The sequence below is a fragment of the Pipistrellus hanaki genome (assembly GCF_964339955.1).
Source record: "Pipistrellus hanaki genome assembly, chromosome: 2".
Classification (NCBI taxonomy): Eukaryota; Metazoa; Chordata; class Mammalia; order Chiroptera; family Vespertilionidae; genus Pipistrellus; species Pipistrellus hanaki.
Window position 1 is genome coordinate 165,002,713 of NC_140504.1, and position 69,073 is coordinate 165,071,785.

Below are 69,073 nucleotides of genomic sequence, written 5' to 3' on the forward strand. Positions count from 1 at the left end.
TAACTACTTTACTACGTTTACTATTATGTATGCTCAAAAGGTTTTTTATGTCTCCTGAGTCCAGAGCTCTCTTCATGGGCATGGAATCTGAGCAGTCACACAGCCTTGCACTCAGAAGGGTGTGTGTTTGGTTTAATGCTCTACTGTCGACATCTCATTAATAGATTTTTTTTTTAACACGTTTTCATTTTGTACTGTGATCCACAAATTATGTTGAGGGCCCTAATTGCATGTGTATGGTGGAACTACTGTACAATGGTAGGCTACTTAACATCTCTTCCCAATTCATGGTTCAGGTTACTCTGTTGGCAGCTTGAAACAGGATATGGTGGACATTCGCAAACACTAGAAATCAGAGTGAGCACCACATGTAAAACATTCACCAGCACACCACTGGTCAGGCCACACTATATAAATATAATGATTACACATGCCCACCACTAGCCTGCAGACCGTGTGGGTTTTGATACAATTGCAGAGCGGAAAGAAGGTCTTTGGTATAGCAGTTTACCATTTATTTGTGGCAATGAAGAAATATGATTACCTCAACCTTGGCATTATTTCAAAACCTAACTTCAAATTTCCCTTGATTGAAAAAGGTCTCTCTTGAAATATGATACTCCGGGAGGATGTAGGAGGTTGTCCTGAGTGAAGATTTGCATCCCTTAATAAAGGGCTGCAAATCCTGGAACTTCCTTCTGGCCAAGCCCGAGCTGCCTGCCACTCCCATCGCTATTCCTCTTTCCGGGGAAGAGGGAGCTCTCCGGAGGCCTCCGGGAAGCAGCGGGCAGCGTGATCATTCCCAAGCGCCAGGCTTCGGAAAGCTCATCTTCTCCCGCTTGCCTGGAAACTGCCGGCAATCCGCAGCACAGAGGGATGGAGACCTCCTGGCTGGAGATGCGCTGGACAAGGTCCTTTTACCTGGTGTTCGTGTTATTCCTGACCCTAGTGCTGCTGCAGGCCATCAAGCTCTTTCTGCGGAGGCAGCAGCTGCAGCGAGTTCTGCGTGCCTTCCCAGGTCCATCCCCCCACTGGTTAACAGGCAACCAGAAGGTAAGAAGGAAGAGAGGGGCAAAGGAGGATGCTGGAAACAGGGCGGGCAGAGAGGCGACTGCTTCTTTCCCTTCCTCCCATCCTTCCATCCTGCACAGACCTCTCTGGCCCAGTTTGTGGCTCTCCACGTCTTTTCCTTTTGCCCCTCGCAGCCCTACAGGGGAAGGGAAACACCCTGGAGCTGAGTCTGGGAAAAGAAGGCATGATGTAACTCAGGTCTATCTCTTCTTCACTTGCATTTATGTACTGCATTTTAAAAAGTTTTCCACGCGTATTGTTAAAGTATTTTTAGGAAGTATTATCCTAAATAATGATTATTAATTGCAGAAAATGTGCAAAATTGGACTCAATAGTTGCCAACGTTAGGCTATTTCAACCGGGGGGGGGGGGGGGGAGGGGGGAATTAGCTTTCTTTTCCTAAGATTCTTGTGAAGCAGGGAGCAGCCCCAGCCAATCACTCACAAAATACTGACTGACTTAAATTTGTGCCACCTTTTGGGTTCTCCTATTATCTAAATCACTCCTACCCCTGATTCCTTGTTTTATTAAAACATAAATTACTAATTCCTTTTAGTGCATTAATTTCTAAAATCATATAGAAAACAAAATTTAGTTACAAACCACTACTACAATAATACTAGCTTTTTTTAAATATATATTTTATTGATTTTTTACAGAGAGGAAGGGAGAGAGATAGAGAGTTAGAAACATCGATGAGAGAGAGTCATTGATCAGCTGCCTCTTGCACACCCCCTACTGGGGATATGCCCGCAACCAAGGTACATGCCCTTGACCGGAATCGAACCCGGGACCCTTCAGTCCCCAAGCCGACACTCTATCCATTGAGCCAAACCGGTTTCAGCAATAATACTAGCTTTTATAATTGTCCACGCATTTACCTTTATTGAGATCCTTATGTCTTCATATGGTTTTGGGTTACTTAGCAGTGTTTTTTCATTTCTCCTTTGAGCATTTTAAAAAATATATATTTTATTGATTTTTTACAGAGATGAAGGGAGAGAGATAGAGAGCCAGAAACGTCGATGAGAGAGAAACATCGACCAGCTGCCCCTTGCACACCCCCTACTGAGGATGTGCCCGCAACCAAGGTACATGCCCCTGACCAGAATCCAACCTGGGACCTTTCAGTCCACAAACCGACGCTTTACCACTGAGCCAAACTGGTTTCAGCTCCTTTGAGCATTTTTACAGGGCAGGTCTAGTGGTAATAACCTCCCTCAGCTTTTGTCTATCTGAGAAATGTCTTCATTTCTTCCTCAATTTTGAAGGACAGTTTTGCTGGATATAGGACTCTTGATTAACGGTTGTGTGAGAGTGTGTGTGTGCGTGGGGGAGGGGAGCATGCCTGTGCCTACCACTTTGTGGTTTTTTTGTTTGTTTTTTGTTTACCATGAGATTATTTTATTGCAGAATATATGTTGGTAAATAATGGCTTAGAACTGCACAGTGCACCTATATATGCTTTGGTTTCCTTATCTGTGAAACAGGAATGAAAGAGTATCTCTCAGGATTATTTTTTTAATCGTTTTTTGGTTTTTGTTTTTTTTTTTTTTTTTTTTTGCATTGATCCTCATCTTTCCATTATTTCTTTTTTTTAAATATATTTTATTGATTTTTTTACAGAGAGGAAAAGAGAGAGAAACATCAATGAGAGAGAAACATCAATCAGCTGCCTCCTACACACCCCCTATTGGGGATGTGCCCGCAACCAAAGTACACCCCCTTGACCGGAATCAAACCTAGGACCTTTCAGTCCATAGGCCAATGCTCTGTCCACTGAGACAAACCAGTTTCGGTTCAATGATTTCCATATGTAGAATTTATACAGTGTGAGTGTTCATCTTTCCTCTTGATGCTAGACTTGGGGGAGGGGAGTGGTTCATACATTGGTGCCAAAATGGGAGAAGGACCAGATTCATGTGAGGCACGTGAGGGCTCTTACATACTGCAATATGCCCAAAGGCCAGAAGAAGAAAGTATTATTAGGTGAGACTTTAGACGACTATTTTTTAAATCTTTATTGTTGAAAGTATTACAGATGTCTTCCCTTCTGCAACCCACTGTCTTCTATCCTTCAAAGTTTCGGATGGGAAATCTGCTGCTGATCGTACTGAGAATCCTTTGTATGTAAAGGGTCACTTCCCTCTTGTTGCTTTCAAGGTTCTCTTTTTGTCTTTGATTTCAAAAATATGATTTTGTGTCTCTGGGTGAGTCTCTTTTAGTTCATCTTACTTGGAGTTCACTGAGCTTCTTAAATGTCTATATTCATGTATTTCATCAAATTTAGGAAATTTTCAGCCATTATTTCTTCAAATGTTCCCCTTATCCCTTTCTCTCTCTCTTCTCCTTCTGAGACTGTATGTTGGTCAGCTTGATAGTGTCCCATAGGTTCTTTAAGCTCTGTTCACTTTCCTTCAATCATTTTTCTTTCTGTTTCTCAGACTCAATAGTTACCATCATTTTATCATCAAGTTTATTGACATTTTTTCTTTCTGATTATATCTGCTTTTGTAACCCTCTGTGAGTTTTTCATTCCCATTACTGTACTTTTAATCACCAGCATTTTTTAGGATTGCTATCCTTTTGTTGATTTTTGTGTTTTGTTTATACATCACTTTTTAAATTTTTCTTCACCTCTTTCTTTCATTCTTTAGCATCTATATATAACACAGTTGTTTTGAAGTCTTCATCTAATAGTGCTGCCCTTGGGTCTTTTTTAGAGTCAATTTCTATTTATTAAATTTTTCATTTGAATGGGTTATATTTTCTTGTTGTTGGTTTTGGTTTTTTTTTTTTGTGTGTGTGTGTGTGTGTGTGTGTGTGTGTGTGTGTGTGTGTGTTCGTATGCCTTGTGATTTTTTTTTGTTGAAAGTTAGACATTTCAATCTAATAATATGATTATTTAAGAAATAATATTCTCTCCCTTTTACAGGGTTTGATGGGGGGGTTGTTTTAGGTTTTTTGTTTTGTTTTGTTTCTTTAATTGTTGTAAGCTCTCTATGTAACAAGGATCATCATAAGGTGTAAATTTAATGTCTTCTCAGATCTTTTCTGAGCCTGTGCTTTTCCTTGAACAGGTGTGGCCACTCTCTAATTTTCCTTATATATACAATTACTTTTGAATGTCCTAGTTTTTAGTGTATGGTTCACAAACAAGAAAAAAGAGAAAAATGGCCAGAAGAAAAGGGCACTGGCCTTTAAAATTCCCTAGAAGCCACTTCAGTTGATGAGAGCAAGGGGCTTGCAACAATGGGGGAGGTATAATAAAAATTACCTTTATCCTCTTTGTGTGCCCCTCTGTGATCAGAAGTAATTCATAATATTTGTAGGACAGGGTACTTCTTCCCCATACACAGCTCCATACCCCACTGTGTCCAAGCTGCTCCAGGAACACCTGTAACTGTTCTCTATGGGACTGGGGGTGGGAATAGGTACCTACTACTGTGTGAAGAGCTGAAATTGACAAAAAAAATAACTGCAATTTACAGTCCAAACCTTACTCCTGGAAGGTGCAAGCCTTCAATAGACTCCAGAGTTAGAAAATAGGTATAGTTGAAAATTCTGCCAGTGCAGTGGTTATTTAGGTGGGAAGACAAGTAACTGGTGCTTCTTAATCTGCCATCTTTCCAGAATCCTTCCCCCTAGTTAATTATTAATCCTTATTATGTGATCCTTTTCTCTCCCTCTCTCTAACAGCTTTAAAATCTTCACTTTGCCTCTGGTGTTCTGAAATTTAATTATGATGTACTTAGGTGTGGCACTTAGGTTTGTTTGTTTTTTGAATCATTATCTCTGATGCTTTGGTCAGCAATCTTTTCTATCTGAAAACTCATATTAATCAGTCCTGGGAAATTTTAAGAAAAATCTTTGTCTTAGTTTAGGTTTTCCCAGCATAAGACCCTAAGACAAGGATCCAAGAGCAAGTATTTTATTTTGGAGATGGTGCCAGGAAACTTTGATAGAGGATTTGGCAGTTGAGATAGAGATGAGAAGGCGTCAACATAAGGTTGGTTTTCAAATAAGTTACCACTGTGGACAACTGTAGTTTAATCCCACAGGCAGATTCTGGTAGCCAGTATGTATAAGTCAGAGTTATCCAACCTGAAGAGTAAAGAAACTAGGGCATTTTTAGACCAACTCCCCACAGTCGTTGGTGGATGATGGTCCTAGGGAGTGTTGAATTTCCAGCACTTCTAGACTGTTATATAGGCAATAAAGCTGGCTCCAGTGGCTAAGGGCAACCCTTAAATTAATAATTAAAAGTTATGGTTATGGTATGCATTGAAGTGATAAGATGAAGAGTTAGGGACAGAACAATAATAGTGAATAGTACAATTTCTTTGATACCTCCTTCCCATCACCTTCTGGAGCTTTCTCTTCTCTCTTTCTGGAACTCCTATTGGTTGAATATGCACCTCCTGGATTGGACCTCTATTTAAAAAAAAAAAAAAAACATTCAAAAATTTGCTTCTTGATTTTATCTTTCTAAAATTTTTAAAATTTAGTTTTTATGACCTGGCTGGTTTGGTTCAATGGTTAGAGTGTCAGCCCTGGACCCAAGGGTCACAGGTTCAATTCCCAGTCAAAGGCATGTACCTCAGTTACAGACTCCCAGCCCAGGTAGGGGTGCATGATAGAGGCAGCCAATTGATGTCTCTCTCTCACATTGATGTTTCTCTCTCTTTTTCTCTCTCTCCCACTTCTCTCTCCCTTCTACTCTCTCTGGAAATGAATGGAAAAAATATCCTCGGGTGAGGATTAAAGTTTTTTTTTTTTTTTTGCTATCACAATTTTAATTTCCAAGAGTTCATCTTATTCTTCATTTATTCTTGTATTAATTACCTTATATTGCATTTTTCTTTTTTAATGTTTTTATTGATTTTTAGATAGAGAGCAAGGAACATGGATGAGAGAGACAGATGCACCGGTTGCCTCCTGCACCCCCCTACTGGGGATTGAGCCCGCAACCTGGGCCTGTGGCCTGACTGGGAATTGAACTTAGGCATGCGATGATGCTCAATTCACTGAGCCATGCCAGCCAGGCAGTATAATGCATTTTTAAAATCCTAAAACTTACTGGTTTAAGACAACAAATAAGTTCAAATGATCTACTTTTTTGTTTTGTTTTGTTTTTTTGCTTTTGTTATCATATCTAAGAAACAATTGTCAAATTCAAAGTTAAATTCTTATGACTTCTTCTCTAGGTGGCCTTTAAATTAAGTGCCGTACAGAGAGTTTTATAGTTGTAGCTCTTTCATTTAGATATCTGATCCATTTTGAGTTTTGTATATTGTGTAAGGTTGGGGTTCAACTTCATTCTTTGGCATATGTATATCTAGTTATCCCAAACCATTTGTTGAAGAGACTATTCTTTCCCCTATTAAATTGTTTGGGCACCTGTGTATGGAAAGCCAAGTCCTCCTTATGTGTATCTGTTTTACTCTCACACCACTACCAAATCCACAACATTTCTGACACCAGATGTTTTACAGTTCTCCCCACACAAAGCAATTCTGTGACAATAAGTGTCTTAAATTTTAACTCAATTCTGATACTATCTACCTAAGATAGCATGAGATCCCACAGATTAAGAGCTCAGTCCTCACCTTCACTTCAGATGCCAATTGAAAGTTCATGTTGTTACCTGTGCTTCTGACCAATCAGTAATAAATTGAAGTTTCCCATGCCCCCTTCCTCAGGTTGGATTAATTTGCTAGAAGATGCCCAACCAGGGTGGTTCGGTGGTTGAGCATCAAACTGTAAACCTGGAGGTCACAGATCGATTTCAAGTCAGGACACACGAGCTGAGTTGTGAGCTTGATCCCCAGTGTGGAGCATGCAAGAGACAGCCAACCAATGAATCTCTCTTATCATTGATGTTTCTCTCTCCCTCTTCCTTCCTCTCTGATATCAATAAAAATATATTTTTTAATTTGCTAGAAGGAATCGCAGAACTCAGAAAAACACTGTACTTACTGATTACTGGCTTATCATAAAAGGGTATGATAAAAAATACAGATGAACATCCAGATAGAAGAGATGCATTGGACAAAAATATGTGGGACTGGGCAAAGAGCTTCCAAGTCCTCTCCAGGTGTGCCACTCTCTTAGCACCTACACATGTTCATCAACTAGGAAGGTCTCCAAACTCTATACTTTTCAGATGCTTATGAAGGCTTTATCATGTAAGTATGATTAGTCATTAACTCCATTTTCAGCCCCTCTCCCCTCCCAAAAGAATGAGAGATGAGCCAAAAATTCTAAGTTTCTAATTATGGCTTAGTCTTTCTGATGACTAGCCCCCACCCAGGAGCCCACCAAGACACTGTCATCACCAAGGGAAGTCCAAGGAGATAAGAACCCTGTGTCAGGAATCAGGCTCAAAGACCAAATGTTAGAACAAAAGATGCTTCTAGTGCTCTTCTCACTTAAGACATTACAAGGATTCTAGGAGCTCTGTGCCAGGAATTGGAAGAAGACTATATATATTTATATTATCTCACAGCACCTTTGTCAAAAATAAATTGACTATAAACATAGAACTTTATTTCTGAATTCTCAATTCTATATAATTGATCAATATGCCTATCCTTATGCCAATACCACACTGTTTTAATTACTGCTGCCTTATAGATAGTTCTGAAATCAGAAAGCATGAGTTCTCCTACTTGGTTCTTTTTCAAGACATTTAGCCTATTCTCAATGCTCCCGGTTTTCATATAAATTTTAGCAGCTGTTTGCCAATATCTACACAGAAGCCAGAAGCCATCTGTAATTCCGATTCAGATTGCATTGGATCTTTAGATCAATTTGAGAAATATTGCCATCTTAATATTAAGTTTTCTGATCCATGAACATGGGTGTCTTTCTACCTATTTAAGTCTTTTAAGAAGATTTTCTAGTTTTCAGGCTACACGTTTTACACTTTTTTGTTAAAATTGTCTCTGAATATTTTCTATTTGCTAGTCATAAATGGAATGGTTTTATTTTCATTCAGATTGGTCTTTGCCTTCATGATATTTTAAAGTATATACTAGTATTCCTCTTGACTGTCACTAAATTATTTTTTTGTGTTTAAGAGAGGCCTTTCTCAGAGTTTTGAAGATTGGAGTTAGCTGATATATCAAGCTGGCTAATATTACCAAACCTATCTCTTTACCTTTTTTTTTTTTTTACCCTTTATGTTCCTTAAAATTTTTTTTGAACATTTATATTGATTTCAGAGAGGAAGGGAGAGTGAGAGAGAGCTAGAAACATCAATGATGAGAGAGAATTGTTGATGGGCTGTCTCCTGCAAGACTCACACTAGAGATTGAGTCTACAACCTGGGCATATGTTCTGACCAGGAATCAAAGCGCAATCTCCTGGTTCATAGGTCGGCACTCAACCACTGAGCCACACCGACCAGACTATGTTCCTTTTGATGATTCATTACTCAGGCGCAAGGAGAGGATGGAACTATTTTGCATTGTAAACATTTTAGGTTCCAGAAGGAATAGGTGTGTGTCAGGGAAATTCCTGAAAGACAAAGAATTTCATTCCTTGCTCTGTTCGTCATGCTGGTCTTCTTGCTATTCTTCAAAGGTGCCAAGAAAATTTCTCACTCAGGGCTTTGGATATGCTCTTCTTTGATTGGAATGCTCTTCCTGCACTTTATTCAGGCCTTTGAACAAATATCACTTCCTCAGAGATACCTGCCCTTGACCCCCAAACTAAAATAGGGCCTTCAAATACTTTTTATCCCATTTTTATTATCTTAGCACTTATCATTCCCTATTACCATATTATATACTCCTTTACTATATTCTGCTCTCCTTCCAACAAGAATACAAAATCTGTGAGAGGAGGGTTCAACACTATCAACCCAGTGCTTGGCTCATAATGGGTGCTTAATAACTACTTTATTGAATGAACACATATTAGGTGCTAAATAAATTCATTCATTCAAAGATCTATTGACTACAAAGAAAGGACCCAGGTAGATTGATACTTATTCAGTAGACCAATGAATCCCAGCCAGTGTGTGGGACCAAGTATATTGTATATGCAGGTATATGTGTGTGCACCCACATGTGCCCACATGCACACTTGTATGTAATTCAGGGAAAGTCCATATAACTAAGTAGTAAGGCACTTGGGCTCCAGAGTTCTTCATGGGATTGAATCCTTACTACTAGTTGCAACTGTACAACCTTGAACAGATTACTTAACTTCTCTAAGGCTCAATTTCCTCATCTATAAAATGGATATTGCAATTGTGCCTGCTTCATAGGGTTCCTGATGCAAAAATTAAAGGATATTAAACAAGGTTAGCACTTGGAAGCACCCAGCTCATAGTAGTGTTTGGTAAATGTTAGCTGTTACTATGACTCCAGGGATTAAACAATTTCCAAATATTTCTGAACAATGTCTTCTAAATATGTGTAATATGTATTTTCAAATGTATTTAATGCTGCCATGGATGAAAAAAATATCAACTCATATATTATAGGATTCACATAACTTTCTATCCTTTTTGTCTAGACAGGAGTTTCTAAATGTATAGCCAAATGTTTATGGATGAGGGTGTCCATGATCCTTTCTAACCTAAAAAGTAATCCTCATACTAGGCTGTAAGTTCCATGAGGGCAAAGACCTTGCCTGTCTTATATTTCTCTGTATCTCTATCACCTGGTACATATAATAGGCACTTAATAAGTTCATTTTCTGCAAATGAACAAATATTAGCATTGTTGGCAAACCACTCATGGTGTTGTTGGGTGCTTGTCACTGCCTTGACTGTCAGAATGGAACCAAATAAGAGTCTGCAGTTTCAATAGTTGCAGTCTTTTAGGGGCCCTAAACTATCCAGGAGCACTTCATGAATTAGAGGTGCTAACTGGTTATAGGATATTAGGAGCTAAAGTTTTCTACCTGTCCTGAGGGTAAGAACAAATAAATCACATGGCAAATGCTGTGTGAGTTGTCACACAAGGAAGAACTTGGCAGCCTTGGGTGTTTTTACATGTCAGTGTCCCCACAATCATGCTCAAATGTGTAGCTGGGCATAGCTGGGCATTCCCAGACACACATATAGGTCTCCACACCTCTCCTACCCCATGTTATACAAGAAGCCGATATAAATGAATCTATAATATTATCAGTGATTTCATGGAACTTCTTAAATGAACCATTAGTAGCAGTCTGCATATCAGGCAAAAAGTTCATTTCTAATTGTAGTATTTGTACTCTGATTTATACATTACCTTGGGATTCTTAAGCTTGGGTTACAACATTCTAAACAAGAAAGTGTAATTATCTTCTCAATATAAATATACTAGAGACCTGTTGCATGAAATTCGTGCATGGGGAATGGGGAGTGTCCCTCAGCTTGGCCTGTACCCTCTCCAACTTGAGACCCCTCAGTGGATGTCTGACCTGCTGGTCTGATTGCCCACAACTGCCCTATCCCTCTGGTATGATCGCCCCCAACTACCCTACCATGCCAGCCTGTTTGTCCCCAACTGCCCTTCCCTGCTAGCCTGATTGCACACAACTACCCATCCCTGCCATGACCCACCTCCTCTGCCAGGACCCAAGTCGGTGAAGACACCGGGACCCACCTCCTCCATGCCATGCAGAGCAGCAGGACCCCCCAGGTCTCATTGTGTGGAGTGGCCGCCAGGCCCCGACTCCACTGTGCTCATGGTTGTCTTGTGACGGCCATCTTGTAACAATATGAGGGCATGCCACCTAGGCTATTATTAGTATAGATGTTATATTACCAGACCAAGTCACTGTCATATGACATACACTGTGAGCTGTTTTCTCAACTGAGAGGATGAAGGGAGGAGGTTTTTTGGTTTTCTTTTTCTTTTCTTTTTTTAGTTTTGCAGATGAGTTTGTTTTTATTGATATATATATATTTTTTAATTGCTTCTTGCTTTTTCAGCACTGAGTGCCATATTCTTGGACATCAGCAGGGCCGAGGACATTAGCAGACATTGGAAATAAATAGATTCATTTCAAAGCGAGAGCTTGTATCTAGGGAAAGTGGGGGCATATTTTAGATATATCTCTTACATCGTGTCTATACACAGCTGGCACACAGTTATCTGAACAAGAATGAGAAGATAGATCACATGCATCGAGCCACAGGAAATCATGTAATTTATCTAGGCAGTAATTTTGACTTCTTTTTGATACCTTTCACTAGTGTGAACTTGGGTCACACGTGATGAATCTTTCATTCCACACAGAGGCATTTTGACTGACTTAAAGGTAGATAAGAATCACTGGCTAAATATAATGTTGTCAGTTGTCAGCATTAGGGAGAGATCAGATTAGCCATGATGGAGTTGTTTCAAACACTCTGGTAGGTAGGGCAGAATGGTCATGGCTTGGCAGTTCAGTTACCATGAGGAAGTGATGCTTGAATAAGGGCTGCACAGGGGCAGGTGGGGCATATGGGAAGTGGTGGTGATAGGCTGAGAGTTTTGCATTTGAGTTTGCATCAAGCTTCACATTCCCAAATAAATGAACTCCTACTGTTATATGAAAAAAGAATTGGATTTTCTTTGTAGATGGAGTTGGCAGGATGGAAGTATTTACTATTAAGTTATTATTAAAAAAAAAAAAAAGACATCATCAATAATTAGAGGAATGGGAGAGGGAATGGTATGCTGAATGATGGATCATGTTCAACACACTAACAGTTAGCTTTCCACATAGAAAAAGAAAATCTTTTTCAGCTTTCAGATGCCACACCTAATCTGTGTGTGTGACCTTGGCAGGTGAGGCAGGGCATATGATTGAACGCCCTTCACCCTCTCAACTGGGAAAACAGCTCACATTTGACAGTGATTTGGTCTGGGAATACAACATCCTACCTAATATAAAAGTAACATGCAAATTGACTGCACCTTAGCTATGCCCACAAGCCCCGCCTACCAGCCAATCAGAGTGAGTATGCAAATTAACCCAACCAAGATTGCAGTTAATTTGCATATCCAGCCCAGAGCCATGACTGAAGATGCATAGAAAGAAACCAAGCACTGTGGAGAAGCAAGCAAGTGGGGTGGGGGAGAAGGAAGGGAAGCAGGAAGGGCAGGCGGGACAGCAAATGCAGCAGGAAGCCCTATTGCAGGAATGTTCCTGCAAGGGGCATCTAATCTATATTATAAAAGTCCTGTGGCCCCAGGGTAAGGACCAAACTACCAGTCACCTGGAGGTACATGGAGCATTTCTTGATTCCACACACCCCACCCCCCCAACCTCAAAACACTCGCCATGAGGCAGGGATGGCAGGACTGGGGACTATTGAGCTTCAGCAAGCTGTTGTGTGTGTGAAAGGGGGGGCGGGTTTTACAGAGCAGTTCAAGGGTGGGGTAGCCTTGCGAATCAGTCACGGGGCAGGGGGAGTTTCACAGAGCAGTCTAGGGGTCAGGGGACCCTCATGGAGCAGTGGGGGTGGGGGAAGCCTTGTAGAGCAGTCAATGGGCAGTGGATGCAAGCATCGCAGAGCATCCTAGGATGGGGTGCTTCATGTAGCATCACTGGTTGGCAGAGGCCATGCAAGGGAGGCCAGGCTAGGTCTAGGAAACCTACTCACACACTTTTCATGGGCTGGGCCTCTAGTATATTTATATTGAGAAGATAAATGCACTATCCTTGTTTAGAATGCTATACCCCAAGCTTGGGAATCCCAAGAAAAGCATGTTCACCCACTTCCAGATAAAAGGGTCAGGCTCCTCTGCCTGGTGATGCTACGCAGGCTCTGAACTCAATTAGGTTCTGTAAGAGGGGCTGAGTGTAGACTGGTTTGCATTTCTAATTTCCTTCATTTTTTTCACTGCAGTTATTTCAGGATGGTAATTTCGAGTTATTTGAGGAGTTTGTGAAAAAATACCCATGTGCCTTTCCTGCCTGGATTGGGCCCTTTGAGGCATTTTTCCAAATCTATGACCCGGACTATGCAAAGACATTTCTGAACAGATCAGGTAAGATAAAAATGAATCTCATGGGGGGATGAGGACAATTATGTGATACCATAATCAATTAAAAAAAAAAAAGGAAAGAAATGAATCTCAGCAACCTCAACCTCCTAGGAGTGATATGCACAACCCATAGGCAGAATTCTAAAGGAATTTCGAAGTAGATTGGTATTAGGCCTCCAAGGGGAACTAGAGGAAGTGTTAAGAAGCTTTCCACCAATCCTTCCCACACAACCCCAGTCATTCTCTAGTTCAGACCCCTCTGAATGTAGGTCACTGTATTGAAGCCCAGCTGGCACCACCAGATCACCCTGGGCTTTGTTTTCCTTTTTTGGTTTTGTGACTTCCGTGTCAGCAACACTCCCCAGCCTGGCCCCTTTCTTGAATGTAAGTGTTCAGAGGGATTCAGAAGAAGCTCTGCCTGTGCCGGTTCGGTATGTAACCCTGAATGCCAGGCCATTGCTTTACTCAGGCTAACCTCTCCTCTGTGGTCCACATTTTGTTTTCATTTTTTGCATATTTCTCAACTGTGTTCCCTTTGGAGCACAAGTTTTCTGACTCCTCCATCCAATTCTTTTTCAAGGCTTCCACCGTACATTATCTCATAGCACAAAATTAAATGTCCAGTTTTTGTTCCATCAACTTTGTAAATTAAGGTGTGATATTCAGATCTTTCTTCCCTGTGCCATTCTCTCCATTACTTTTAGCAAAACCTCCAATATTTTTTAGCAGTTCTCCAGGTTGGGTTCATGTTTGTCTCTTGAAGGACAGGAGATGTAAACACCACGTTAGAGTTCATGAGAACCACAGGTGGCACTTATGCCTTGCTTTCTGGTGTTTCCCCAATCCCTGTTGTCACCCACCCCCCAAAAAACACACACACACACACACACAAAAAAAAAAAAACCACATATAATATGTTGTCCCAACTCCTGTTCTGGAAACTTTGTAACCCGCAGGTAATCTCTGTGTGTGATGTAGAAAATGTAAATGAGAAAAGATTCTGGGTTCATGCACCTATCTGCCTCATGGGGTTTGTTGTCTCTGATTCCTGAACCAAGAGTTTTGTCAACTCCCCAACCCCTACACCTGCCAAGGGCTGCAAGAATGAGCCCTGTGTTTCCTTTTACTGACTATTTGGGGTTAATGTGGGCAAATGAGAAAACCTTCACCAACTTTGATAATTTTCCTCTAATGCTGTCTTTTGTTTCCCCTGTTTAACTCTGCAGATCCCAAGGCCCAATACTTTTACAAGTACTTGACTCTAGCAATCGGTATGTATGTGACCCCACTCTCTTGCTAGAAGCCCCCTTTGCTATAGTAGAGCATTCCAAAGAAACTCAAATCAGAATTCAAAAGCATTAAGATTATGGTAGACCTATACTGCAAGTTATCTAGGGGGATGTCAGGAGAAATGCTATGGTAACAGCACAACTTCCTAGGAATCCTCCTTGTCCAGTTCTGTCCCTGAAATCTCATTCTCAAGGCAGCATATGTATATATCTGTCCTATCTCTGTCTTTAAAATTGCAGCCTAGCCATCAGTATTTTTTATTTTATCCTTTCTTCTCTCTTGTTTTCTTGGCCTTTTCCCTTTATTTTTTGACTTCTTCTACTTCTGTATGCAAATCAGTAAAATTTTGCTCCAAAATACAGTTTGGAAATAGTTCATGAGCAGATAAATTAAGTCTTTTAGTCATGTAATTGGTATTTATGTTAGACAAGAAAGGAATTAAATGAAAGAACATGGGTTTTGGATTTAGAACTACATGAATTGGAATACAGCCCCCCACTGACTAGTTTTTTCACCTTTGATGATGAGAAAGAGAGTTACATCTCTGGACTGTTGAGACGATTAAATGAAATGTATTTTCAGCACTGTTTGTAAAAGCTATCATCATACCAGTGCCTGACCATACATTGCTAGACTGGTGTGTTGTAAGCCCTTAATGAAGGATTGTAATTATATATTAACTAGAGGCCAAATGCACAAATTCATACACCAGCGGGGTCCCTCAACCTAGCCTGCAGGATCAGGCCAAAATCGGCTCTCTGACATCTGCTGAAGGGTCCTGGATTGCAGGAGGATGCAGGCCAGGCTGAGGGTCCCCACTGATGTACGATTTGGGCTGGGGAGGTACACAGGAGATTGGCCAGCTGGGAAGGGACCGAAGAAGGGCTCCAGGGCATGTCTGGCCCATCTCACTCAGTCCCGATCAGCTGGACCCCAACAGCAAGCTAAACTACCAATTGGAGCGTCTGCCCCTGGTGGTCAGAGCATGTCATAGTGAGTGGTTGAGCAGCCTTAGCCTATCATTAGCATATTACACATTGATTGGTTGAATGGCCAAATTGTTGACCAAACACTTAGCATATTGGGCTTTTATATAGGATATGCTTTGAGTTTCTTTTAAAGTAAAATCTTCAATGACCTCCCTGGTAACAGAAGATTAGGAGGCATTAGGCTTGATGAGTGTTTTCTGTTTGTATTATTCATGGGTGTGAACACTGACAAGGGGTCAAGGAGGAGCTATCTAGGGACATAGTGGATTTTGTCCAGTTCCTTGTGAATTTTATGTTCACAGTATAGTTTATGGGTTGGTTTGGACTGAGGGAAGATTAATATCTGTTGTGTCTCCATGGTCGGCTAGAGACCAGCCAATGTGCCTTATATATACATCTTAATTTAATCTGCACAGAAACACAGTAGATATTTATTATCACATTTGGTCATTGAGAAAATCAAGCTTTCAGAAGATTAAGTGACTTAATTATTACACAGGTAGTAACTGATTATTTCAATATGAGCACTCTCATAAGGCTTCATAAAGTGGGATTTCTGACAATTCTAACTACATTCATCCCAGATGTAAGCATCAAAACTCACCTTTATTGCCAAAACCGGTTTGGCTCAGTGGATAGAGCATTGGCCTGCAGACTGAAAGGTCCCAGGTTCGATTCCGGTCAAGGACATGTACCTTGGTTGCGGCACATCCCTAGTAGGGGGTGTGTAGGAGGCGGCTGATAAATGTTTCTCTCTCATCGATGTTTCTCACTCTCTATCCCTTACCCTTCCTCTCTATAAAAAAATCAATAAAATATATCTTTTTTAAAAAAAAACTCACCTTTATCTTAATATATGAGCACTGCTTTGACATTCTATTACATCATGACTGCACATCATGGTCAGTCCATGATGTCTGTTCCTCACCTCTCCTTCTAATAAAATGCTTTTGTGCCTTTTATGTCTCAAGGAGAAGGACTAGTGAGTCTAAATGGAAACAGATGGTACCAGCACCGGCGCCTAATAACTCCTGTATTCAATTTTAACACCCTGAAATCCCACTCCCGCATAATGGCCCAGTCTATAAACACATTGCTGGTAAGTGAAGAGATAAAAGTTTTCTGATGTGTCGCAAAATACTTCCAACACGAAAAGGATTAGACATATGTGTAGTGGGTAGTGAAAATCAAAAAGGAATGCTTTCTACAAATCAATCAATGCACAAGTACCCCCTAAGCAATAGATGTCTCTATTAGCCTTTGCTATGTTTTTGGGGGGTGATTAAAAAGATGAAGATCTGGTTGTCTGTCTTAACTATTTTTGAGATCCTATGGCAGTAAATCAAAGTAGTAAGATTTAAATGGTAAAAGCTGTTGATGAAAGGTAAGGAAATCTGGAGTAGCTATAATTGCTTCAAATTCAGAGGAGACTCACATTTATGAAGAAATCTGAGCTGGACTTTAATATGTGAATAATATGGATGAGGAAACTTAGGCAGAGGAAGTTAGGGTAGCATGAACAAATGTTTGGAGGTTGAAATGGACTTGCCTGATAGCCATAAATCATCTGGCAAATGATAAGTGTCTACATTAAAGTTGCAGATGTGAGTTTCCTTGCAGAGGATTATTAGGAACTGACCTGTACCCTTCCAAAGGGGCATGAAGAGGTTGCAGAGGACTGCTCCTATGGGCAGTCCCTGGTTTATAAGTGAGTTCTATTCATAAACTCCAGGTGTGAATGATACATTTTTAAATTGTACTTATTTAAAAATCAGATTAGTAATGTACTAAAATAGTTTCATCAGAAACACTTCCAACCCCACAAACAAAGCCAAAGTTTTCTTCCGCCTTCACCTGCAAGTCTATCCCTTTTTGCACGAGAGAACCACTGATTGGCTGGGTTCTCAGCCAAGTGCAGAGAAGGGAATTTTCCTTCCAGCTGCTGGGACTGTGGTGAAAGTAAGTAAGTACCAGTGAAGGCAGAGAGCTTGAGGTGCAGGTTAGAGTGAGAGGGGGCATACTCTTCGGATTCTGGTGCTATACAGCTTGGCTCACAATTGCATATCAGCCAGTAGTGACATTTGATTTTATCACCATTTCAATTAACCATTTCTGTCTTCCTCACTTCTCAGTCCCACATTTCCCTGAGATTCCTCTCACAACCCTTCCTTCTGCTTTGTGCCAAACTGCCTCCAGCATTGAGCCTTCCCTTGGCTTTCCTTTCTTCTAAACTCACTTCTGTACTTGGTAAAACTTACATCATTCAGGATGGCAGCATTTGACTAAACAGTAGACACTTAGGTAAAAACTTTTAAAATATTTCTTTGCCTTTTTTTCTGTGGCCTCCAAATCCTTAGCACCTAGCTATAGGTATCGTCGCTAAATAAATGTCAGTTGATCTGAACTTAAACATTTAGATTTATTAATATTTTTACTTTTAATGTTCCAAGTTTATTCTAAGTGTGGTTATGATGGTTAGAAGTAGTGATGGGGTGAGGGGACCTAACAGTTTGGGAACTGAAGGTGGAGGAAGCCCTGGGCAGACTGCTTGTAATTATGGGTCTTGTATCAAATATGATTTCTTTCACTAGTATCTTATCTGTTTTAAAGCAGAGTTATGGTAATAACTGAAAGGTCATCAATACCTAATTCAGACATTTACTGGGTATCTATCAATAGTTGGCTCCATGCTCTTTCTCACCCAGCTGGATGCATTTCCCCACTTCCTGATGCTAAGTAAACATTTGGCTTATTTGCTTGTATGAATTTTGGCTCCTGCTAGGTTGTCTCCCCTACATCATAAGGGCAGGGTCAGATAAAGGCACTTGAATGGTGATGTTGATCTTGAATTCCTGTGCCAGGATAAATGGGAAAAGATTTGCGGCACTCAGGAAGCAGTTTTGGAGGTCTTTAATGACATCAGCTTGATGAGCCTGGACACACTCATGAAATGTACTTTCAGCCAGGACACCAATTGCCAGATAAACAGGTTAGTGACAGGAGGGGGGGGAAAACAAAACATTTGTTTGCCATTATCTGAGTCACCTATTGACATATTATCTCCACTTTCTAGTGCCTTTGACGATTATACTAAAGGGATATGTGAAGGCTCTGAAATCATCCATAAGCGCACTATCAGTTTCTTACATCACCCTGACATAATTTTCAAATTCAGCTCTAAGAAGCACCATTTACAGAAGATAGCCAACAATTTGTATCAGTACACAGGTATTTCTTGGGTTTGGGTTGCCCGAGTGCATACATTGTCATAACTGTATTGTGTCTGATAAAACTGAGACAAAGCAGTAAGTAATGTGCCCAAAGTCACACTGCTAGTAATTGGAGCTAAAGGATTAATTAATTGCTTGATAAATATTTTCTATTGTTATGTGCATTAAAAGTAATATTGAATTGTTTAGAAAGTTTGATCTATTTCAACTTCTTTGTTTATGGTTTGTTAATACTATCTGTTTTTGAAACAAGCTTTTTAAACTTTATTTTATTTTTTTATTCTGGTAATAATGCTTATCAGAGAATGAACCCACTTAACACATTTTAAGTATACAATGCAGTATTGTTAACTATAGGCATGATGATGTAGAGTAAGTCTCTGGAACTTATTTGTCTTTCATCACTAATACTTCATAACAATTGGATAACTCCCCATTTCCCCCTTCTTTGATTGTATGTCCCTGTTAACTCTGTCTCCCTATTCATTCCTGTGTTGCAGAAATATTTTTCGCTTGTCATTATTACTGAAAGCATGGTGCAAATAGCCAAATGCTATTTATGCTTTGAAATATTAAGTATGCACTTGTTATATTTGTATTAATAAAAATTATGCATAATAAAAATTATAGAATACATTGGAAACTTCTCTCTCATAAGACACTATTATAAATGTAGCAAACTTCTCTAAAGGTATTGCATTTAAAAGCTCCATTAAGAACAAGAATTCTTTCTCTTTTCACAACCAGATACCCAGTATATGGCTGAGTTATGTATCATTGGCATTGAATATATCATGCCAATTCCTCTGGCCTGAAGTGTTTCTGTTGAAATATCAGCTGACAGCCTATGGGAGCTCCTTTGTATGGAACTATCTTTCTCTTGCTGCTCTTAAGATTATCTTTATCTATAGCCTTTGTCCCTTTAATTGTAATGTGTCTTGGTGTGTGCCTCTTTGAGTTTATCTTAATTGGGACTCCCTGTGCTTCCAGGACACTCCCTGTGGTCTTTTTCCTTAACCAAATTAGGGAAATTTTTACCTATTATTTCTTCAAATAAGTTCTTCAAATATCTTGATCAGTAGACTTGCCCTCTCTCTTCTCCTCCTGGTACCCCTATGATGTGAATGTTGTTATGCTTCATATTGTCCCAGAAATCCCTTAGAGTTTCCTCATTTTTAAAATACTTTTTTATGTTTTATAACTTTATTTTTTAAAGATAGAACCATCTATCTGTCTATCTATGTATCTACCTATCATCTATCTATTCTCTTAAAGATTTTTTTCCCACCACAATTTATCCCCCCATTCTCTCCTCCACTTCCACCCACCTTCTCTACCCCCAGCAATCCTATCTGCAGCAATCACCACACTGTTGTTTGTGTCCATGAATGAATTTCCCTATCTATCTTTCCCCCACTTTCCTCCCTCAACCCTCCCTCAACCCCAACAGCTGTCAGCCTGCTCTCTATAAGTCTATCTCTTTTTTGTTTGTTAGTTTCTTTTGTTCTTTGATTCTACATATGACTGAAATCATATGGTATTTATCTTTCTCTGACTGGCTTATTTAACTTAGCATAATGTTCTTCAGATCCATCCATGCTAATGCAAAGGGTAAATTTTCCTTTTTTTTAATTTTTATTTTATGGCCTACTGGTATTCCATTGCATAAATGTACCACAGCTTTTTTTATTCATTCATCTACAGACCAGCACTTTGTTGCTGTGTTTCTGTTATCTTGTCCTCTAAATGCTGAGTTGTTGTTTTTTTTTACTTCATTTTTATTATTGACACTATTATCCTTTGCTTCATCTAACCTGCTGTTGATTCCTTCTAGTGTATTCTTCATTTAAAATATTGTGTTCTTCATTTCTGACTGGTTATTTTTTATGGTTTTTATGTCCTTTTTAATGCTTACTATCTCTTTAAGTTCTCACTAAGATCCTCCATTGTTTTTCTAAATTCCTTGCACATCCTTATAACCATTGTTTTGAACTCTTCATCTGGTAGCTTATTTCACTTAGTTCTTTTTCTGTGAATTTCTTTTGTTCTTTCATTTTGTCTGCCTGTATGTGTTTGTCTCCATGTATTAGGTAGATTTGCTAAGTCTCCCTATCTCGTTGTTATGATCGTATGTAGTAGGTGTCTTGTGGGGCTCAGTGGTGCACTCTTCCTGACCACCTGTGCTAGGTGCTCCAAGAATGTCTCTTGTATGTATTATGTGAGCCCTTCTGTTGTAGTTGAGTCTTGGGTGCTGTTAGCCCATTCATGTCCCTCACAATTGTTAACTACAACATGTGGATATGGGACAAGCTCATTTTGCATCTCCACCCCTCTTAGAAGTCTCAATATGGCTTCTTCTTTATATGCTTGATTGTAGGAGTTCTAGTCAGCTTGTGTTCAGGTAGTTCTCAAAGGTGGTTTTTCTATAATTAATTGCAATTTTGAGTAATAATGGAAGAAGGCAAGCACAACATTTATTTATTCTGCCATCTTGACTCTAAGCCTCAGTCTTTGGAGCTTTGATAAAAAATTGTCATTTGATGGGGAAATGTCTGCAAAATTAAATCTGTTTAATAGATATACCCATTCTGATCTCAAGAAACTAGACAAGATTTAAAGTTATTTATGGGCCATGGCTTGCTTTAAAATTTATTTTCTTTGATTTACTTTGTTGTCACTTGATAATGGGTGATTATTATACCACAGACAAGATAATCCAGGAGAGAAGGAAAGCCCTCAAGGAAGAGAAGGAGCATGGTAAAACCGACAATAGGGATTATCGGGATTTTTTGGATATTTTACTTTCTGCCCAGGTAAATCTTTCACATTTCTGAGCTTGCTCATATATCCAAGTAACTGTGTGGGTAGGTGAATGACTGGGAGTAGAAGAGACTAATGTAAAATTGATCAACTAAATTTAACAATACTTTTGAATTGATAGGTTGGCTCCATACAATCTGTGGTAAAGATAGAATTGTATAGCTTTGTCATTAGAGTAAGTCAGATTGGACTACATTTTTTGCTGATTTGACAGGATTTGGTTACTATAATAAAAATACATATTAGTTCAGGGAAACAAGGAAATGGGTCACAGTTAAGCTGATAAAATGTTGATGATAAGATGCTGGATAAGTCTGACAGGATGCTTGAATGAACTCTTTGCAAGGCCTACTGTCCTTTTCCAGCTTTGGCCCTCCTTTATGTTCTGGGCAAAGTGTGACTTGAAGTATATATTTGTTGAACTGATTTAAAATTGAAACTTGTGTTGGAAATGGTAATTTTATTCTTTTAAATCCATTATTTTGATTGGTGCTCCAAGCATCTATAAACTGAAGTTGCATAAACATACCTCTATTATACTTTCTAGGCTGAACATGACAACAGCTTCTCAGATACTGACCTGCAAGCTGAGACGAACACATTCATGGTGGCAGGGCAAGACACCGTAGCAGGAAGCCTTTCCTGGCTCCTCTACAGCCTGGCTCAGAACCCTGAGCATCAGGAGAGATGCCGGGAGGAGATCAGGGGCATCCTGGGGGATGAATCTTCCATCACCTGGTAAGATTCTGCATCCCTAAACAATTTATCCTGTTTTCCTCCTGGGATTTTGCTTTCTTCTTTCTTCTTCTGGCACCTTGGTGACTAGTGCTTCAAAAGATGTGTATGTAAAAACAGATGAGGGAGGCTACCATTCTTCTCTTTCTCTAGAAGGCCCAAAGCTATCCCTTTGCCTTTTGAAAAAGAGCTTCATGTATCCATAAATTACATGTTTCATTGTTTTTTCTAAGTAGTAGTGTATGAAATACCTTATTTATTTCTTTCATCCAGTTTCCAGTGTATTGGAAATGGGGACTTGATCAGTAGACTTGCATTTAGAGCTTGAGTGGTAGGGCTCAAGAGGGGCTCCTCTTCTGAGAGACCTGAATGAACATCTGTGTCATTTAAGTCTCTCCTGTCTCCTTGTTTACTCCTCAGGATTGGCTTTGGACTTTGAGCATAGTACTAAATGATGCACACTGAAGCTGAGTTTAGCAAATATGGACTGAGGGCATTTTAAATACTGAGGCACTAAAACTACATGCAAGATTTGGTATGGGTCCTACCCTCAATGAGCTCCCCCACCCTCTTCCATACAGATAATTGCAGAATAGCATGATATGGCTGAGAGATATGTGTTAGCAACCACTTAGAAGATAGGTGCCTAAGCTGGCATGGGGGTTTCAATGATACTTTCTGGAAGATCTGATGCTTAAGGTACTTCTTATAGGATGGGTAGGAGTTAGTCAGATGGAAAATTTCATTTTGCTAGAGTTTAAGCATATCTTGCTGTTAACAAAGCACAGCTTATGAATTTTCCCCTTAAACATGCTGTTTGCAAGGAACACTCTCTTCATTCTAGCTAGGTATTTCACATATCGTTGTTTTGCTGGTCAAGGGGCAGAAAAAATAGAAATGTTAAGGGTAATGCAGCCCCATGGTTAGAGGGAAATCATCATATTTCAAATACAAAGGTCAGCTCAACTAGAACATTTGTAAAGGTATTTGAATTTAATGGGTATAGCAGAGATCTCACTTTTTATAAAAAATAATAATAATAGCCGAAACCGGTTTGGCTCAGTGGTAGAGTGTCGGTCTGTGGACTGAAAGGTCCCGGGTTCGATTCCAGTCAAGGCCATGTACATTGGTTGCGGGCACACCCCCGGTGGGGGGTGTGCAAGAGGCAGCTGGTCTATGTTTCTCTCTCATCGACATTTCTAGCTCTCTATCTCTCTCCCTTCCTCTCTGTAAAAAGTCAATAAAATATATTTTAAAATAATAATAATAATAATAATAATAAGCCAAAACCAGTTTGGCTCAGTGGATAGAACGTTGGCCTGCGGACTGAAAGGTCCCGGGTTCGATTCCGGTCAAGGGCATGTACCTTGGTTGCGGGCACATTGCCAGTGGGGTGTTTGCAAGAGGCAGCTGATCAATGACTCTCTCTCATCGATGTTTCTAACTCTCTATCCCTCTCTCTTTCTCTCTGTAAAAAATCAATAAAATATATTTTTTTAAAACAAAAAACTTAAATTTCCTATCCACTTGGAGCATCACCTCCTACCCAGCTCAGTTCTACTTCTTTGGGTCTGGAAGCCACTGGTGGGTAAGGGGCTTATGGACAACTTCCTCTTATTCACCAGCTCTTCCCCTATGCTGCTGTTTCTGACCCTTCCAGAAAATGGGCCCAGGCAGGAGAGAGGATAAGTAGAAAGTGGCTGGTACTATTGTGACCTCGCCCTCTGAACTTGGTGGATATTCAAATGCTTCCTTTTATTCTCAATAGTTACCCCTATGGGTTTCTTGGAGATTCCCTCACAGGGACTTTGCAAGGGTGAAGCAAGGGAATTCTTGTCCTGAGAATTTCCCCCACACTGGTTCCAGAGCTCTGCCTCTGACCAGTTCAAATCAATGGCCCACAGGACCCATGGGAGCATTCTTGCTTTGTCCCTGTTGCTTTCCATTGCCTCTCTCTGTCTGTTCAGAGTCATGGCTTTTTCTATCTATCATGTGCTTCCCAAACTTCAGGGAGCACACATCAGATCACCTGACTAATCCTCTTGAAGCCCCTTTTACTTAACATGGAAGGAACCTTCCTCCATTCTCTCCATGGCAAATTTGGCATTCCAACACTTCTCTTGAAAGCATTCTTTTTTTTTTTTTTTTTTCTATCAATACTCTCAAGCCTCTTTTCTTCAGTCCTTAGCCATTCCTTATACAGTCTGGATTTGTATAATGAGCTAAGGTTTATAAAACTGGTTTTCAGAAATCTACTTAACAAATCCCTTTCCAGTACTTTAGCACCTCACTTTGTAATGGGGATATTTGTCATCTGTTTGGTTCTTCATCCACTGGGAAGGAGTTCCATTTTAAAATGCTGTTGCATAAACAATTGGAAAAATAGCTCTAATACGAGGATGATATTTACCAGGAACAAATATCAAGTAGGAAAAAAAAATCAATATTTGCAAACTGGATGTGGAGTCTGAGTTCCTTTCCCTTCTTCCCTTGTATTCACAGGGACCATCTGAGCAAGATGACATACACTACAATGTGTATCAAGGAGACTCTTCGATTGTACCCTACAATCTTATCCGTTTCCAGACAACTCAGCAAGCCCATTACCTTCCCAGATGGACGTTCCTTGCCTGCAGGTCTTTGCCCTCATTTCTTAAGCAGCTAGATATTGTGGGACCCTAAGGACCACATTAAAAGACCAGTAGGTTTCTCAACTCTTGAAGAAGTCAAAAGATAATCCTAAAGATACCGGGCTTAAGGTGGGGCACAGGAGGCATTCTCTTGATCAGATGTGATTTCAGCAACTTTCCCAAAGGCACATCACCATTTGCAACAAAATTATGCCCATAACCTGTGTCATAAGATTCCGAACCAGGTTTTCTTCCATTGTTGGAACATTGTTTTAAAGGTAATCCTTGTTTGGCTGAGTTTGAGACCCAGACGAGACTTCATGGGAAATGAACGCCATTATCTTTATCTAGAAGACCCAAAGAAAGCTTTCAGCTTCTTTGTCATCGCAATATCACCCTAATAAGTGAGCAGCACTTACTATTTTACATAGAGCCTTCAAACATTTTATCTCATTTTTCTTTTGGAACATGATCTTAGCAAACAATTCTATACTGCGTTGCAGTTTAAAAGCCCTTTCAAATACTTTTGGTGTCACCAAAAAAAACCCTGGGGGACTCCAGTGTGGAGCCAGAAGAGCTAGAGCTCATGCAGCAGTCCCATACCCAGAGCTCAGGGCTCTTCAGAACAACACATGTTTCTGAGCAGAGTGGGTGGGAGGCAGGGGGTTCACATGAGACATCCTTCGCGTATCTGCTTCATTGTTCTATTTATTCTTGCCGTTAGTAACAAGCTGACAACCTGTTAGTTACTGTGACATTGTTGACAGGCAAAGAATTAATTTTGGTAATCAAATAATCCTAAATCCTCTCTCTTATGTGGCTTGTTTTTTAATCCCAAACTACATAGGTATTTGTCAAAATTCCCCACCCTGTATATAGGAACAGCACCAACAGAAACTTGACATTGGATTTGTATTATAGAATTACAGCTCTGTTCTTATGTCTTCAAACTATCCCCAATTTGTGCTTTATAGTCCATTAATAGATATACAGTAGTGCCTGTTTATCCATGCTTTCATTTCCGTGTCACCTGGGGTCTGAAACCCTTATTTTACTTAACAATGGCCCCAAAGCACAAGAGAAGTGATGCCAGCAATTCAGATATTCCAAGGAGCAACTATAAGTGCTTTTGTAAAGAGAAAAGGTGGAAGTTCTTATATGCTGAGTTTGCTATACTCCTACCATAAAAACTAATTTTCTATTTGTGAAATTGTGAAGAAGGGAAAAGAAATTTGTGCTAGTTTTATTGTTGCAGCTCAAACTGCAAAACTTATGGCCACCATGTGTGATACATGCTGAGTGAAGATAGAAAAGGCATTAAATTTGTGGGTGGAAGACATGAACAGAAATCGTGTTTTGCTCAATGGCAATGTGTTGCTAGAAGCATTGAGCCTTATGAAGACTTCAGCAAAGGGTCCACTGACACCCAGTGACACCCAGCCATTTACGGCCACTAAGGGATGTTTACACAGATTCAGGAATAGGTTTGGCATTTTGTCATCTCACATCATCACAAGACATGTGAGTGCAGTACAATAAGATTTTTGAAAGAGAGATGGCAAGTTGGTCCGAAGGTTGTGGGTTATTGTTAAGCTGAAAGAGAGATGGCATTCACATAATTTTCATTGCAATATGTTTTTGGTATCACCCCCAGTTTCACTTGGGTTCTTAGAACATGTCCCCATGGATAAGTGATTTCCAGAGACAGCAGAAAGCATAAGCATATTTTGACGTGATACCAATTGCTCTTTAAGATAGAGTCATGTGTTAAGTAGATCATTGCTTTGAAAACTCAGGTGCCACCAAGCATCATCTTCCCACAGGACATTCACTCCGTGCATCAGCTGCAGTGCCCACAGCTCTGCCAGGAACTATCTCTTGTCCTTGTAGAAGAAAAGTCATACTTGAAGAGTGGTAGAGCAGTAGCCCACCGCTTACTCTTTCTCCTGCATTCTGTTATCTCTTCCCTTTTTCAGGAATGACTGTGGTTCTCAGTATTTGGGGTCTTCACCACAACCCTGCCATCTGGGAAAACCCCAAGGTATGACTATCTTCCGCATAAATACTTCAGAGAACCAATGCCATCCAAATCACTTTCTGTTGGCTCTGCATGGAAGTGGAAAACGATACAGCAAACAAAAATAAACATAAAAACCAAAAAAAAATGTAAAACTTTCCCGCTAAAGGAAAATGGTCCTATCCCTTTATTCCTACTTTATCTTTGCTTTGAATGAGCAAATGGGCCAATGTCACATGGGCTGCTCTAGTTGCTGTGGCCATTTACTCAGCAGGCTCTGCCACGCACTTACCTAGATATCTGCAGAGTGCCCATGGTCAGCAGAGACCCCTTTTCCTGGATTTCACAATCAGGATTCTGGAAGAAAATCAAGTATCCCTCAAGTTGGGCAATTTGAGAAGAGTTATATGAAAGAACTTTTGGTAAAGGTATGAATTAGGGTTTAAGAAAAGCAAAATGGAGCAAATAACTGCCAAAGGGCTTACCACTTCTTGGCCTGGTTAGTCACAGGAGAGGGTGATGAGCCTGGAGAGAGAGAGAGCTTTTGGAAAAGGCCATCAGACAGGAGCTGTGATTGTCAGTCGAGCAGGTAGCCCACCTTAGGCAACCTGGCATGTAGGGGCCCAGGAAGTAAATACCCTGAATGCTCTCTCCTCCCACCCTTCAGGCCTCCTATCAATGTCTTTTCTTGACCAAACCAAACAGAACAACATTTGGCTCAGCTTTTTAGAGCCCAGAACAGCGGGGAGAAAGGATCTAGAGAGACAAAAAGAAAAGGTGTAGCATACCTGAGTTCCTTGATTCGATGTTCTCAAAACTTTAAACACATATTTGATGCTTCCTTTTATAAAAGCTGCTAGGATTAAAGACTGGTTACATGTAATGGAAAGTTGGCCTGCATAGCCCAGTAACAATGATCATACAATCATTTTGACTTGACTTGTGGGTAGGTACTCTCTTACCTCCAAAGTGAAAATCATACCACTAGCATAGCATTTCTGCTTTCCCCTTACTTAGTCTGGGTAGCAGATTAGTCACTTGGGAAGTCAGACAAGGTCATAGGTCTAGAGTTGCACTGTCCAGCATGGTTGCCATTAGCTCATGTGGCTATTGAACCCTTGAAATGTGGTTGGTCAAAATTGATGTGCTGGAAAAAATTCACACTGGATTTTGAACATGTACCCAAAAATATTAACTATTTCCTTAATAATTATTTATATTGGATAGATGTTAGAATGGTAATATTTTCTGTTAAATTCCATGATTAAATTTCATTACATCCTTTAAAAACGTGACTACTAGTACATTTGAATTTATTTATGTGGTTCACAGTATATTTTGGTTGATTCTTAAGTTATTAAGTAGTAGCTTAAGAATGTGTTAATGGTGTTGGGGGTGACCTCTCATTTCAGGTCTTTGACCCCTTGAGGTTCTCTCCAGAAAATCTTGAAAAGAGACACCCCTACTCCTTCCTACCATTCTCAGCTGGACCAAGGTGAGGACAAGTTAAAGCTGCTGAAAATATACAAAAATGTTAACTTGGAGACAGCATTTTTCCTTTAGTCCCTCAGCTCTGTAAATTCTTCCATGGAGCTCCATCTTCTCACCTGGCCATGAGGACATCTTGGTGCCTTGTTGAACCTCTGAGAGGGCCAGTTAGTTTCACAAAGGACAACACCCCTCTCTATCACATCCTAGGTAGTCACACCTCAGAAAGCTATCTCATGAGCAAGCTGTTGCTCAGAGGCTCAATGCAGTCCACCCCCAATGCAAGTAGGCTGCATTTATTTTTTTCTAATAATAGAAAAAGGTGTTGTTTTTTTATTTTAGCCTTATGGATGTATACCTAACATATAAAATTCCAAGACCTTTAAAGTGTACATCATGATGATTTCATATACATCTTCACTGTGAAAAGATTCCTCCCCATCCTTCACCTCATGTATTTGTATGTGTGTGTGAAATATACACCATTGTGTAATTGTCACTTACTTTCTTAGCACATCACAATTATAAAATACAGTGTTGTGAACGACAGTCACCATGTTTTCTATCAGATCCTCACAGCAGAAACAACTCTGAGCAAAGCCAAGTACCACCTTGGTTAGGAAAACCTTTGCATTGGGGCCTCCCAGCTCACATTCTCACAGGAGACCATGTAAACTCAAAGTACAAAAGTTTGTATGGCGTTTTTAGAATGAACACGTTGCTTTATTGGGAACATCAGACTTACTATTCTAGGATCGTATTGCAGAGTCAGGAGAAACACGTTTGTTTGAATATCTCTGCTTTTCTCTCTGTGTCTGCAGAAACTGTATCGGGCAGCACTTTGCCATGACTGAGTTAAAGATGGCCATTGCCATGATTCTGCTTCGCTTCAAGATGACGCTCGACCCTACCAGGCCACTTATCCTTGTACCCAGGATTCTCCTCAAACCCAAGAATGGGTTTTACTTGTCCTTGAAAAAAATTTCCTAATGTTTAGAGCCCAAGGCTAGAATGATTATAAAATTTGATTTAAAATTAAATTACTATTAATTGTTCAAAAACATGTAGAGGAATCAAAGTATGGTGCGAAGGTCATGGGTAGGTGCAATAGGGATCTCTGTGGAGCTGCATTTTTTCCAAAAACATTCCTAGATGATATAGGGTATCACCTTGATCTGTTTCTAAATGATTTGGGGAGATTTTCCTACCTTTTCTGTTTGATTTTGGCTACAATTAATGCTATATACCAAGGAGTGTGCTAAGAGGCTTTCATATATCTTCTGTTGTTTTATAAAATAGTTTTCAGAATGACACAGTAACACGTGAATGTGTTCTCACTATAAAAGATTTCCAACACTAGAAAAATCATGCAGAGTAAAAGTAAAAATCCATTTTGCATAGCACAATGCCCCCTGCCCTGGCCAATCCTGCTACTTTTTCTACAAACAGAATAGTTTGATGTGCATTCTTTTGAACATTTTCCTATACATTTCATATGTGCATTTGTATGGGATCATATCCATATTGTTCTTGCTTTTTATCACTTAATAAAAATAAATCTCATTCCCAATCCTGGCTCATTATGTACCATAATTTATTTAAATATTTTCCTATTATTAGATATTTAACTTATTTGTAGTTTTAAAAGCATACTTATTGGCCATTTGTATTTATTTTTGTTTTGTTCTCTATGATTTGTGCGTCATCTATGTTTCTTTTTCTATGGTGTTGTCTTTTTCTTATTGATTCATGTGAGTTCTTTGTATGTTATGGATAATAATCCTTGATTGTAACTGTTCTTTGTAATTTTTCACATTTTCCTTTTTAAACAATACTTATGTTGTCACTTACCATATAGAACTTCTACATTTTCATGAAGTAAGATAGATAAACTTTTCTGCATGGCTTCTGGGCTTTGAGTATTAGCCAGCAAAGCCTTCATTTGGAATATTATCAAGATAACTTTACATATTTTCCTGGTGCTAACAACTCTTGTGAAGCCTGAACAGGAATATATATATATATATATATGATTTCAGAGAGGAAGGGGGAGGGAGAGAGAGGTAGAAACATCAGTGATGAGAGAGAATCATTGATTGGCTGCTTCCTGCATGCCCCCTACTGGGGATTGAGCCTGCAACCGGACATGTGCCTGACTGGGAATCGAACTATGACCTCCTGGTTCATAGGTCTATGCTCAATTACTGAGCCACCACAACCAGCGACAATTTCTTAATGATTTTCAGATTCATCACTCATTTGATGTTTAAGTGCTTACTACATATCAGACATTTTGATAAGCATTAGAGATTCAGTGGGTTAATAGACACGGTCCTTGCCCTCATGGAGCTGGTATTCTGAAGTAAAAAATGAATGACAGACAGTTACAAATTATATTAAGTGCCATGAGGAAATGAGTGGGCTCAGCTATACAGTAATCAAGGAGAACTTATATTGAATTGGTTTATCTAGAAAATTCTTTTTAAGAAGGTAACATATAAGTTAAAATCTGAAAGATTATCATGGAAGCTACCCCTACTTTTTCTCATGGGCCTCCTAGCAGCAAAATGATGGCACTTTGAAAGGGTGGGGGTGAGGCCATGTGTCACTGCCAGACGTCTAAGAGGGAGAAATGGACTGGGAAGCAGGGCGTTAATGGTGAGTTCTGTTTTGTACATATTGAATGGGAGGTACCTGGCGGGCCCCAACAGAACAGATGCCCAGGAGACAATGAAAACCTATGAAAAAGACCTGAACTGGGGAAGTTGTTATCAAGACACTTTACACTGAGTGGCCAGATTATTATGATCTCTGAATGCATAATTATCTGGCCACTATATATATTAGAGGCTCGGTGCATGAATTCGTGCATGGGTGGGGTCTGGCCAGGGGGAGGAGACATGGGCAGTTGGCTGGCCTACTGGTCAAACTCCTGATCGAGGGGACAATTTGCATATTAGCCTGTTGTTATATAGGATATACACTTAGTGGCCAGATTATTATGTATTCAGAGATCATAATAATTTGGCCACTCAGTGTATTATGCCACACTCAATCCTGCTATGAATATTTTTAACAAATATCTTTGTAAACTTATTTGAATGTTTTGTAAGATAAATCTTAGAAGTAGAATTTCTGGATTCGAGTTTATGAGAGCCCTCCATTGAATCTTCAGTGTAAGAATGTGAAATTACAGGTTAGACTTCTCTGGGCTTCCAGGGCAGATCAAATTTATCCTCCTCCTCTGGACATGAAAAATATGTTCATCAAATAATTAAATCCTTTGGGGAAAATTAAGAGTCCAACAATTTTGTGTTTATGTTGTCATTGAATCAAATGCCCCCAAATATTTTTTTTCCACTCATGGTGCAACTGAAATTCTTCGAGCACCTTTCCTAATGGCTCTGGACACCATTATGAAGTGTATCCTCAATCACCAGGGTAGTGCCCAAGTGGACAGGTCGGTGACTAAAAGACAAAGAGTAAACTCATTCACCAGGTGCTACTTCATCCATGAGCATGTTGTTCCACTTCTTCTCTTCCAACATCTCCAGATCCCTCCTGGAGGCAAAATTTAACAAGACCAAACTCATCCACCCTGGTCAAAATACTTTCCTGCATCACAATGACCTGGTTTACAAATCAGCCATCAGAATTTCCATTTTAATAAATATTGCCCAGTGGCCCATGAGCAAACAGATTTTTCTTAGGCTTTGCATTGCCTGAAGCCCTCATAAAATGACTGGTTGCCTAAGACTCAAACCTTGGTGATGGATGCTTCCTCTGTGGTGGTTGGATAATATGTAGCATACAGGAAGTCTTCAAGAAGTAAATGGAAGCTAAATGTGATGCAAGGCAGAGCCGGTTTTAGAATTCCAAAAACTAACTTCCAGCCAGTGCTCTCTCTCTACTAAAGCCACCCCCACTCTTTCCCAGGGATCCCATCAATGGCCACTCCACTCAGACCCCCAACCTGGACCCCCTCTCTGCATAGGAAAAGGCAGGTTGCCTTTTCCAGCATTGATCTTCCCAGGGACTGTGTAAGCTCTGCCACCTGGTTGCTATTCAAGATATTGCAAGCAATAAGGAGGGGGATGGGGAATAAAGAATAGGAACAAATTTTTGGCAAAAATAAAAATAAAAATAGAACCGTACTTTTTGTAAGCAAACTTTTAGAAACTGTTTGGCCTCAAAGCAAACTGGGATCCACTGCCCCCCTCACTACTTACACTGTGGTGTAACAGAGTGAATATGAAAGTATTCAACTCTTAGGGAAACCAATAGTGAGAATGTACATTACAAGACCCTCAGAAAGACTTATATTCTTTGATGGAGACATTACACTCCTGGAAGTCTGTCCTAAGGAAGAGTCATTACTTCGGAGATTTAATGGAAAGGTCTCAGGCCATTCAGATAGAGGCAGTGTCAGAATACAGAGATCCATGGGGAGTGGCAGGAATCAGCCCTTCAACCCAACCCCCGACTGAACTGGGACATTAGGAACTGAGGTGGATGGAGAAAAGGAGGGTCAGTCATTCAGGAGGATGGTGGGGCTTCAGAGACAAGAGGCTGAGGTTGTGCTTTACAGGAAAATGGTAGCCCTTTGGGCTCAGCTGATCTGTAGACCACCCAGCACAGCTGGCCGACTTGCAGACTAATTCCAGACCTTACTTGGTAAAGAAGGACTTTGGGGAATAAGTAAACATTTTTAATATTCTCAGCTGGGCCAGGTGACAGGAGTGAGCCTAAGGTAGGCAATAGCTGGTGGGCAATGGTAATGGGCTGTGGTTGGCAGACAGGTGTCTGTGCATGGTGGCGCTGGGTCTACAGGATGCCAAGTCTTTACATTGGACTCTCACCAAAAATATGAAGTAGATTCTCTTTTAAATGTTCATTTAATAAAAAGAAAACTGAGATGCAGAGAAGGTTAACTGGTTGATGCATACTAATTCATTCAAAAACACCAAGCACTTGTTCTATGCAGGGACTGTGCCAGATGCCTGGGGATGTGCTGCCCTCCAGGAGCTCACAGACATAGAGTCCACTCAGTGAGTGTGGTAGGGAAAGAGGTGTCAGAGAATCATCCTGGGGGAGGAAAAAGAAAAAATGAGCCCTGAATGTGAACACTGAGATGTGAAACATCCTGGGAGGAGAGATTGGAGTATGCAGAGTCACAGAAAGCCTCCAGTGTGTCCATCTAGTGGCTACTCTAGATAGTGCAGGCAAAGCTGAAAGGAAAATTATGATGGCTATTATTAACCCTTACTGAACACTTACTAAATGTTTTCTATACATATTTAAGTCATTTACTCGTCACCACAGACCTATATGGATGATAGCCATAATTTCACCCTTTGTTTTCATATTCAAAAATTGGCAGGGTGCAATTTGCCCAGGACAGTCTGGTTTCAAGCCCATGTCCACAGCCACTAAGCTGCACTGACTTGGAGGTGTGAAGGGCTGATCCTGGTTGGCTGTGTTTGGGAAAGGTCTCTAATGGCAGTATGGGGTGGGGTGGGAGTGAATATTCAACAAGAGTGAAAACAAAACAACCCAGGCAAGATGGAGACCAGAAGCAAGGGAGCTGGGAGAAGGGGTAAGGGAGTGGCATTCAGTGTGAATCTATCCCTGGCCTGGGTGAATGGATGCAGATACCACTAATAGGAACAAGGGCTTAGGTTGGTGAAAGACCAGGAATTCTATTTTGGACCTGAGGTATTTGACGACAAGGCAACAAGTATCCTGGAAGCAATGGGGCTGAAGATGCTAATTTGGAAGTTGATACTTCAAAGGAAGTACTATAAATGATGGAGTGGATAAGGTCCCCATGTCATTCTTTGAACAAGTACTATTGACTGGGGACCTCCTGTATTTCCAGCTTGTGCTGGGCACACAGGGCAGATGCTGTCTGTGTCTCACTGAATCCAGAGTTCACAGTGTTGTCCAGAGAGCAGTGCCATGACCAACATGGGTGCTTGGGGGCTGAGGGCAGGTGGTCAGGCACAGCTCCTCAGGAAAAATGGCTTCTATCCTATTATGTTGAGAGCCGAGGATCAAATAAGTCATTGTATCTTGTAACAAGAAGATAGGACTATAGTGCCTGCGGTGAGAGCAGTCTCTGCAGAGGGTTGGGCATGAAAGACATGAAGAAGTGAGTGGTAAGAATGGAGGCAAAAACAGCAAATGCCAACCACTTCTCTTAGACACTGGAAGGACCTCTCTCCACTAACCCAGATATCCCAGATGCAGCTTTCCAAGTGGACTGTAAGGCTGCAATAGTAAGCATTCTGTTTTCTTTTTCAGCTCCCATTCTCTCTCTCTCTCTCTCTCTCTCTCTCTCTCTCTCTCTCTCTCTCTCTCTCTCTCTCTCATCACATCACTGTGCTTGGGTGTGGGGAAGTCCCTTGTTTCAGGACATTAGCTCGTAGGGCATGGAAGATTCTTCCATCAGCTTCTCCCCACTCCTCTCTTACTTTTTTTCTCTGCCCACTGGAGTTCCTTCTCCTCCCTGACCCTTTCCCCACTTCTCCAGTACCTGTCCTCACCACCCTCATCCCACACCCCCAAGTTTACAGCTGGAACTGGTTTACAGGCCAGTTATTCATTTGCAAAGTCCATGTACAGAACTGTACCAGCCTCAGCAGTGCAGAACGAACTTGTGCAACCAGCCTCATTGTGGTGGTGCCCCAGAGGTCCAAGAGAGCACCTAGGCCCAGTATATTCTGTACCCTCCAGCCATGCAGAGCCTCTAGCCCACCTCTCACCTGATTTGCCACATGACTTGGGCAAGTGCTATCCCATCCAAGTCTTCAGGTTCCATAGTGCAAAATGGGCTGGGCTTAAGGATTTTGCTAGCTCTTACACACTGTGGTCTTGCATCCATGTAATAATAATAAAAATAAAAGTCAATTGCTAATATTTATTGTGCACTAACTGTGCTAGGAACTATTCTTTTAATCCTCACCCACGGACATATTTTATTGTATGTGTTTTTGTTGTTTTTTTGTTTTTGCTTTTGAGAGAGAGAGAGATTGTTGCTTCCTATATGTGCTCCAACCAGGGAACAAACCTGCACCTTAGGTATGTGCTCTGACTGGGAATCAAACCCACAAACTTTTGGTGTACAGGATGATGCTCCAACCAACTGAGCCACCCTGCTAATGCACTATTCTATGTACCGTATTTTATGTGCAGTTTCTTTGAACCATCACAACATCTCTTATTAGATACCCCCCATTTACTGCCCCAATTTACAGATGAGTAAGCCAGAGCTCCGGGGTGGAGTTGACTTATCCAAGGTCACAGATACTAAGTGTCAGGGCGGCTGAATCAGGCTGCCTGACCCAAACCTGGACTCTAAACCTCCACTTGAGGGCAAAATCCCTGGCTCAATTACTAACTGTTCAACTGAGCTTCAGACCTGAACTGAGACCCCAATAGTCCTCCTCCGTTGCCTGTAGATGCCACACAGGCTCCTAATGCCATGTGTCCATAAATGCAGTCACCCACACACATTCCTGCTTGTCCTCTGGCTCCTGCCTTTCTCAGTGATATTCACTAGCCTATATTGGGCCTTTGTGAGAACCAGAAAAATGGCACTCCAACCTGGAGCAGTGTCCCAGCTCCATCATCTTCCACTTTGCTTGGGACCATATTGGGACTCATCCCCCTTGACACAACTCTCTCTCTCCTGCCTCGCCAGGGGGCTAAGGTTTACAGCAAACATGGTATCCTCTGAAATAATGCCCCAGGGCAGAAACCACTGGGCACCCAGATAATTTCTGAGAGAAAGGGTCACAAGGAGGAGCGCTGGCGGCCTAGCTGCCCTTGAAGTCCATGGGAAGACGGAGAAAGGAGCTGGCACAACCTGAAGGGGTTCCTAGGGACAAGCCATGGGAGGGTCTCTGGTCTTACTGCCTAAGGGGAAGAGCCCCGCCTGAAGCTCAAGTTCAAAGGCTTCACTGAAATCAGCTCTTCCTGTGAAGTGTGCAGCCACCAGATGGCAGCAGAGGTTACAGGCAGACCAACAGAAAGCATCCCCCGACACACACACAAAGTAAAACAAAAATCTGAAAATAAAACAAACAAGCAAAAATCTGAAGTCCAGAGGAACAATGATGTTCAGAAGAGCTTGTCACTGATCCCAGGACCCTCAATGAGAGAGAGAGAGAGAGAGAGAGAGAGAGAGAGAGAGAGAGAGAGAGAGAGAGAGAGAGAGAGAACACGTGTGTGGGTGTGCCCATGTGTGTATGCACCTGGGTGGGATTGAGAGATATGGAGATATGGACAGATAGCTGAGCTTTAGTTCCTTCCTTTCTTTCAGTCTCTTCACCAAGCCTAGGGCTTTCCTTCCCATGAGTTCAACCCTGTCCTGGGTGCTGGTGACACACAGAGGTAAGTGAACCCATTCTTGCCCTTGAAGAGCAATCAGGCTTGAGTTGGACACAGACAAGCAAACAGACAGCAAGTTGGGGGGAGGCAGGGGGAACCCAGAGGAAGCACCTAGCTCAGGGGTGGTGGGAGGAACTTCCCAGAGGAAGGGACATCTAAGCTGGGCCTAGATGGTCTTCTGGCAAGTCCTGGGTGTCACAGTAACGTGCATTATCTCCTTCCTGCCCCCCTCAGCAGCCCTGCAGGGAAGACTGACAGAACCAGTTTTGCTGGCAAGTTAGTGGAGCATCTGAACTGTCCCACAAGCAGTGAGGACCACAGCTGGAATCTGAACCCAAGTCTGCAAGACTCTCAAGCTCAGAGACTTGGCCACCATGTGTACTTCCAAGGACTGAAAACTGGAAGAAGGGGGGTTGGGAGGGGGAGGTCCAGGCTCCCGGTCAGATCTGATAGCTCCAGCCATCTGACTTACCAGTGAGGTGGGTCTAAGGGGACAGGGCCGAGTGTGTGTGACTTGGGTCACATCCACTCCCAGTGACACTCTGCACCCCACACTTCACCTCTACCCTGGGCCGGAGGATACTGCCCAGCACTAGTCCAGATCTGATGGCTCCTGGAAGCACAATAAGCAAGTAGTACTTCTGCTCACTGTACCCTGAGCATGAGTGAAGAAATCTTGAAAATCATCTCGATGGCCTGGCACTCTGGCCTGTATGTAACATGTGACACTCAAGATAGAACTCCAGGATGAAAGTTCCCCTTGGAGTCTAATTGAAGTAAGCTTGCTGCAATCTGCCTTAGAACTGCAGTCCCTGGGTGGAGCCTTCAGTGCCTGAATGTGGGTGTAATCTGCTATGTCACCCAGTGAAAGTCACACGTGTTAGGTAGGGGAAGAAAAAGAAAGGTGCAAGTCCTATTGCAGGAAGGAGTAGGAGCGAGAATCAGAGAGAGCCTGATGATCCTGGAGACAGGGTGTGGGCCATTTGAGCATTCTGCCTGGCGAGTACCTGGAGGGGTGGGGGGGTGGAGGGGGGGGGCGGAAATGATGCGGCACAAAGAAGGGAGACTCCAATGAGGGAACTCCCCCCCCCCAAGCCCCCACGGGTCACATCAGGGCAGCTTGGACCTATGCAGGGGGGGGGGGGGGAGCAATGTGGAGAACCAGCTGGAAATAGAGAAAGGATGAATGGGAGACAGGACGGTGAGCGCTGAGCTCAGGTGGAGGGAGCTAGGGACAGAGGCGAGGAGATAAAGATAAGAACAAAGGCCAAGAGGCGCACCCAGGAAGAGACTGAAACAGTGATAGAGATTGGAGGTCGATAAAGGCTGAGAGAGCTGATCCGGGTGGAGAAGTCCTAACTGAGGAGAAAAGAGTGGGAAGGAAGCGGGAAGGCGGAAAGGAGCACCGGCCTTTGGGGGTTTCCTGCGTGCCCACCCCACCGCTCCGCGGGCTCGCCCCCCCCCCCCTCATCTGTCACTCCCGGAGCTTGGAATACCCCACCTACCCACCCCCCAGGGCAGGAGAGCAGAGCGCACCTCCCCTCCGTCCCAGCCCACGGGCTCCCTCCCCAGTCCCGTGAGCGCCGACCCCTGGGGACGGCCTGTGCCGCCGGATAGATGGTGGGGGGCCCAGCTGGTACGTTATCAGCCTCCTCCAGGAGCCAGCCTGAGCCGCTCAGCGGCTGCCTGTCTGAGATTAGGCCCCCGGAGGGTCATTAAGCGCCGCCCTGGCCCGAGCCCAGCCTCGGTTCCCTCCCTCCTCTGGCCCGTCGGGCAGGTGGGAACTAGCGATAACGATTGGGGGCTCCAGCAGTTCCGGGGCCGACAGCCCGTTGCCCCTGCCCCTGTCAGGGCAGGAACAAGGAGGGAGGGGGGGCGTTAGAAAGGTCAGTGCCAGCCCAGCACCTGCAAGGACCTCCCAAAGTTCCCACCACCCTGGTCCTGCGGGCATGGGGAGCTGAGGAGGCTCGCAGGACCCGGCGAGCCCTTCCCACCTGGTCAAACCCAACAGGTGAGGGGCGCAGGCTTCACTTGCTGCAGGAGACACAGGGGTAGTGGCTCTGCCTTTGGGCCGAGCAGGCCTGGGGGGGGACCAGACTCAAACCCACCCCACCCTCGGGACACCTTGGGGGCAGCAGTGGCAGGGAATGTAGCTTCACCCAAGGAGAATCCGATCCAGACAGCCAAAGGTCCAGACCTGAGGCTGGAGAGGAAGAAGAGGTATTCTGCCCGCTAGGAACCTCCCTCTCTCCTTCAGTCCCTGGGCTCTGCCCTCTGGTCTAATCCAGGAAGGCTTCCTAGAGGAAGACGAACCTTGTTTGGGGCAAGAAAAAAAGGAATATGCAGAGTTGAAACTAGCAGAGGTGGGTGAGAAGGCCTCCGCCCGGGTGGTGGCTGCTTGAAGTTTTCACAAGCAGTATTTCTGCTCATGATACTCTGAGCATGAGGGAAGTGAACTTGAAAATCACCTTAATCATCAAAAACCTAGAGGTGGGATCACCAGAGCTACTGCCACAATTCACTGCGCCAAAGCTCAGAGAGGAGAGGAGATTTGCCCACTTCCACCCAGCAGAGAAAGGGTAAACCTGGGGCAGAGACCCCGCTGTCCTTCTGTCAGGTTGTCCCCATGGCTGCAGGCTGCAAACCCCAGTGAGGAGAGAAGGGACCATCCGGGTTTCAGATGGGTCTCCCAGGGCATTTGAGTGAAGCCTTAGAACAGCAGAGGAATGGCTATACTTGGGGGCAAGTGGTTTGCCTCCTACCTTGCAGCCCCACTCCTCTGCATCTGGGGGGTGCCCCCCAGGTAAGTCTGACTCAGGTTGTCACCCCAGACAGAGAGAGACAGAGGCTGTTTCAGACAAAAGTGGGGGGCCTCCAAGGTCAGCCAGCGGCTAAGCCCTAAACCGGCTAAGCTAAGCCCAGCCTCCTCTCTCCTTCCTGCTTCACTCTCACCAGGAGTCTGACTCCACCCACTCATCCCCACCCCAGGAGTGGTTCTGTGGTGAGACTGGCCAAACCAGCCCCAGAGGGGAAGCAGAGTTCAGAGAGGGCGGTGACTCTCCCAAAGTCACACAGCACCGAGTTGGTGGAGCAGCCGACACTCAAATCTGGGCTTCCAAAGTCCCTAGTCCAAGACTCTTCCCTGGTGCTTCCCATACAGGAAGCCCACCCAGAGAGGCTTGTGGAGGGGGTGGAGCTGAATGGGTGAGAGATATGTGAATCCACCACAATGCCAGGCAGCATGGAGGCCAGCTGCTGCCTGGAATAAGGGTGGAGTGGTGAGCTCCCTGGCCCCATGGGGCCTCCCAGAGAGGGCTTCCTGGGTAACCCTCCCAAGCCACCTGGAGAGCAGCTTTGATGCTGATTGTCATGACGCAGAACGCCAGGTAGAGGCTGCCTGGGGGACTGTTTGTGATCCCTGGAGCCTCAGAAGTACAAAAAGTCTTTATTCACAGAAACAAGGCCATTTCCACAGCGAGGGGAGGAAATGTAGGCAGGATGGGAGGTGCTGAGCTGACTGTCTTCTTCAGAAGGGTCTTCTGAATTGAATTGAGTGGGAAACACCCCACCACCACCACCACCACCACCAGGAGACCTCAGAGTCACAGTGGAGCCCCAACCCAGGCACAGTCTGCATTCTGAAGTTGGCCAGGATGATTCAAGAGAGGGCGGGGGTGGGTGTGGTTGGAAAAGTCGGCCTGTTACTGTCGATTCCTGCTCAGAGGCATGGCATTGATTATAGGCGCCCAGGATCAGCGCTGGGGGCCACCGGCAAGTGGGGTCACATAGGGGTGCTTCGGACCTTGTCCTCCTCCTCGGAGACATTCGCATAGGCATTCTCATGCTCATGGGACCTGAATGAGGGGAACAGGGATCATTACACCTTCCCTCCCATCGCCTTCTCCCTGCCCCATCCTGCACTTGTGAGAACAGTATCTTTCAGAGTAGACTTTTGAGTCCCAGAAGGGGTTCCCTTGACCACATCTGGTCTTGTGCACCTGATACCGAAGGTCTCTCATTACCACCTTCCTGAACCCCCTCCACTGAGCCCCTCCACACAGGCACCACTGAGCCCCCTAATGAGGCCATCTCCCCACTGAGCTCTCTTCCCACACGGAGTCCCCCCACTCCTTTCTTTAGAGTCCCTTTCCCTCGTTGAGCCCCTTTTCCCCACTCCATCCTTCCTGAGCCCCAATCCACTTACGGAGCCCCTTTCCCCACCAAGTCCCTATCCCCGACCTGGGTCCTGTCCCCACGTACCTGCATTTCTCATCAGACCCCATCACTGACCAGTTCCCTCGCTGCGCCCTCTCTCCTCACTGAGCCCTTCCCCACAGGAGTCCCATCCTCCCCTCAGGCTCTGGCAGAAGCACCTGGTCCTGATGGCCCAGCTCCTGGAGTACCTCACCTGAAGCTGGCTGCCATGGAGGAGTACCTTCCTTCTGTTCCTGCCAGGATCCCATCTTCCTTTTTGCCAACAGTCACAACCATGTTCACAGGCTCCCTGGGGACAGGATTCATCAGTAGAGCTCTCTGGATCCCCTCCCTTCTTGTACCCCCTTCCCTTCATGTCCAGTAAGGCCTTGTCTGGGCTCTGGTTCTCACAAGTCCGAGGGCAGAGGCTGCTGCCCTCTCCTGCGAGGTCCCTGGCAACACCTGATTCTGGCCCCACTCCATGGACCCTCACACCTTTCTGCCTGCTCCACGGTGGGAGCCTCAGGTCCCAACCCAAGGCTGTCAGCCCCCCCACCCCGCCCCCTTGCTCTATGGCTCAGCTCAGCCCCAGAGCGGACCCCACAGGACTCAGGGTCTGCTTGAGATGTCCACACGGCTTTCCCAGGCAGCAGGAGCACCATGGTCATGGTTACCAGCCACTGAAGACAGAGCTGGGGTCAGTTGAGAAAGGGCAAAGCTCCTAGCCCCTTATTAAAGACTAGAGGCCTGGTGCACAAAATTCATGCACTGGGATCCCTCAGCCCACCCTGTGCCCTCTCACAGTCTGGGAGCCCTTGGGGCCGACCAACTGCTAGCTTAAGCCCACTCCCCTAAGCCAGCAGTCGGACATCCTTAGCACCACCACGGAGGTGGGAGATGCTCCCGCCACGACCTCTGCACTCACCAACCATGAGCCCGGCTTCTGGCTAAGCAGTACTCCCCCTGTGGGAGTGCACTGACCACCAGGGGGCAAATGTCCAGAGGGTGGATTTCAGCCAAGCCCTTCTACCTCTGGTGCCCTGCCTCTAACTCAAGACCCCCGGGCACTCTTCATTGACTCCAGTCTCCATCCCAGGCCACCCTATCCTGAGACTGGCTTTGGGGTAGAGGTGCAGTGGAGGCCTTCTTGGACCACCCCTGCTCCCCAGACGGGTCAGGCCTGGGCCGCACTCTGCTCTCCCCTTAGCGGCAGTACTTGTACCTCTGCCAGCTGCTTTCAGATCTGCCTCTCCTGCCAGTGGGGAGCCTGTGAGCACAGGGGGTGTCTATCTCACTGCCCCTCAATACCCCCGCGTGTGGCACAGCAGCTGACCCCCAGGAAGGACAGAGCCTTCCTTTCCATCGGTTTCACAGCCCCCATCATGGGCCTGGCAGCTGTCCCAACTATACAGATAGAATCGATGAGACTTGGAGAAGAGGAGCCATTTCCCCGCCCTCCCAGTGAGTGAACACACAGCACTGGGGCCTCACAGATAGGTCTGGGAGCCAGTGAGCTGGTGCTGTAGCCCAAGACTTCGGGCCTCAGTGTCCCTTTCACACTGTGAATGGACCCAGGGTTTCTGCTGGAACAGTAGCCATGGTCCTCGGGCCACCCTGCCCATGGTAGCCCAGCCCTCGGGGTCCCCAGGAAGCACTCACGGCTCTTCTTGGCACCAAAAATGGTTGACAGCAAAGGCAATTGCAACGAGGACCAGGAACACAGCCATGGCGATCAAGCCCTGCATCCAGGGCTGCAGGTTCCCCAGGCCTGGAGGAGGGGGATGGGGTGCTCCAGTGATCTGGCCACAGTGGGGCTGTGAGAACAGAGCAGGGGGAGGGCCTTCCACCCCAAGGGCTGGGGCCTGTGCTAGAGGTCATCAGCCAGCTGCCAGGGCCAGAGGAGACATTCTGGGTGGCAGGGGTGGGAAAGAGGACCCATCTGACACTCCACTGAGCTGAAGAAAGGAATGGAGGTTTGGAGGAAGGAAGACATGGGTTCAAAGGAGGAATGAGGTGCTGAGGAGGGAACAGGCCTCATAATACTGTGTCTGAGATCCAGGCGGCCCAGAGCCCCCTCATCATGGGTCACCTGCAGGGCCCATAGGGAGTGTCTGGGCCACAGGGACCAAAGGGCAGCCCCCTGCACAGCCAGCCTAGGCCTGACAGCCATGGGTGGCAACCCTCCTCCCTGGCTCCCAGCAGGCTGGGGAGCCCAGTGCTGACAGACCGGGCTGGCATCTGGAAGATCCTGTTCTGTGGCAGGAGTGTTCCTAGTGCTGGGTGGGGCAAGGGAATGAGAGACAGGTTTGCTGCTCAGCTATGGGTGCCCAGGTGCCCGGAGAGAGAGGTGGAACAAAACCCGAGACAGAGGGGCTCTCCTCTGGGTCTTGGGGGCCAGGAAGGAAGTTTCAAAACCTGACCCCTGCCGAAACAGGTTTGGCTCAGTGGATAGAGCATCGGCCTGCGGACTGAAAGGTCCCAGGTTCGATTCCGGGCAAGGGCATGTACCTTGGTTGAGGGCACATCCCCAGTAGGGGGTGTGTAAGAGGCAGCTGATCGATGTTTTGCTCTCATCGATGTTTCTAACTCTCTATCCCTCTCTCTTCCTCTCTGTGAAAAATCAATAAAATATATTTAAAACAACAACAAAAAAAAACCTGACCGCTTTCAGCTCCTCCAGCCAAGTGCTCAGGGGGTGAGGACTCATTCATGCACCTGTCTGCCTTTTGACCCTTAAGGGTTATGTTTAACCCTTGACGCCACTTCTAACCCTCAAGGTTTCTCAGAAGTCTCTGTTCTCAGCCACTGGCAGCCCCAAAGGGCTCTTAACTGCCCAGGCATCACTGAGCTCCATGAGCCTGAGGAGTGTGGCCCCACAGAGGACATGCGTGCAGCAGGAGGTAGAGGTCTCAGGAGTGGACAGAAGCTAGCAGGTGGCTTCAGAGTGTTCCTGCCTCCAGCCCAAACACCAGCATCCTAGTGCCATCCTCTATTTTGAGGTGCCAGGCTGGGCATCAAAAATCTCACTCTGACTCACTCTCACTCGAAAGTCCTTCCTTGAGTCTATCCTACAGCCTCTTGCAGGAGTGAAGGCCCTGCCTCTTCTCAGCTCCCTCTGAGCCGGCAGGTATTGAGGAGGCGGGGTTTTGGAACTCTCTGGTCGATGGCCACGTCAGATCTTGCTTCTCTCCTTGGGTAGCAGAAGATTCACAGTGTGGTTACCCTGAGTTCCATACTTGCCAAAAAAGCAATGTTTTGCACTCATTGTTTTCCCCAAGAAGCAATGGTTTAGACACATAGTTTCCTCAGGTTAGTGTTTGCTCAAGGTTTGGGAGTTAGGGCTCAAGCCCAGGGGGTCCTCTCCTTGCTTCCTCTGAACAAGGCAGCCAACTCCCTTGTGGCTCTGGGTGAGATGCAGAGCAAGGGGCAGAGCCTGGGGTAGGAGGGAAGAGTCCAGACTTAGGCTGCAGGTGTAGCCTCACAGAGCAGGGCAGACACCAGATCTTGGGGTGTGGTACCGCACTGGTGCCAAGCTCTTCCATGCCCCTGACACGGCAGCCACAGTAAGTAGGTAGGCAGGGAGGCTTTATTGTCCTCATATAATTCATGAGAAAGCTGAGTCTCAGAGAGGGGTAGTGATTTGCTCAAGGCCACACAGCAAGACAGCGGCAGAGCTGGACAAAGAACTCAGGTACGTGGTGGGGGCCACACTGGAGCACTGCCCCCTACCAAAGCCCAGGAAACTAAAAAGCCCACTTATGCCAAAGCCATGGGCACAAGTGACAGCTCGGCCCCTCCCCTGGCACAAGTGGCTCAGCCCAAACCCTGCTCTCAGGACCCAGCTATCTCTAGGGACTTTCTTGCTTCTAGAGCTTGCGTCTCAACGCCTCTCCCCAATCCTAGACCCCAACATTTCCCCTGTTGTCTGCAATTCTCACTCAAGGAAAAGAGAGTCAGACAGAAATCTGGCTCCAATGTCTTGGCCTTTGTAGGTTCCTCCACGACTCCAGTCTCTGCTCCCCTATCCGAGTTGCAGGTGTCAAGGATGTGACAGAGGCCAGAAGATACCCCCCATCCACACCTGGGTACCAGCACCCAGCCCAGCCCTCTTCACCACAGACCCCGGAGGGCCAGTCCTATGCTCACCTTGTTGACAGCTGGAGGGTGGCACTGTGGAGAGCAGGCCCAGAATGAGCAGGCCGAGGGCTGACATGGCTGCCGGGACTCCCGTGGGCTGCTGGGATCTGTGAGGTCTGTGGTGTGTGCTGAGATCAGCCAGAGCGTAGCCCCGAAGTCTGGCCCTGGAGCTGGTAAGGAAGAAGGCAAAGTGGGAGGAGGAGGAAAGTGCAGAGCAACTGCCCTCCCTCCCATGGTAATGAGCTGCCAGGCCTGGCCTCCCTGGCGGGTGCCCAGCCCACTGGAGCTGGCATGTGAGGTCACCTTTCAGAGTCTGGCTAAGGAAGTGGGTCTACGGACCAGGGGGATGTGGGGAGAGCCACGGACCAGGGGGATGTGGGGAGAGTCGGGACCTCACCTCCAAACCCAAGGTCTCCCCAGAGTTTTTACATCAGCTCCCCCTTCCTGACAGGGAGGCTGGGCTCTGGGAAGAGTGACACATTATTGCTTCTGCCCTGAATGAGCCCATTGGGTGGGGCTTCTCAGAAGGCAGACAGGAGGATTAAGAAATTTGCTGGTTGGCAGGGGGAGAGTGAGGTAAACCCCAGAGGCCAGGGAAATGTCAAAGCTACCCCTCCCGCAGAGCCTGGCCTATTTCCTCTTCTCCTCTAACCTGTCCCTACTCAGCTAAGACCCCGTCCTGGGACACAGTCCTGATTCACAGTCCTGGCTTCTGTCCCTCTCTGCCCGGCGCTGCACAGTAGCTCTCTAAATCCACCCTCACCCATGGGCTAAGGGGGCTAAGGTTCCCAGGCCCCAGCCTTCTCTACCCAGCCCCGCTGACCTGGCTCAGTTCAGCTCTTCCTCTTGGCCCCAGATGCGGTTCCTGGGATCTGGGTGGAGCTTCCCTGGAACAAGATCTGGGCTTGATCAGAAGTCTCTCCACATACCTCTGGCCCACTTCCACCCATCACAGGGAGACAAGTGGGGGATCACAGCTGGGCTGTGGAGGGCAAAGGAAGGACACCCTCAGGTGTCAAGATCCAATCTGGCTGGGGCTTTGAACCCCTGGGCCTCAGCCCTCAAAATATATGGATTTCATTGGTCCCCAGCTCAGGAACTGAGAATGACTCAAGTGCCTGTTGAGGCCTGGGGCCAAGGTTACACAGGGTCTCCTTGCCCCCCAAGTCCTGGGAGTACAGGAAGCCAGGGATGCTGAGAGTCCAGTTCCATAGACACCAAGAAAGGAGCCAGCAGACAGGGGCAAAGTCTCAGAAGTTGGGGGAGAGGGGTGTCCCCAGAAGCCAGAGCATAAGCTAGAAACCCCTCCACAGCTTCCCTGGCCAGAAGCCACCAGAAGCCACCAGACTGCTGCCCACAGGATCTTCTGGGCAGCCCTTTCTCCTGCAGGACAGGTCTTTTAGGGCTAAAACTCAGACTTTACGCCTCGTCCCTGCTTCCCCTATGTGCATGAGTGTGGGTGTGCACATGGCACTGCAGTGGGCCCATTTCCATCCAAAGATGGGGTGTCTCAAGGTGATCCAGGGAGGCTTGGCTTATAGTCCAGTGGCCCCTCCAGACATGGATATTCTGTTCTGCCTCCGTATTCCAGCTTGATGTCCTCAGAATCTTTTGGCACAAAGTTTGTCTAGAGTTGGCACCATGCATGTTAATGAACAGCCACAGGTTCACTGACTGGAATGCAAGGAATGGGGTTGCATTTTACAAACATCCACAATGCCTTCTTCAAGGGTTTTAAGCAGGGGAGTCCGGTCAGGTTTGCATTTGAAAACACCTCTGGACAGAGAGTGGAGAATGAAAGGGGAATGCAAAGATTGGAGAAAGGGAGAACAGGAGAGGCTGTACAGAGCCACACAACTAGGCTGTGGCTTGCACCGGGGAATGGCAGTAGGAATAGATCTGAGCCCTCTTTTATGAGGGGCCGTGGCTGCTAGAACATGGTTACTAGCTGAGAGTGGGTGGGAAACAGGGAGGAGCTGACAGTGACTCCTGGTTTCTGGTTTGGGTGGCTGGTGAAAGGTGGTATCCAGGACAAGGCAGAGCAAGCTTAGGGATGTGAGGAGGAATGATGAGCTACAGGCTTGGAAGTATTGTGCTTGTGGTGCCTGTTGGCCCTCCAGAGGGAAAGGTCCAGAAGGCAGTCAGATCCCAGGAATAGAGAGAGAGCTAGATCCAGGAGCCATCTGTGGTACAGCATGGGTAACTGAGACATGAGAGTGCCAGTCTCCCAGGCCGTGTGTGTGTGTGTGTGTGTGTGTGTGTGTGTGTGTGAGAGAGAGAGAGAGAGAGAGACAGAGAGAGAGAGAGAGAGAGAGACAGAGAGAGACAGAGAGAGAGAGAGGCAGAGAGAGAAACAGAGACAGACAGAGACAGAGACAGGGAGATAGAGCGAGAAAGAGAAAGAGAGAGAGATGCAGGAGTAAGGAGGGAAGCAGTGAGAAGCCAGGACACATAAGGGTCTTTTATGAAAGAGGAGTCAGGATGGAGCAGGAGGAGGAAACCCCAGAAGAAGGGGTGTCCCAGAAACCCAGAAAGGAGAATCCAAGAAGACATAGACAGGGAAGTCGCTGCTGTGAGCCCCCTCTGGCCAGTGACTCACAAGAGCAGCCCAGCCTCTCCCATCAGTCCCCAAGTCCCAGGTCCTGCCTCCCTTACCTGAGCAGCACCCCCACTTCCCTAAAAGAACCTGGGGAAGCACAAGGATTCCCTGGGCCATGCTTTTGGGGGGAGGGGGATGGAGAGTGGGATAAGCAGGAAGGACATCAGGTGACCAACAGGAGGAAAACACACCTCCCAGGTCAAAGTCCCAAGCTTTAGAGAAAAACAAGTTGTTCCGGAAAGGGGAGTGTGGGTGGACACTGGCTCTGAGGCTGGTCCCTGCTCTCTGGGTGTCCTCATACAACTGAGGGGGGTCATCTCCCCATCTGTATGGACACAGCCCTGGGTCCCCATGGCAACAGGTTGCCTCCTCCCCTCCCCCCCCCCCCAGTGGTCTGGCTTGGAGCCAAAATCTGGACTCAGACCTCAGCAGCCCCATAGGGCTGGATCCTGTGTCCTCATCTCTGAGCTGCTGCTCCATCCATGCTCAGTTCCTTCCTCCTGTTCCCAGCCCAGTTCCGCCATCCTGAATCATGAGACTCCCTCAGGCCGTCCATGTAGCTTATCCTGTGCACTTACCCTTCAGAAAAGCCCAAGGGGGTCTAGACTTCCCTCCATCACCTTTCTGCCCACCTCATCCTGCCTGACATCCCAGTTGTTGCCAGCAGGTGGCAGAGTCCAGCTCCATCCCACACTGGTTGTAGCAAGAGAAAGCAGAATAGTACATTCAAGAAGAGTGTTGAGAACACAAAAAGAAAAGCTTCTTTTGCTCATTCTTATAATATTTTGTTTCATTAATGTCTTTGCTACAAGCCTAAGAGCACCAGGAGACTTTGCTTTATTCATTCAAAGAGATCCTGCTTAAACCCCTCAAGGGCTTCCAATGACTCTTAAGATAATGTGCAAACTCCTTAGCCTGCGCTTGAAGACCCCACAACCTGCCCTTACCCCTCTATCCAGCCTCATCTGGCCCTCGTTCGGCCTGCCAGTCCTAACAGTAGCCCAGCGCTCTCCTGCATCAGGCCTCTTCACATTTGCTCTTCCTTCTGCCTGCAACCGTCTTCCCCGTCTTCCCGTCCCATTTGCCCACCAGATGCTAGCAGATCCTCCAAGTCTTGCTTAAATGTTACTTTCCCCAAGAGGCTTTCTTTCATTGTTCCTCTCCCCCATCTGCAGTTACTTCTTCTGTGAGTCCTCCCTGCTCATCTCTGTACAGCCATTATCACAAATTGCAATTACATACTGATGTCTGTGTTTCCTCACTTGGTCTGTCTCCCCAGGTACAGAGCAGCATGCCTGAGCATACATCCAGAAAATACTTTATGAAAGTAAGTCTCAGTATATTCAGTACCCAACTCTGGCCTGACAGCTATTGGAAGCTCGGAGAATGATTGAGTAAATAAAGCATTTTAGCGCTGGTTGGATCCTTCTCTCTCTCTATCCTCTAGCTGTGGGGACAGAGCCTAGGAGGTCTGATTCACCTCTGCATGTTGTCATAGCTCAGAGACATTGAAGCTATCCAATCCAGAGTGAGAGTGAGCTCCCCATCCATAGAGGTGTGCGAGCAGAAGCAAAGAGTCAGGTCATCCAACAGGAGCATCTGCCTAAGGGGTCTGGCCCTTCCTTTGCTATGCTACACATTTCATTGTATGCATTTTAAAGCATCACTCTAGAAGCCTGTGCTTCTGTGACTCTGCTAACAGATTATAGGAGATTTTTGTATTGCAGTCAGGCTCTGAGGAAGTGGGTGGGTGAGGACTGTGAGGACTGTGTGCAGACTCAGCATTTCATCCACCTGGCTCCCCTTCACTTAGCAATCCCTTCACAAGGGCCAGTGGGCAGAACTCAGAGATTCATGAACTTGCATGGGGAATACATCACAACTTTATTCACTAACCTCTAACTGAAAGTTACCATTTCCTTCCATTAGGAATGAAGGCAACAAACCACAGTGTCCCTGTGGTATGTTCATATCACCGTACACTTGTGGCAGATCTCTGGAGATATCATGTATGCTCATCACTATGGAAGTATAGTAGTCACTGGACCTTCCGCTAGATCTTATTATTTAGAACAGTATAAAGATAAACATAACTTACTATAGTAAAAACTTATATTTTTAATATCTTGGTAACTGTATTTCAATGTAATTGATTTCCTTTGCTATGCTACACATTTTATTGTATGCATTTAAAAACATCACTCTGGCCCTGGCAGTGTGGCTCAGTTGGTTGAGTGTAGTCCCAGGCACCAAAAGGTTGCCGGTTCCATTCCTAGGCAGGACACAGCCAGGTTTCGGGTTCAATTCCTAGTTGTGGTACCTGTGGGAGGCAACCAATCAATATCTGTCTCTCTTTCTCTTCTTCTTCTTCTTCTTTTTCTTCTTCTTCTTCTTCTTCTTCTTCTTCTTCTTCTTCTTCTTCTTCTTCTTCTTCTTCTTCTTTTCTCTCTCTCTCTCTCTCTCTCTCTCTCTCTCTCTCTCTCTCTCTCTCTCTCTCTCTCTCTCTCTCTCTCTCTCCATAGGCTTCCCCAAACTGCCCAAGGCACAAAAATGGTTAAGAAGTTCTGACCCACTTGGGAGCCTGTGGCAGGTTGGCAGAAAACAATGCCACTGGAGAAAGATTGGCTAGACAGAAGTTTTCTAGGACTGGGAGCTGGGAAATATGGTCAGGATGAATAGGTGCAAACCCCCCACAGAGAGCCCTGTGCCTGGGAGCTGGAAGGGGCAGAAAGCAGCCCTCAGAGCCAGCCAAGCTGGAATGTACTGGCTGTGACTCCTGGGTCCTAGGCTACTCCACTGGGCCAGTGAGATTTAAGGCCAGGACCGCCCAGTGAGGGAAGATCAACACTCCGCCTGCTGCCCACTCACTCAGCCAAGAAACTGCAGGGCTGGCTCTGCCAGGAGCCCTGCCTGCCAGCAGAGGTCCCAAGGCCAACTTTTTACCAAGTGGTTCCAGCACAGCCCCGCTGTCCTGCCCACAGCCACAGGCCGGCTGTGGAACCAAGGGGTGCTGATTTCTAGGAACCAAGTGGTTCCTTCTGGCTGAATGGCTCATCCTGAGTAGGATGATCTTGCTCCTAATTTTTCAGCTGGGAAACTGACCCAGAAAGAGACAGTCAATAACTGAAGGTCGTACAGTGTGTTAGTAAGAGAGATAGAAACCCCAGGCATCCCTATGTCCAGGGCTCAGTCCCTCTGTCAAGCACCAACTCATTGGTCAGTTTCCCAAATAATACCTGGTCTGCTTTCATTAATTCACTCAACACATATGTAGTGTCTTACCAAGGGACTGAAAACACAGGAGTGAACAGGGCAGAGCGTACATTATACAATTATCTGATTACAAGTGCATCAAATGTTTCAAAGGAGATACAAGGGTGCTAAAAGTACATAATGGAGATGCCATCTAGTCCAGGAAATTTTTTTTTAAAGGCAGTAGTAAGTCTAAAGTTTATTCATTCATCCAACAAATATAGATTGAATACCTCCTGTGGACCAGGCACTGGTGGAGATGCCAAGGAATACAGCAATAAACAAACAAGTCACTGTCCTCAGAGAGCTTACACTCTATCAGGCTCAACCAGGAAACAAACAAACAAGTAGATCAAATGGGTCAGATGGTGAGATGGGAAAGACAACACAGGATCAGGAGAATGAGGTGTTGGCAGGGCAGGGTGGCTGGCAGATTCATCAGCGAAAGTTTCTCTAAGCGGTGACAGAGAGGTCTGAGAATAGAAGTGAGGAAACAAGATGCTTAGCTGTCAGAGAGGAGAGGAGAGGATCGCATTCAAGGTGGACAAATGGCAAGTGCAAAGGCCCTAAGGAAAGAGCTTGAAGAGCTTGAGGAGCCAGGGTGGTTTCAAGATTTGAGTCTGCTCAGTGAGATGGACAGCGATGGAGAGATTCAGGAAGGACAGGGTGTTACTGTTCAGAAGAGGGGGCAGGAGTCACGAGTTTGGTTGGGAGATGGGTGTGTGAGTCTGGAATTCAGAGGCTAGGTCCAGGCTGGAGAATTGCCTTTGGGAGGTGTCGGGCAGCAGTGGAGGAGCTCCCAGGTCACAGAGAGATCTGAAGTGCTGGGCTTGAGGAAGGGCAGATGGGAAATATGGGAAGGAGTGCAGGCAGGGAGATCAGCCTAGCTGGACAGCAGAGGACAGTTGGAAAGGGGTCTTGAGGGCCTTGCAGGACCTGTGAAGAGGTTTGGTCCTTTCCTTAGAGATAATGCAGAGCCAGCGTAGGGTTTTAGGCAAGGATGTAATGGGCAATCTTGCATTTCTGCAAGATCTCCTCTACCACAGCTTGAAGAATGGACTAGACAGGGCAGTGAGCACTGAGTGGGCTGTTTTATTGGGTTGGAGTGGAGGTGGTGGGTAGGTCCTGGAGAGAGACTGTATGGCTGGGACAGTGTGGCATGGAGAGAAGTGGGAGGCTCACAGAGCAACTTAAGGGGTACAACTGGCAGATTAAGAATGTGGGGAGTGAGGGATGCAGAAGAATAAAGGTGGTACCAAGTCTCCCATCTTGGACAATGCTTGGATATTGGTGCTATTTTTGTTTATTTGTTTGTTTGTTTATTAGATTAGTTTGCTCATGAGATTCCAATATAAGTGAGATCATACAGTATTTGTCTTTCTCTGACTGGCTCATTTTGCTTAGCATTATAACCTCTAGCTATCCATGCTGTCCCAAAAGATAAGAGTCCTTTCCTTTTTACAGCCACGTAGTATTTCACTGTGTAAATGTATCCACAACTTTTCTAAATATATTTTTTATTGATTTTTCACAGAGAAGAAGGGAGAGGGATAGATACTTAGAAACATCTATGAGAGAGAAACATTGATCAGCTGCCTCCTGCACACCCCCTACTGGGGATGTGCCCACAACCAAGGTACATGCCCTTGACCAAAATTGAACCCAGGACCCTTTAGTCCACAGGCCAACACTCCATCCACTGAGCCACACCGGCTTTGGTTATCCACAGCTTTTTAATCCACTCATCTACTGATAGGCACTTGGGCTGTATCCAGATCTTGGCTATTGTAAATATACTGCTAGAAAATAGGGATGCATATATTCTTTCTGATTGGTATTTCAAAATTTCTATTATATAATAGAGGCCTGGTGCACAAATTTGTGCATGGGTGGGGTCCCTCTGGGTGGCCTGCAAGGATCAGCAGAAACCCGCAGCTCCTACCTTCTGCTCCCGCTCATCCCAGCCCCACTGTGCCTGCTGCAGGCTAGCATCCAATCAGTTCTGATAGGAATAGGCCAGTCATGTGCCCTGTGTCTGGTGCCCTCCCAAGGGGAGTGGCCTTAGGGACCAGCTCTCCAACATCCCCTTAGGGTCCCTGATTGCGAGAGGGCAGAGTCCAGGCTGAGGGAACCCACTTGTGCACAATAGCCCCCAGCAGCAAACTAACCTACCAGTTGGAGCATCTTCCCCTGGTGGTCAGTGCACATCATAGCAAGTGGTTGAGCAGCTTTAGCATATCATTAGCATATTACATTTTGATTGGTCATTTGGTTGTTCTGCCATTCTATCTATTTGCATATTACCCTTTTATTACAGAGGATTCCCAGAAGCGGGTCACTGGATCAAAAGGCCGTTGCATTTTAATTTTTTGAGGAAACTCCATACTGTTTTCCACAGTGGCTGCACCAGTCTGCATTCCCACCAACAGTGAACTACACATCTATGGCAGCAGCTGTTGTTTATTGATTTATTGGTGGTAGCCATTCTGGCAGGTGTGAGGGGATTTTAATGTATCTCTCTGATGATTAGTGATGTTGAGCATTTTTTTTCATATGATTATGATCATCTAATGTCTGCTTTGAAGAAGTCCTTTGCCCAATTTTAACTGAATTGTTTGTCTTTCTGGTGTTGAGTTGTGGCACTATTTTTTAAATTGGAGAATACGAGAACAGCAGGTTTTGGGGGGGTGGGGGGGGGGTTTGAGGGGGAGAAGCATGTATTAATTCTTTTAACAAACTTTCTGAAGTGTCTGTTCTGGGCCAAGCACCATTCAAAGCACTATAGCTCCACAGCCCTGCCCTAGGGAACTCACATGTTAGTGGATGAGACAAGCAATGAGCAATGACCCAATATTGGGTTCCAGAGTAGAAGGGCTGAGTTCACAGACACAACTCAGTGTGTCCATCTGGCACTCCTGGGAGACATCTGAGCTGGAAATAGAGGCTTAGGATTCAGCAGTTTGTGGATGGTGACTAAAGACTGGGATAGGGAAGGATGAGAAGTCAGACCAGGACCCAGCCCTAAGAAATGGACTGGGAGTGGATCTCCTTCTGAAATGAAGTGAAAATAAAGAAGCAACACATATTGTCTATATACCGCTATGCTCAAACCACAAGCATCAGGCATACCTCATATTTCAGGGCCTTTGGAGTCATGGGTCTGATTTTAATTTATCCTAACTAAAACTGTTACTAATTTTGCCATTAATCTCTTAAATATTTGGAGAACCTAATATTTTCAGTCTGAAAAGGAACAGCCTTGGGAGGGTCTCTTTCTCCAAATATTTGAAGGATAGTCCCAGATCAGGGAGAGAAACTGTGCTCTGTGTTTCTGGGCATGGAGCTGGAGAAGATGAGAGCAGACAGAAAGGCTGAATTTGGTTCAGTGCGAGAAAGGCCTGTCAGGAAGAGCTATCTAGTGATGGCAGAGGTGACCCTAAAAGATGATAAGCTCCCCACCCCAGAAGTGTGCAAGTAGGAGCTATGAGCTTGCAGAAGGGAATAGAGCACAGCAAGCGCGGGGAAGGGGTACATGGTCTTACTGCTGGAGTTCCTGGGGCCCAGGATAGGTGATCTGGGGTCAAGACCCTTCTCACTCACCACTAGCTGTGTTACCTAAGCAAGTCTCGTTCCTTCTCTGAGCCTATGTTTCCAGTAATGTTGCACTGAACTGGCTGGAGGATAACACATCTGAACGCCTTGTCGGGCGTAGACACTTGGGAAGTGTTAGGATCACCCAGAACTAAACAGAGCATCACATGTTGGAGCCACACTGCCTGTCTCAAGCCAGTCCTTTCTCAGAGCAGAAGCCCAGGGAGCTAAAAGGCTGTACAGGCCACATGTTGGCCAACATGTTCCCCGCCTGGAACTCAGTGAAGAAGCCACACCCAAACCAGGGGACCTTTTCATACTTGAAGCTTTTGTCTGAAAGGTCAGACTTTGACCTTCAAAATGAAAATCACTGTAAAAGGCTGGAGCTGCAGACAAAAGTTAGACAAAATGCAAATAACTTCACAATTTAAAAAAACGTGTGGGTTTGTTTTTTTTTTTTGTTTGTTTTTTCTAGATGAACAACAAAGATGTTCATTAGTGAATGGGGTGAAATTTGTGATTTTGTTTATTGATTCAATTTTCTTCTGCTCTTTCCAGAAATTCTATAACAAGGAATGTTTATTTGGGGGGGAGCAGGGGAAGGGTGTGTCACAAAATTCACAGTTTAAAAATAAATGTTCATAAAAAGGCAAAATTAGGTCACTTTTCCACATATTTATTAGTGCTCCTACATAGCCCAAAAGTTGACCAAGAGCCTTTCTTTGCCGAAGAATCTGTCCCTAACCAGGCAGGACCACTAGGGCTCTGTGGCAGAGCCTGTCCGTCTTTTTTTGGCCCCTTCCTGCTCCTCTGGAGAGGCCTCCAGGTGCCAGGACACACGTAGGAAGTGCCTAAGTGTGCCCTCCTGCTCGATCCATGGTGACAGAGAGACATGTAGCTTTAGTAATGCTGCCACTTCTTGAAAATATTCTTACTGTGTGCCAGACACTATTCTCGGTGCCTCTGATCCCTAGCTCATTGAATCCTCATGCTGTAGCCCCATTTTACGGCATGAACACTGAGGTTCAGAGACATTAAACTTAGTAAGTGGACCCAGGATTTCAGTCCACATCTATTTGATGCTAACACTTTTAACTATTATATTATGCTTCCGCCTCACAATAAAAAAAAAATCAATTACTAAAAATGTATACAATTAGAACTCCAAAGAAGGAGCCATTCATCTCCCTTTGGGGGGGAGAAAAATTCAGGGAAGATTTCCAGGAAGAGCTGACATGTGAGTTAAACTTTGAAAGATGACTAAGAATATACCAGAATGAGGCACACAACCTGATAGAGTGGATGTTCAGTAGGTATTTTTAATTAAGTCAACTATTAAAGATTTTATTGGAATGTATAAATGAAACAACATGATGCTTGGGATTTGCTTAATAATAATGTATTTCAAGAATAGGGAGTGTGAGGAGGAATGGAGGTTTCAATGAAATAAAATTACCCAAGGGAATTATTGTTGTGTCAATGATGGTTTTATGTCACATTACATTGTTCTCCCTCTCTCTCTCTCTCTCTCTCTTCCCCTCCATATATATATATATATATACAAAAGTAGATTTATAGTTGTGAGTACAAGAAACACAGAGTTTATCCATGCATTACTATTAATTACTATTCCTACTTCATAGGAACAACTGTAAACCTACTTATGCCCCATCTTGTATATGTATTACAGTAAAGGTAATGGTCCATTTGTGACCACTCATCCTGAGGGTCTGATGAAATAATTCAATAAATATTTGCTGAGCACCTCCTCTGTGCACCCCCACACTGGGCATGATGGAGCCACCAGTGTTCAGTGGCACACTATCCCAGCATTCACCAGCTTACAGACAAAAGGACTCAAATATGGGCAGATGGTGAGCAGCAGCCAGATATGGTCCAAGGCTCTGTGAGTTCAGAAACAGGGGAGAACCCCATCCATGGGGGCAACCAGCAGATGCAGCATCTGAGATAGTTTAACACAGAGAACTGTTGCTGTGGTGGGAGTCTGCAGGAAGACACCTCAGATGTGCAGAGGCTTAGAGGTGAGAAAGTAAGAGATGATGGGTATGGAGCACTCGGGGAGCTCTGGAGCCCCTTAAGAAGAGAATAGGGCAGCATTTTTCATCCTGACTTTAAACGAGTGTGGCCACTCTTGCTCCCCCTTCCAACCCACCCCACCCCCAATCACTGCCCATACCCCCAGAGACTGGGAGCCAACAAAGTGAGTGATGGCAGGCTAATCATGGCCCCTTGGGTCTGAGGAGGCCCCTTGTCTCTCTCGGAGGACCCTCCAGCAAGGACAAGTGCAGGACAAAAGCATCGCCTCCCCCTCCTCGCCTGCCGCTGCCCTCATTAGCATCATACAGAAAACCTGCCAGCTCATGGCAGGCCGGCAACTGGACAGGCCAGCCCAGCTTTGGCAGCGCCCCAACTGAGCAGATGTGGACCAGGAAGGGTCCTGTGGCCGATCCTGCCCTGATCCCGGGCCCCCCCCCCCAAAAAAAGCCGGCAACCACCACCCTGCCCTGCCTGCCCCATAAGCCTCTCCTTACATTACCATGTGGCAAAGCCAAAGAGAGGTGGAGAAGCTACAACCCCTCAGTGAGGACCCCTAGAGTCCCTCTAATCTGAGGGTTTAGAGACCTCAACATCCCCATAGTCAAATCTTAGCATCCTAGACCAGGGCAATCCCAGTGTGTTGGGATCTCCTTTAGATTGCTGCTTTAGAACACGCCTTCACCAAGCAACAGAATTGCAGCCTCCCAGGGCTTCAGCCCTGAGCATGGTATGACAGGTAGCAAGTCAGAGCTATGAGATCCCCAGCCCTCCTAGGCGAGATTGCCTGGGGGCTTGGGGTTGGGAATGCCTGTATCTGCCTGAATCCCACCTATTCAGGGGTAATGAAGAGGGGGCGTGAGAGTGATGGGGAAGCCTGATAGCCCATTGAACGCGCAGCTCCCAGGGGACTGCTGGAGAGAGGGGCGGAGCGCTCAGAGCCACAGCCATGGCCAGCCTGTGTGGGAACAGTGAGAGGGCAGAAGGCCTGGCCCCGGGAGATCCCGACAGAGCCTGGGACCCAGGAGCACCACAGGTCCCAGGCTGCAGAGGGTGAGCTGGGAAGGGCTGCAGACCTTGGGCTTTGGGGGTCTCAGCTGGCTGAGCTGTCACCAGGCATGGGGTGGGAAAGGGTTTTCCACCCTGGTCCCGTCGCTCGCTCCACTGGGTCTCAGAAAGGCAGGGGTCCTGAAGGGGTGGGGGGCTCAGTAATGGGATGGCGGAGGGGGAGGGGGGGACGGAGGGAGGCAGACAGGAAGAAAGGATGTTATTGTCAGATCGCCATCTGCATAATAAACCAAGTCAGGAGGGATCAGGGCACACAACATAACAAATAGCCGAACCTCCCGCCCCCAGTGTATGGGGGGCCTCCTATGATTTCCCCTCAGAATGGTCCTATCCTAAGGTCTGGAACTGTGTGGTCCTTGCATGTGTGATCCTGGCAGGGTTCATGGCTCCACAGGCTATGGGGTGACAGAACCGTCTCCCACATGACCTTGGACGATTCACTAACAGTCTCTGACCTCAGTGTTTCCTCACCTGTAAAATGAGGGTGGTTGTCCCCTCACAGTGGGTTCTTGGGAGACACAGAAGGTGAGACCGCAGGACTGAAAGTGCAGTCTTTTGGGGTAAGTGCAGTGAGGCTGGCCTGTGGTGACACATCCTCTTCCCCAGCTCCCGGGGTCTGGGATCTGGGGCCTTTGGCCTGGCTCTGCCATAACCCTGATCTTCACTGATGATCCACAGAGCATCTCTTCTCCCCGGGGGAGAGGCATGTTAATAGGCCTACATATAAGTTCATTCAAATTAAACAAAATGAAATTTTCAGTTCCTCAGCAGCTCTGGCCACTTTTCAAGTGCTCAATAGCTGCCTGCGGTTAGTGGCTACCACACAGGGCAGGGCAAATATAGCACATGTCCATCATCACAGAAAGTTCGACTCGACCGCACTGGCTAAAGGGGTGAGAGTGCGGTTTGGGAGTCAGGAGATCTAGGTTCTAGCTCCAGCTTAGCTTTTAGTTCACATCCTTAGCTCCAGTCCCATCCCTCACCCTGTGGAAGGCAGGGCACAGTCAATGCTTGATAAGGATCTTTTGATTGCTTCTGTCTCCCTACCACCTTGGATCAGGCCCATGTGGACTGGGGACACAGGTGAAGGCTGAGGGACCCACCTGCCATCCCCAGGCTCCAGCAGTTCACAAAAATACTGTGGAACCTGGAGCTTGTCAGGCAGGCTTCCCTGAGTGTCCCAATTGTCTGCAGGCAGCAAAGCTAGAGCCAGGAGTGCCAGTCCTGCAGGGGGCCCGTGTGTATCTTTCCAGGGGCTTACAAAGGCCGGGGTGTAGCCTGAAGATCCCAAACTCATCCTTCCCAAACCCAGAGAGAGGCCTGGACAAGGCTTTGGGGAGGAGGCAGCCACGGGGGCTGGTTCAAAGAGGGAGGGGCGGCGTGGGGAGTCAGAAATGCACTATCAGCACTGCCGTCCTCCCCACTTCCTCTCTTCGAACGGATCACATCCTGTTATTGTGTGGACAGAGAAGGCCAGGAGCTGGGGAGGGAGGCAGGGCTCGGACCAGGCCAGCAGGGAGAGAAAGGAGGAGCCGAAGAGAATGTCGCAGTGGGCAGTGGATAGCTCCAGCAGCCCTGCCTGACCCCAGGGGGCCTGGGCAGGAGTAGGAGACCCAGGAGGGAGGACCGGTATCCCTGGAGCAATTTGAATTTGCCATTGAGAGAAGATGCTGGGGCTCAGGACAGGCTGTAACTCCCTGCAAAGGCACCTGGAACAGCCTGCCCAGCATCCTCTTCAAGCTCCTTCAAGCTGCTCGCCAGCATTGCCCAGCATGGAGCAGGCCAGAGAAGTCCCTGCTGCTGGGAACAGCTAATGTCCCCACTTCTCCCTCTGCCTTCTTCTTTCTTCTGCCATTCCCACGCACAGCCCTATCCCAACCCCATTTCAGCATTGGAGTTTAAATGGCTACTTTCTATGAAATACAAACACCTTCCTTTCATATATTATTTTGAAATCCTGTGGTAGCCCTATATATGGGTGTTAAGATCTTCATTTAAGCCAGTTTGGCTCGGTGGATAGAGCGTCAGCCTGTGCACTGAAGGGTCCCGGGTTTGATTCTGGTCAAGGGCATGTACCTTGGCCGCGGGCACATCCCCAATAGGGGTGTGCAAGAGGCAGCTGGTTGATGATTCTCTCTCATCGATGTTTCTAACTCTCTATCCCTCTCTCTTCCTCTCTGTAAAAAAAAATCAATAAAATATATACTTTTAAAAAAATCTTCATTTAACAGACGAGGAAACTGAAGCTCAGAGAGGTTAAATGATTTACCCAGAATCACACAGCAGATACAGTAAATGGCAGCTCTGGGTGTTAAATCCAGGTAAGTCTGACCCAAAGGCTTGAATTTTCTTGTGGTCCAGATGCCTTTTCCTGCTCAATCCACCTGTGCCCTGGCCTTTCCCTCCTGGACCTGACAGCACATCGACTGACCTTATTGCCCAGGAGCCTGTCTTCAAGCTGAACCTGTTGGGAGCAAGCTCTCCAGAACCCACACTGACTGTCATAGCCCTGGGCAGCTGGCTGGACCAGCTGAGTTGCTGTCTCCCCCGTGGCACAGCACAGGCCTATCTGCTCTAAAGCCACTAACTCTCTACTGTGCACTCTTCTCCTCCTCCCGAGGGGCAGTGAGCACTGGCTCTGGACTCAGAGAGGAATTCAAATCCTAGGTGCCCTGGATGAAGCCCCATCCTCTCATTTCCTCCTCTGGACAATGAAGAAGATGCCCTGGGCCATCTTGGCTTAATCCTTTCCTGACTCTGATTCATGATGACCGAGCCTCTATGGCTGGACACGGTGCCCAGCATAGGGCCTGTCCCCAGCAGACTGGTCAGAGGTGCTTGCCTGGCTCACATGGGCCACAGGCCATAGGGGTGTCCTGGATGCTGGGGAACAGTTCACTGTTTTTGCAAGGAGGGAGGTAGTGGGCAGCATGGGGAAGCTATGAGCAGACCAGATAAACAGCATCATCATCTTCATCACCTTCCATCTTTCCCCATCCAGGTCCAATATGATAACCAGGCTACTGGTGTGTCTAGCCTGAGAAAACTCACACCCTGCCTCCCTACTTCCCCCTATCAACAAAAGCAGCCCAAGACCCTCTGCCACCTCAGGGACAGAGCTGTCCACCAGCCCCTTGCTAGCCCAGGACCATGGTGTTGGGGGAGGAGGGAAAATGGAGCAGACATTTTTGTAAAAATGACCCTGTTTCCCACCCATCCACCTCACTCTTTCATTTCATGTTGCCCTCAAAACGGCACTAGAATATTCCATACAGGCTAATATTCAGCAAATGTTGAAAAAGGCCTGGTCCAGATCTGACATAGGGCACCAGAGAGAAAGAGTCAAGTCAGACATGGTTTTGCCCTCATGAGCTTAGATTTGAATTGGAAAGCAGACAAGTGGACAAACAGCAGACACACAGAGTGAAGGAAAGCCTGTGGGGACACATAGGAGGTGGCTGACCCCATAAACTCTCCTGGGTGCTGAGGACAAGTTAACCAAATGAAAGGAGGGTGGGAGCAGAGGACCGGTAGAAACAAGAAGTCCAAAAACTGGACAGCTATAAAAAGAAAACATTGCAGCATGGAACAGAAAAGGACAGGACAATAGGAGCAAAGAGAATGAAGGGCAGAGTGGTGAAGGGAGGCTGGAAAGATCAGCAGGCCATTCAGGCATGACCCCCGGTGTGGTCCCTTCCCTGTGGTGGGCACAGGTTGTCCTGGGAGGCAGGAAGCCTGGGCCTGCCCTGCCTGCCACAGCTGTCATTGCTTATGGGGCATGTGGGCCTGGGAAGACTCCTTTCCCCTCTGGGCTCCATCTCCCATGTGGAGATTCGGACGCTAGCCCAGAAGATCCCCGGGGCCTGGGCAGCCAGGGTACTCCATAGCTTCATAGTCTCCTCCTTGGTGCCACAGGGCTGATGGGCTCCTCCTTACCTCTCTAGACATGGACAGCCTCGCCCACTCCTGGTAAAGGACCTTCTGGAAATGAGTGCTCTTTCATGATAGCCAGGCCGCTGCCTCTACCCCTTCCCCTGACAGACACTGTTCTCGCTAAAGTCATCAGCAATTGCGACATTGCCAAACCCAGGCAACTCTTCAGGACTTTTTTTGCTTGACTTCTCAGAGGCATTGGGCTTGGTTAATACCACATACATACTTGCTTTAGCCTCTCCCAGTGTCCTCCCACCTCTCTCACTGCTGTGTCAGCCTCTCTCTGTCTCTCTGATCCTTTCATCAATGCTGATCCTCGGGCTTATGAGCACAGGTCCCAGGCCACCCACCACTGCCACCATCACGACCCACTGACCTCCCTGCCCCAGAGCTCAGTCTTGCCATCCCAGCTGCCTGGGGACCTCCTAGCCCTGGGCTATGGAGAGACACACAGCCTTCCAAACCCAAAGAGCTTCCCTTCAGGCCAGAGCAAGATTCCAAGTGCTGTTGTGCTTTTGCCCTCAAAGCTACAGTTGGAAACACCCAGGACAGAGTGTTCAAGATCCAAACCTGGTGGGACGAGATAAGGTCGCCCCAAGGAGCTGTGGGCACCTTGAATTCCCCTCCTGGCACATTTATTTTCCTTAATACTAATCACCTTCCAACTTACCAAAAAATTAACACATTTGTGATGGGTGTGTGTGTGTGTGTGTGTGTGTGTGTGTTTACTGTCTCCTTGCTAGAATTTAAGCTACACAAGGGATCTTTGTTTTCTTCACTGCTGGATCCCCAGGACCTAGAACAATACCCGGCACATTGGAGGTGCTCACTAACTATTTGTTAAATGAATGCAATAAAGGAGGATTGGTACTCCATTGGAAATGCCTACCTGACCTACTAAAGATCCAACAGTCCACATGTAGAGGCCTCCCAATAGACCAGAGTCCCACCTCTGAATGCCATTCTCATCCCTAAGCCTCCATTCACTACCCCCGAAGCCTCAACCTCCTTCCTTGAGCCCCATGTGAGAGACCTGTACCCCTCAATCCTCAAGAGCCAGGCATTAGTAGCCTCAACTGAGCCATCAGGAAACCTGGGAGCCTCCTTTGGTGAGACCTGAATCTGTCCGGAACCTATGATAAAAGCAACTGCCCGCACACAGGAGCTGAACCTGACACAGAGTGGAATATCTGTGGGACCACCCTGGGTGGAAAGCGTGGGTACACAATGCTGAGAAGCGGGAAAAGAATGGAAACCCTACTGAGGAAGCCTCAGGGAGGGGGATTCCCGCTCAGAGGACAGCTGAGTCCTGGAGGTCCCCATTTCAGAGGAGACAGGTTCTTGCCACACCTTTCTTTTGAATGTCCCAACTCTCAGGCCTAGGGTGCAACACGCAAGCACAGAGTCCAGACCCCTTTGTAAAACTTTTATTTAGAAATCTTCCCAATATATCCTTATATATACACACACATCATCACCACATGGGTTTTGTCGCTAGAGTCACACGCCCACAGTGTTGGCCTCTGGGCTGTACAAAGGTCAGGTACCTGGAGCGATTACTCCTCTTCTGCAGAAAAATGCAGAGACCAACGTAATTCATCAGTTCATCACGTACAGTACAACATTGACGGAAAGTGCTGGGCCCGCCCACAGGAACACTGCGCTATGTACATGGGCAGGGGCAAGCCTTCAGCGGGGGCCACGTACCACTGGCATCACAAGTACGACCAGACCACCCCCCAAAGGCCGAGATAGTTGTCGGCTGACTACAGATTCTGTGCCCTTGGTTTTTTTTGGAAAAAGATAAAGGTTGTACCATCTTGTCGTTTGCCACTACAAATAAAAGAATATACATTTTTCTTAAAAGATGGGAGTCCCCCATCATTTTTATTCTCATGTTTTTAAATCTTCCCATGTTTTCCCTTTTGTACAGATATTATTCTTGGAATGTTGCCATTTCTTCATGGGTGAGGAGGAGGCAGGGGAGGGAGAGGGTATGATGGAGTTGAAGGGTTGGAAATGAAAATAAAATATGGATCTACAAAAACCTAAAGCCCTGTGCTTCCCTACTCAGGCCTGTGTTAGGTGGTTGCATTACAGTTTACATATTCTTCCCATCTTGCCGTATCTCTTATGCATTCTCATTCCTGTACCTTGCCTTGGAATGAGCCAGAAATGAGGTCAATTATGAGAAATGAGAACAATCTAGATAACTCAGGCAAAAGTAGGACAGAACCTACATTATCCCAAGCTGTGTGGTCAGGCAACCTGGCCCACTGCCTAGGCCTTGAACTCAGGGTTGGAAACCCCACCTCAGGATTAAGGGCAACCGAGTTCTTTATGGTCTCAGAACGCTTCTACTTTCATGTCCATTCAGTCCTAGGGGCAGAGGGCCAGGGTATTGATGGGAAACTGACACTTAGAAATAACTTGTGAGAGAAAAGGGAGCCAGAAGCTTGAGTTCCTGACAGAATGTGTGATCCATCTCCTAAAGCCCATCCACCCATCTGCACTGTGGCCCCGAAGCAAGCACCGCCTTAGGAAAGGTGTTCCATCTTTACAGATGGGATGCCTCACAGGAGCTTCCAAGTACTGGAAAGGAACTCATCCTAACATTCATTAAAATATGATTTGGGGCAGCTGACATGAGACAGACAGAGAGCTACAAAGGTTAACCACAGTGTTCCCAATCCTCACAACTTAAAAGGAAAAGGAGGGGAGCAGGGGTCATTCCCTGTTTGCATATGGCTGTCCCCGAGGCCCCATCACAGTGAGGCCGAGGCCTGAGCTGAAACCCAAAACGTGTGAAGAGCTCCCACGTGGCCATGGACAGGGCTGGGCCATTGGATCATTCCCCTCTGACCTCAAAGTCAGAGCCTGGTGGGAGAGACAGCTGGGGTGACTTGAGGGTACAATGACAGGTATGAAGGGCTTGTGTGCAGTTTGTCCCATGGGCTTGAATGCGGGTCACAGGCAGGCCTAGCCTTTAGAAAACCACACCCCGACACTTGATTGACACAGGAGATCAACGAGGGGCAGAGGTCCACTCTACAAAAGGATTCTTCACTTACAAAAGGACTTGTAGTAGTATTTCTTTAAAAGATTAAGTATAAGGATTTGATTTACAAAAATGTCATGTACAACTTTTGGAGGGGGGCACTCCTATTGCATTAAGCTAGCCTCCCATTCACACCCATGATGACTGAAAGCTACATGGTCGAAGGGTGTTTAAGATTCTGCTCAGAACGAATGTGCATCCGTTTGGGTCCCAGCTGGGGCCTGATCTCTGACTGCATTTCCCATGTCCTAGAAGTGGAGCTGGATCCTGGGTCATATCTACCTAAAGATCCCACCAACAATTGAAGTAAAAAAAAAAAAAAAAAAAAAATCCCAAGTGCCAGGAAAAAATCCCAAATGCCAGGAATTCCTAGGACGGAGTGTGTGCTCAGTTCTACTCAATACACCGACCAGACCATTAGCTAACGGACATCCTGCAGTGGGGCGGGACCTCTGAGCATCTTGGAGAATACACAGATGGGGCTCCCATCTCCTCTCAGCACCAACACATGCCCATCCATCAGCACACTGGCATCTGCTCACCGCTGGAACAGTGACGAGTAGCTCTGAGACACTACCAGGATTTGAAGCCCACGAGCCCCAAACAGCGTTTGCTCAATTCCCTCTACTCATTTTTTTCCTTTCTCTGCCTTCACCCGAAGCCCAAAGGACATGCTCACAGCTGCAGACTCAGTCCCCACAGTTACAAGGATTAGGAAGGCAAATGTCAGTGGGGAGCAAGCAAAGCTTTGGTCCCCTGGCTTTTCTGCCCCTCTGGCCCAGCTAACCGGGAACAGGTGGTCCACCAGCCGTCTTCTTCAACCAGGCCCTGAAGAAGGCACCTTGAGACTTGACTCCGCAGCAGTTGGCAAGCTGAATGGGCCAACGTGGGCGTGGGTGAAGATGGGGCTTAAGAAATGGGCAGCGATTGGGTACCTATATATTTGGGTAGAGTGGCTACCAAAGCCACCCCAGCCTGCTTGGGAGGGGCTAGAGGCAAGCAGAGATTGCTGATTGCCTCAGGTGAGAGCTGACAACCCCAGTTCTCTGCAAAGACAGGGCTCCCAAGCTCCAGGCCAAAAGCAGCGCCACTCAAGCCTCTTACATGAGAAGTCTTAGGGATTTGGGGAAGGGGCAAGACCGTGCCGTCTTCATAAAAAGTACCTACCACTTTGCTCCATTTTCTATTCTCCTGCTGAGGCAGGAAGTGAAAAGCCAGCCCCAGGGCAGTTTGGGCTTCCCAAAGTCCAGGCATCAGGGAAAGTTCAAGTCTGTTGCCCTACTTCAGAGCTGCCCAGTCTTTGCCCACCTGCCTTGAAGTCCACCGTCCCAGCGGCCTGAGGGCACCCTCCTGGCTGGCCCAGGATGGTCCCAGGCCCATCACCGAGGGCCCGCTCCATCAGTGGCAGGCAGCATGGCAGGATGGAGGCTGCGGGCTGTGTGCTTGGGTGCAGGCTCTTCTGTGTAGCTGTCCGGGCTAGCTGCCCCATCCAGGGAGCTGCCACAGCTGGAGTTGGGGGACAGCACATCCTGCAGGAGATCATCTGGAGGTGCACCACCGCCTCCCCCGCCACCTCCTCCACCAGCCCCCACCATGGGGTCCTTGCCAGGCTTGGCCCTCTGGGTGCCCTCCTCTTCCTGGTCATTGAGCAGCTTGGCCAGAAAGTTGATGTACTTCATGGCCAGGCGGAGAATCTCATTCTTGCTGAGCTTCTTGTCTGGGGGGTGAGTGGGGATCAACTTGCGGAGCTCAGCAAAGGCCCCATTCACATTCTGCTGCCGCCATCGCTCCCGGCTGTTGGTGAAGATGCGCCTTACAACTTTGGTATGGGGACCTGGAGGGCAAGGGGACAGGGTTAGGAGAATGGATTGGAAATCTACCAAGGATCTTCTCCTATGGGGAAGGAGAAAAATCATTCATTGGGAAACCTACCATGCCTTCTTTCCTTAGAAAACTCTTACTCATCCTTCAAAACCCAGTTCACCTCAACCCTTCCAGAGAGATTTAACCAACCACCACAGTCTTACAATTCCTGGATCTCCATTACTCTTGATTATTGCAGTATGCTTCCATGCTTCTCTCTGTATACTGTGAGATATTGAGGACAAGGGCCACATATTCATTCATTTACTTGTACCAAGAGGCCATATTGCACTAAGTTACAAAGACAAACTCTGAGCCAGATTTTCTGGGTTCAATTCCTGACTATTACTCACTAGATAGTGACTCTGAGAAAGTGATTTAAACTCTCTGCCTTAGCTTCATCATCTGTAAAATGGAGATAATACTAATCACTCAAGAATAAAATTATCACATGGATCTAACAACTAGCACAGGCAAAGGACCTAAGACAATACCTGCCTCAGATTAAACATTTGTTCAATACATGTTCGCTGTTATTATCTGTGCATCAGTTATTTCCTAACAATCAGGCAGTAGGCCTGGCACTAAGAAATAATGCTGAACAAAACAGGCAGTGACTGCCCTCCTGGAGCTTACCTTTTAATGGGGCTTAGCTACTGTGCTTAGCTGAATTGGTTGGGGACAGCCTTTTGGAGGAGGTGTCATCTATAAGATGAGAACTTAAGGCTGAAGAAGAGCCAGCCAGGCATGGGAAGAGAGAATGGCATGTGGAAAGGCCCTGAGCTGAAAAATGGCTGAAGTGGGTGAGATCTAAGTAGGCTAAGTCCATTTCCTAGGGCCTTGCAGTAAAGTGTGGGGATTCCTATTGTAAAGGTTATAGAAAGCATAGAGTAAGGGTTTAGTAAACCTTTGCTGACTGATCATGCTGGCAAGTAGGGAAATGGAGGAGAAAGCAGAGAACAGAAAGAAAAGGACTTACTCTGTAGGTTCTCTCCCCCCTGAAAGGAGTGGAGAAACAGCCAGGTACAGAGACTACAACTGACCCTCAGGCTCTAGGCAGGCAGATGGGGGCTGCCTCAGTCTTCCCATGTCTACAATGCACTGATTATATGCACTGATCAATATTCACTACATGTGTGTACTAAGACTTGCAGAGCAGTGACAGAACCAGCAAGCATGTATCTAACATCTATGGTGTGCAAAGCACTATGCTGTGTCCAAGCCTGACTTGGGATTTCCAAAGCCAAGGAAATGTATCTAACATCTATGGTGTGCAAAGCACTATGCTGTGTCCAAGCCTGACTTGGGATTTCCAAAGCTCAGTAGCACTGGCAGGGCCCTGCCAGTGCTCCTGAGCTCCTAGGCTGTGGCTGCTTCCTCCCCAACACAGAGCCGGGCTCCCAGCAGTCCTCAGGAAGCTCTGCACACTGGAGGAACTGCCAGTACTGGCCTATTGGTTCGTTCTCTTCCTATGATACTTGGAGCCAGACCTCAGAATATGGAAACTTGGGTAGGGGAGAAGAAGAAAGGAAAAGTCAAGACATCACCTAAGACCTACTCCTCATTTCACAGCTAAGGAGACTGGGGTCAGGACAGAGGAGAACTCACCTCCAAGGTCAGTCTATGACCCAGGTTGTCCATCCCAACACTTTCTGCTTGATCATCTCTCTCCTACGTGTGTGTGTTTGTGTGTGTGTGTGTGTGTGTGTGTGTATACGTATGCACACATGTAGGAGAGATCTGATCAAGCAGAAAGTGTTGGCATGGACACACACACGTTTTCCCAGGGAGGGTCACTCATTCTCTGCCACAGTGCCTTGAGGCTGTCTTTCCAAATCCCAATAGGCCCTAGTCCAGCTGGCTTTGCCAAAAGCCAGCCCCGGGCTGGGAGGAACACAGCACACCTGCTGGGCAGTCCTACCCTAGGTACCTCAGAGGAAATAACTTGCTTTTCTTAGCCTCCAGACAAGGTGAAGAGGAAGCCCTCAGCTATGGACCAGGGAGAACCAGCCCCTGCTCCATGACCAATGGTGGCTGATGCTGAAGGAGCTCCAAGGTGTGTGTGGAGGAGGTGGGTACCTTAATGGGGCTGACAGATGGTGAACAAGCAACAAACAGATAAACAGACAGGAGGCTGAATGTAAATAAAAGATGGAAATATGGAGCTAGACAGGCCCCAAAAGGAGCATCTACCCCGAGTAAACCCCAAAAACACTTTACCCCACTGTGTACTTTCAATAATGTGAGGAAACTATTATTCTCCCCACTTTTCAAATGAGGAAACTGAGAACCAGAGAAGTTCAGCAACCTGAACCACATCAAATCCTGACTTTAGACCTTGTATTAGTTCCACTAGTATGTATCCTTTTTGGTTAAATTTCTGATTTTAGAGTCCGTGGAATTATCCTGCACCTTCACCCTCATTTCTGTCTATCCTTCCAATAGAACTGCCCACCTCTTTGCCCCTTCCTCTTTCCTCCGTGTGTCCATCCTGCTCCTACCCACTCCCTTCCTCTTTCTCTCTCTGGCTGGTCACTGAATAGGTGCTCAGTAAATATTGGTAACATTATGGGTAATGGCTTCCCTAACCCTCCTGCACTCTCCCAAAACCTTTGCCCCCTTCTCATCTCCTTCTCCTCTGTGCCTAATTTCCCGTGCTTCTGCCTTTTGTAGAAAATGCCACT

General features: G+C 46.0%; 3 protein-coding genes across 15 annotated transcripts in view; 1 reads left to right on the forward strand and 2 right to left on the reverse strand.

Moving 5' to 3' along the window:
- The first annotated feature begins 779 nt into the window (after window positions 1-779).
- CYP4X1 (cytochrome P450 family 4 subfamily X member 1) lies at window positions 780-29,827 on the forward strand. Its single transcript, XM_084872366.1, has 12 exons — window positions 780-1,053; window positions 12,911-13,052; window positions 14,276-14,320; window positions 16,300-16,427; window positions 18,190-18,317; window positions 18,402-18,556; window positions 21,265-21,371; window positions 21,926-22,116; window positions 24,616-24,749; window positions 26,720-26,784; window positions 28,173-28,255; window positions 29,070-29,827. The coding sequence occupies exons 1-12, from the start codon at window positions 877-879 to the stop codon at window positions 29,236-29,238; spliced, it is 1,524 nt and encodes a 507-aa protein (XP_084728492.1). The 5' UTR covers window positions 780-876; the 3' UTR covers window positions 29,239-29,827.
- Window positions 29,828-40,021: 10,194 nt separating this feature from the next.
- On the reverse strand, window positions 40,022-47,686 carry PDZK1IP1 (PDZK1 interacting protein 1). Of its 7 annotated transcripts, none has more exons than XM_084872112.1 (6): window positions 47,626-47,686; window positions 45,794-45,857; window positions 44,980-45,140; window positions 42,493-42,601; window positions 41,048-41,143; window positions 40,022-40,493 (listed from the first exon to the last, which is right to left on the reverse strand). In XM_084872112.1, the coding sequence occupies exons 3-6, from the start codon at window positions 45,044-45,046 to the stop codon at window positions 40,421-40,423; spliced, it is 345 nt and encodes a 114-aa protein (XP_084728238.1). In that variant the 5' UTR covers window positions 45,047-45,140; window positions 45,794-45,857; window positions 47,626-47,686; the 3' UTR covers window positions 40,022-40,420. The 7 variants fall into 7 exon arrangements, with proteins under 7 accessions (XP_084728238.1, XP_084728240.1, XP_084728239.1 ...); XM_084872114.1 differs by having other exon boundaries at window positions 47,617-47,658; XM_084872113.1 differs by having other exon boundaries at window positions 45,794-45,952; window positions 47,626-47,648.
- Window positions 47,687-62,885: 15,199 nt separating this feature from the next.
- TAL1 (TAL bHLH transcription factor 1, erythroid differentiation factor) overlaps window positions 62,886-69,073 on the reverse strand; it is a 15,733-nt gene continuing 9,545 nt past the window's right edge. For all 7 annotated transcript variants that reach the window (XM_084872394.1, XM_084872399.1, XM_084872398.1 and 4 more), the window contains one exon: window positions 62,886-66,360. In XM_084872394.1, coding sequence (XP_084728520.1) covers window positions 65,906-66,360 — 455 coding nt within the window. In that variant the 3' untranslated portion in view covers window positions 62,886-65,905. The remainder of the gene's footprint in view (window positions 66,361-69,073) is intronic.

What these genes read in the sequence shown, in the direction of transcription:
- PDZK1IP1 (XM_084872112.1), bottom strand. Translation starts at nt 45,046, where the DNA reads ATGTCAGCCCTCGGCCTGCTCATTCTGGGCCTGCTCTCCACAGTGCCA. An exon ending in TTTTGGTGCCAAGAAGAGCC is followed by an intron (nt 41,144 to 42,492) that starts GTGAGTGCTTCC and finishes TCCTGTCCCCAG; the next exon opens with GGAGCCTGTGAACATGGTTG. An exon ending in TCCATGGCAGCCAGCTTCAG is followed by an intron (nt 40,494 to 41,047) that starts GTGAGGTACTCC and finishes CCCCTCATTCAG; the next exon opens with GTCCCATGAGCATGAGAATG.
- CYP4X1 (XM_084872366.1), top strand. Translation starts at nt 877, where the DNA reads ATGGAGACCTCCTGGCTGGAGATGCGCTGGACAAGGTCCTTTTACCTG. An exon ending in GGTTAACAGGCAACCAGAAG is followed by an intron (nt 1,054 to 12,910) that starts GTAAGAAGGAAG and finishes TTTTCACTGCAG; the next exon opens with TTATTTCAGGATGGTAATTT. An exon ending in AGTCTATAAACACATTGCTG is followed by an intron (nt 16,428 to 18,189) that starts GTAAGTGAAGAG and finishes TTCCTGTGCCAG; the next exon opens with GATAAATGGGAAAAGATTTG.